This window comes from Mytilus edulis, chromosome 6, assembly GCF_963676685.1.
Source record: "Mytilus edulis chromosome 6, xbMytEdul2.2, whole genome shotgun sequence".
Lineage (NCBI taxonomy): Eukaryota > Metazoa > Mollusca > Bivalvia > Mytilida > Mytilidae > Mytilus > Mytilus edulis.
The window spans coordinates 67,204,670-67,276,758 of NC_092349.1; the positions used below are offsets into that span (position 1 = coordinate 67,204,670).

Here is a 72,089-nt window from a genome sequence, read left to right on the forward strand (position 1 = left end):
ACCTATTCTAAGTCAGCAATCTACCGATGCTTAAATTTGGTCCTCCAAAAAATGAAATGTGAATTCGACATCACGACTTGTTTATACAAAATTCTCAGAAATGATCCTGAATAAGTTTAGTTGCCATTTTTTCCATGTTTGCATTGTATTCTGATCTTTGTAAATATTTTTTAGGGTAAATTTATTTCTGTTTGATGTGATGTTGTTCTAATCTTATTTTAATTGTCTGTTGTTTAAACTGTATCTTTTCTTTGTTAATCTCTTATGTACTAGGGGAATGTATGTTAAGACCTGAGTAAGCATCCAACCTCATGTCTTCTTGCAAATTCCTTTGACCTGACAATTAAACAATCCTAATGTATCTGTCTGCCCTGTATGTATTTTAATTTTGCTAATAAATGTGTCAGTGAACAAAATCCTCAAAGTCACACATAATGAGTTCATAGTAATTCCATAGTAATTTAAATAATTTAATTACCCCTCATTTCTTTCAGAATACACCATTTGAACTCATGATATGTAAAATTAAGGATTTAGTGCTCACAGAATTATCAACCTAATTGTTCCTGCTATAACCTATCTTGTAAATAAACTCCTGGGAAATATTGTGTAGCAATGCCATTGGTATCAATGTCCGAATTAAACATAAATCATAGTTTAATTACAACTTTTATTATATATATATACATCACAATTATAATTTGGCCTTTGGGGAACCTACTGATAAAATTTCATCAATCTCTAAAACACACATGGTAACAGCTGAGTGTCCCCAAGGATTTGTGAGGTAAGGGAGGGGGAAACTTCAATAAAGCCATTCAAAGAAAAAGAAAAAAAGAAAAAATAAAGAAAAAAAAATAATAATGGTAATAAAAGTAATCATATAATAATAACACAATATCAAAATCAATTGTTAAACAAAAACAATATCATAAAGAAACTCTGTAAAAAAAAACATGCGTATGCAACATTTTAAAATGAGCATTATCTTAAATTCTACCTAACCTACTTTGAGCTGTTTTAAAACAGATAAAAGACAAAAGATACCAAAGGGACAGTCAAACTCATAAATCTAAAATAAACTGACAACGCCATGGCTAAAAATGAAAAAGACAAACAGACAAACAGTAGTACACATGACACAACATAGAAAACTAAAGAATAAACAACACGAACCCCACGAAAAACTAGGGGTGATCTCAGGTGCTCCGGATTGGTTAGGAGATCCTGCTCCACATGTGGCACCCGTCGTGTTGCTTATGTGATAACAAATCCGGTAAATAGTCTAATTCGGTAGTTCACATTCATGAAAGGGAAGGGGATTGTAGTTACGACGTAAGGAACATATCCGATATCATTTGTGAAACGGTTATTCCTTAACGGTCAACCAACTCGTGATGGCGTCCGTAAAATTTGCAAAGGGATGATTTCAACTTCACCATTTGGAACTCTTGGTTTAATAGCTTCCTTGTGAGCAGCAACCCTCTATCAAGAAAATCGTGATAGGAAATGCAAGCACGGGAATATCGTATTAATTGGGAGATATATACCCCGTATGCAGGTGCTGCTGGAATGTTGCTACTAAGAAATGGAAAGTTCACAATTGGAAAGCTAAAATCATCTCTTTTGTCGTAATGTTTTGTTTTCAACCGACCCTCATTGTCAATTTATAGATGTAAGTCAAGATATGAGGCCGTGGTATCTTTTATCTCTAGTTCGATGGGATAGATGCGTTCCATGTACTCACCAAATTTGAATTATTTAGTGAAAGAACATCATCTATATAGCGGAGAAAGAGTGCTGTCATTCATACTAGCCAAGACACTAATGGTCCTAAACTGGCTAAAAATGACTTTTCCAATTTTCGCATTCCTAAGATACCAGCTAAGCCTAGTGAAAACAAAGGTGGATTTAAGCCTAATTCCAGACGCTTTGGTTCTGGTAGAAAAGAGGCGGATGGTGAAAAGAAAGGTTCCTTTCGTGGCAATGGTAGATCAAAATGACTACAAAAAGCAGGTAAATATTTTATGTCAGAACCCGGAGATACCTGTAGAAGGTTGTTTAAAACTTTTTTGACAAAATTGGGCAAAAATAGCAAACGACAGTTGGGTTTTAGAAATAACGAAAGAGGGTTACAAATTGGAATTTTCGGGGAAAATCCCACAAACAGGAATAAAGAAAACAAATGTTCCTGCGAAAGATTTACCTATTCTGCTAACAGAAATAGATCAACTTTTTGGGGAAATCGCTATAGAAAATGTACCAGTAAAAGAAAAAAACTACGGTTTTTACAGTACGTTTTTCTAGTACCAAAAAAAGACAAGCGATTTGAGACCGGTCATAAATTTAAAACCTCTGAACAAGTGTCTCCAGAAAAAAACACTTCAAAATGGATTCTCTAAACAGTGTCTTAAACTTAGTACAAAAAGGAAAATGGGCAATTTCTCTCGATCTAAAAGATGCTTATTTCCACATACCAATTCACGAAACACACAAAAAGTATCTAAGATTTTGTGTCAACAATCAGTGTTACCAATTTCTAGTGCTGTGCTTCGGTCCAACATTAGCAGCTCGAATTTTCACAAAAGTGTTTTCTGTAGTGGCAGCTCATTTACGAGCCCAAAATATTCGTCTAGCAACCTATCTAGACGATAGGTTTTTGATAAATCAGTCCAAAAAAAAGCTGATTTCAGATCGAGAGAAAACGCTGAACCTCCTAACAAATTTAGGGTTTGTAGTAAATCTAGAAAAGCCCAACCTAATTCCAACACAATCAATAACATTCATAGGAGCAGTGTTTTCTCTAAAAGAAGGAATGGTTCGTCCTACATCAGAAAGGGTGTCAAAACTCCTTTCTGCAGTAGAACTTATCTTAAACAAGCAAAATCAAGCAACAGCAAGAGATTTTCTACAATTATTAGGTATTATGGCTTCATGCATAGAATTAATTCCAAATGCAAGACTCTTTATGAGACCAATTTAGTTACACCTCCTTTATCATTGGAAACCAGTTTGTCAAATCTAGGAATAAAATTCCTTTTTCAAAACATCTACAAGGTCACCTCAGATGGTGGTTAAAAATAGAAAATTTGGTTATAGGCAGATCATTACACCTTGGGAAACGTCAATAACAGTAACAACAGACGCATCAAATCCCGGGTACGGAGGTCACATCAACAACAGTCTCATAGTTCAGGGTACATGGTCAGTAGAGGAAAAACTTCTCCACATAAATTCTTTAGAAATGGAGGCAGTTTTTCTAACTTTAAACATTTTCTCCCAGAATTGATAAACAAAAATGTTCTTATTCGTTCAGACAATGCAAAGGTGGTTCTTTACATAAACAAACAAGGAGGCGCTCGTTCTCCCCAGCTGTGTATGAGAACTTGGAAACTTTGGCAATTAGCACTAGAAAATCAATTTTTTCTGAAAGCTGCACACATTGCAGGAAAAAAGAACATTCTAGCAGACAATTTTAGTAGGGTAAAAATTCAACCAACGGAATGGTCATTGAACAAAGAGATAACTCATGCAATGTTTCAGATTTGGGAGACGTCTCACATAGATCTTTTCGCCTCTGCGAAAAATCGACAAACACAGATCTATTGCTCCTGGAACCCAGACCCTCAGGTTTATGCAATAGATGCTCTGACAATTCCTTGGAACAACATGTGTGCATATGCATACCCTCCAATTTGTCTAATACCAAATAAAGGCAACAGTAGTATGCCGCTGTTCAAACTCATAAATCCATGGACAAAAAACAAAATCGGGGTCACAAACTAAAACTGAGGGAAACGCATTAAATATAAGAGAACAACGACACAACACTACAATGTAACACACACAGAAACGGACCAAGCATCAGACAACATCCCACGAGAATAACAAATATAACATCAAAACCAAATACATGAATTTGGGATAGACAAGTACCGTAACACGTCTTATCGCAAAAATACTGCAACACATGACGAGGTACAATTGTCAGTTAATTCTAATAGCCCCACATTGGCCACGCAGACATTGGTACACAAATCTTCTGAAGTACATAATAGATTATCCAAGGAGCCTGCCAGTCAGGGAGGATCTGTTACACCAGCTAAAAACAAACATATTTCATCCAAATCCAGCAGTATTCAATCTGACTGCATGGTTTTTATCAACACACAGTTTAAAGAGAAAGGTATTTCTAAAGAAACTAGAAAATTACTCAGAGCCTCATGGCGTTCTTGGACTCAAAAAGATTACTCTGTCAAATTTCGAAAATTCAATAGCTGCTGTAGTAGACGGGAAATTGGTCCCTATAATGCTTCTTTGACGGAGGCGACTGAGTTTTTTGACATATTTATACTCAGAAGGTCTTCAGTATAGAACCATAGCATGTTATAGATCTATGTTATCCTCTTTTCTAGCTCCAATTGGGAACATTCCAGTAGGACAACATCCGTATATAACATGTATAACGGGTGTTTTTAACTCGAGACCTCCAAAAGTAGTGCTGTTACCTGAATGTGACTTACCCTTAGTTTAAAAAAATTGAAACAAGCACATTTTGAACCACTGAAAAATGCTCATTTGAAATTTATGTCTTGGAAAACTGCATTTTTAATTGCAATTACTTCTTTCAGGAGATGCAGTGACTTACAATCTTTGTGTATTGGAGAAGAGTCGATTGTTGTGCAGAAGAAAGGGGTGACTTTTGTTCGTCATGGACTATCAAAACAGGATAGACCAAAACATTTTGGCAGCAAGATTTTTATTCCGTCTTATCAATCAAATAAATTATTAGATCCAAAGCGGTCTATTTATTATCATTTGAAGAAAACTGCACCTTTTAGAAACTCTGACAGTGAGTTTGAGAACAAATTGTTTTTATCTTTTATTGAACCGCACAAACTGGCTACATCACAGACTATTTCGTCTTGGATTGTTAATCCAATTAAATGTGCTTACAATGAAAAAGACAAAAAATTTCGTGCTCATTCTACAAGAGCCTTGGGCCCATCTTGGGCACTTTTTAACGGCGCATCTGTGAAGTCTATTATGGACACAGCAGACTGGACAAAGGAATCAACCTTTACTCGTTTTTTTTTTACGTCACATAGACGTTGTAGTTTTAAATTCTGTGTAAATAAGAATTTTGTATCTATGGAAGACAATTCTCAAAAAAGAAAAAAAAAAGGAGAAAAATTTATAGAAAATGGAAGAAATTTTTTTAACTGTATAGTGTTGTGTTATTTATAATTGAACTGATGTGAAGAAAATACAGTATACAAAGTACAGAAAGATTCTTCAGCTGTGGATAGCTTAGACATAAGTATTATGAATTAATATAAAATTGGGAAATTTGTTCTCAAATTCTAATTTTATGATAGAATAATAATTACGTAATTGGCTCCCATCCACCTCCCCTTTTGAATCTTTTTGGTGAACACTTTTCGCTGAGAGGGACTGGGGAATCACGCATGTGTGGTGGGAGTCGATATACCTGAGTGCTTTATTAATATTTTAAAGCGCGATCGGCGGTTTGAATACTAATTAGGGGAGATAACCGTAATGTAATTTCCAATTACGTAAGTATTATTCTATCATAAAATTAAAATTTGAAAACAAATTTCCCAATTTTTACCAAAATGTCGAAAGTTATTGGTAATCTTATGTGACTTTTTGTTTTTTACAGTCTTTACAGAATTTAAAACATAATCAAGGCTGATTAAAGGTGTATTATGAGCAGATTGTAAGTGATAATTTTGATTACCCTGTACATACTTATACCTAATTCCACATAAATACAGTTAAATGGTAGAGTATTGTAAACTCAGAATTTTAAAGCAGTGGGCTATGAAATAAAATATCCTCAGAAATAGGAGGTAAACTAGAAAATTGAAAACCATTCAATAAACATAAAAGTCTCAAATTTTCTGAACCCGGTATCATAAACAGTTCTTGTAGTATTAGCAATAGCACTGTTCCAAAGTTTATTCACTACTTGATTTTGAACCACATTCCATCTGAGCTGCTTGGGCACTTCATTGGATGTAGTGCTGCACTGGGTGCTAGTTTGTGGAATATATCTGTCTGTAAATGAGATAGAGCATCACTTATATCATACTGATATCCTGGAACATTTTTCGCACTAAAATGAAAGTTGTATTTACAAGCACACCATGTCAGTTTTCTCATTAATATCATTATTTGTAAACACTTTGAACGGCCTTTTTTACTATAGCTACTGTAGCTTCATTGTCCCACCAGAAAATAATGCGTTTTGTTGTTCACTGTGAGCCCCACAGTATTGCGGATACTACAATAGGGTATAATTCAAGAAAAGCCATTGAAAATGTTTTGTCAGGATAAGCAATGTTTGAAGGCCATGATGAATAAAACCATTCTTCTTTGAAATATCCACCAAATCTTTCTGTTGATGAGGCATCAGTAAAATGTTCCATATCATAACTTGAGTAAAATTGTCTACTGTTAAACATTTCCACACCATTCCAGCTGCTCAGAAAAAGTAACCAAAATTTTAGGTCAACACGGCATTCCTTATCTAATTTAACAGAATGATGCAAATCATTGACAGTAGTGAACAGCCCTATGAGGTATGAAACAAAGGATCTACCAGATAAAATTACACGTGAAGCAAAGATTAAGTGGCCCAAAAGCTGCAGCAATTCCCTTTTTGTACAAGATGTTTTCCTGTATAATTTTTTGATGAATTCACAAATGAATGCGATTGACTTTATTACGGAGTAGTCGAGCTTCCATTTTTTTCAGAATCTAGAAAAAGACCCAAATGTTCTAAACATTTTACAAGACCTATTGTCTAATGTTTTGCTATAGGAATGTTCAGTTTTTTGAAAATCATCATCATTATAGCCATAGTCCTCTCACCATCAGCATCTGGTGGATATAGTTAGGAAATCAACCAATAAATGCAAAATGCTATTACTTTGTAATTGTTTTATGCAATATAACACAAAGCTTGGGATAAATGATCAAAAATTTGGGGGCTTGAACGACATCCAAAATTTAAACGGACATAAAAATAATACTTTTGTTTCCCGTTTTATGCAGAACAGAGGCCACTGACTTGGTATAATTAGACAACTTTTGAACGCGTCGGATATATCGAACTTGCAAAGCCAGGAATTTCTTCCAAATTTCCAATTAACATCAATGGCGTCATCTATACTTACATAAGACATTAAACAATCCTGTTTGTCAATAAGATCAATAATGCTTAGATGTTTGTCATCATTATGTGGTGAAGATAAATCCAATATTAAGCGCTTCTTACCAGAATATTTCCCTTCTGCAATACCGATTGAGCTTACTCTTTATTTTTTAAAAGGGGGATCATACAAGAAACCTTTAAAAACTTCTTTCTCTATAAAATCAGAAACCACATCTGCATGATCTGGTTGTGTCCTAGCAGATAAACTATTCTTACATTCTTTTGTAGGTAAATCTGTTGTACCATAGTATCAAACCCTTTCTCTACGCCTTTGAATAAATAGTTAACAGTTTTGTTGTCAGGATGAGATATTAATTCTTTTTGAAGTTTAATAACATAAATTGGAGTAGTTGCCAGATATAAAAAATCATGTAGTTATCGACTTTGCTTATTTGTTATGTTCTCAAACTTTTGTGAAGAGTTTACTGTATGTGGCTTAGATTGTACTTCAGTCCTACCTTGAAAGAGAAAACTTTTTGACAAGCTAATAGGGTATGACCAGCGACTTTACATCTACTACAGATATGTGAAAAAAAATAAAAAATCCTGGTACAACCCCTACTGGTATTAAAGGTATTGCACACCTCCCGCCCAGAATGATAAACCTTATTTCTACCTAACATATCAGTAGTGTCTGCTTTGATACTATATCTGGATAGTCTTGATACGCAATGGAGGTTTGCATAGGACAAAAAGCAGTAGTGTGATCAACCAAATTACAAATTTTGCAAACATTTACATTTCTACCAGCAACTATTACTGAAAGAAGATCCCTATCTTTTTTGCAAAGTCAACCATAATCCTTCTCTCCCTTAAAAGAGCTGATGATTTTGCAGAAAACAATCTATGATAATCATAAAATCTATCACCAAACAAATTTCTAATATCTATTATCTCATCTTCATAAGCATCTAGCTCTGCTCTACGGTCAGGGTAAGCTGATGACATGACCCTTTCAAACTTGCCAAATGCCTTAATGAATTTTTGAATTGTAAGCTTTCTATTTAGACGGAGATATGGCTTCCCAGAAATATTTAATTCTGACCCATTAGCTGCAACAGAGTGAACTTGGGGAGTTTCATAACTTTGGATAAGAACAGATACCAAATCAACATCCTTACCGTCAATGATTTGCTTTTGAATAGAAGGAGATATAATGTCCACATTAGAATATTCATCCGAACACACTCCGCATGAAACATTTCCAATTTGTGGTCCTGAGAAGAAAGATGTATGCTCTAGTGTATTTCCATGGAAAATGTTGTTATTTCCTCTGTTAGAAGTTTCACTCCTATTTCCAATCCCTGCATGGTTATACCACTGTTGAAGGTTGAATTCGCGATCTCTACCTGTGTCATGAGTATAATAGTCACTGTAAACTAACTGTTTGAAGGTCTCTTGAAGTCCTTCAAGACACTGAGCTATATTCCTGTCTTTTCCACTATTCTCATTTTCGTTCTTCAAAACACTGCTTCTGTGTTGATACACTGATTCTGCTAAAGTTATTGGAACAGTGCTCTCTGGTGAGGAATCTGTGTTAATCTCATCACTAACGGTCTCTGTCTTTTGTGTCTCTAAAGGTGTCACTCCATCAAAACTATTCTCTATATCAAGTTTTTTAACACTTGTTTTGACATTCCAGTAGGTGTTCTTATTCCCTTTAAAAGTTCTTCTTTTAGTTTGTTTATTGTCCAGTTAGAAAAGTTATTAGAATCCCATTGGGTCTCATACGGAGAGATCCTAGTCTTCCGTCGTACACTTTTTCCTCTGCCAGACATTTTGTTGTCAGTTATTCCAAATAATGTTTATTTTTCCAGCTTAAATAGTCTGCATTATATTTAATTGTTTAAAAACTGTAATATAGCTTTAGTAAAGTAATTCAAACACTGAAAGTTCAAGTTTTTAGCTAAAACACAATTTGAACCAAGATTATTCTTATAACTGCTTACTCTGCATTTAAATAAATGGATACTCAAGGCAGCATACACAGGTTTTTAATACACAACTTCTTAATGGGATACTCCTAAGTGGGAGGAGTTAAAACTGCACCCAGATTACTATATCAAGAAACCAAGGGCAAAGGAAGCCAAATGCCACAAGTGGTCACTAATTAACAAGACATGTATATTTGTATTGGAACTGATATAATAAGACCTCCGGCTAAGAACATGTGATAAACTTCACATCTAATTGATTGAGATATGATAATAATTCGGTTTCATCTCAACAGCAAAGAAAATACGCATCCTGTCGAAAATCCTAAAATAATGACTACTGAGGGAAATGAAAATCAAACTAAGTATGAACATAACTTATATAACATATAAGTACCTACATGTATCTAATTCATTATAACAGATTAAATTAGGGATAACGAATTGTCGGAAATCGTTAAAACAGATTTTGTAATTCGTTATTACTAATTCAATTCATTATCACATTTTTTTTTGTAATTTGTGATAACGAATTAAAATCGTTATATCGAATTATATGATTGATTATAACGGATTATATTCGTGGTCACAAATTTGTTGAATTAGTTATCACAGATTTTTTTGTAATTTGTGATTTCGGATAAGAATTCATTATCACAGATTGGTAGATCACTTGACCAACAGGGTTAAGCGAGTTTTTATCCACCTTTTGCACCCGTCGCTGTTTTTGATCTTTTATAAAAATCTTCCTCTCTGAAACCATGTGGCCAAAGTTAAATAAAATTAACCACAAGCAACTCAACTTTAACGAATTTTATTTGAAAAATTAGCAAAAGAGTATAGATGTTTTTTGGTGTTTTGTTTTAGGGTAAATGGGCGTTCGTGAACAGTAAAGATGAAGCCTCCCCGTTTCAAACTTGGTCTGTGTTAATGTTAATAATAGAGAACGCATAAACCAGTGTTTTGAACGTACGCGACGGATGGACTCGACGGACGAACAAGGGCTAGACTTATTGTCCCCATCACGGGTCATAAAACATGTGTTTAATACTCAGAATTCGTAACCGATACATTTTATGCATTATTTTTATTTGAAATCTTTTTAGACCGGCCTTCACCTTCGTGTCTATCGCCTATGAATATATTTTACACATCTGCAACAGAAGCAGTTCCGCCAACAGCGTTTATCGAAATGTCAAACCTAAGAATGTAACAGACCAATCATATTCAAGTATTTGTTGATTTTCATATTTTAAGAATTATATGATATGACAAACACATGATAGGAGTGCATATAATTAAAAAACAAATTAAGAAGAGGAACATAGAATACAATATAGCATATTCAATCTATTGTAATAAAAGTTCATAATTTCTTATAAAATTTGTAGATTTATCTAACAAATCCCTTATATTAGTATAAAGTAACATTCGTTTATAGTGGAACATTGTTTTAACGTTAAATTATCTACAATTAAAATTTGCTTCCTAGTCCCTATCTGTGATTAATATTAGATAACTCTGGTTAATTTCCCAATCAATCTATCATGAAGGGGAGATAAATAATTCGTCCCTAATTGATGGTCTTTTTTTAAAATGATGAACGGTTCTTTATATTTGTATGTTATCATTTTAAACGTTTCAAATTTATGAAATCATATTCGTACATCAATGTTTTCGAATCGGCACATAATAGAAATGAACGCCACTCTTGCATACAAATGGCACATCAATATGATTAATTCATCATGCATTCGTTCTCCACCTTCAATGAAGATTCTAAATTGTAAATATAACCAAAATTTGTTAATCTATAGGATAATGAAGACTAATGGAAGTTAACCCCCTGTAACAAATATTTCTTAGATCTTTTTTAAAACTTCCGCAGAAAAATATTTTAATAAAGTAGTAAAATATTATGTGCTTCTCAAAGTGTAAGACACAATAAAAATCGTACGCTTGCATCCTCTAACCCAAATACAGATTTAATTAGTCCTGAACATTTCGATATTTGTTTGTTTATTTTAAAAAAATACCGGTTTGTAACAAATCACAAGTACATGTTAAGATCCGACTAAATACCGATATCCCGATATCGTCAGGTAAACATGCTATACAATGTGCAACCGTGTATAAGGTTAGCCTGAAGTGAAGAGGACTAAACAAATTAAGGTATCTACTATATGCGATGAGCCTCTTGCGGAACAACATGGCCAACATGGTCAAAATAGAACATAAGGGTGAAAAAGAGCCAATTGCCGCTCTTAATCATATGGAATTATTTGTAGATCATTACTGGGGTTCACTCAAGGTAGCCTTATTTACTTGTGCACTTATATTCTATTCTTTTCATCTTTATATCGTGTTTGGTTTTACATTACATGCACTCCTTTTATGCTTTCGTCATCATTTGATAATTGTTATATTATTAACATATCAACGAATACTTGAATGTGATAGGGCTGTTAATTGTTTTTCCTAGGTTTATACTTCGATAAACCATGTCGGTGTATCTATGTACGATAAACACTAAAGATATTCATTGCGCTGAAAAGAATTTAGAAACAAATTAGAGAAGAAAAATATATCGGTCAAGAAATATGAGGATTGAACGTATGTTTTTCTATAGATTTTTTGGTGTGTAAACTGGTTCGGTGACTATAAATAAAATTATATTCAGTTTGTGAGTTAACCCATACGATTACACACTAAAAATTCTAGGTATAATGTTTTTGTGTTTATATTTGTACATTTAACATGTTTAAAAGACGTAACTAACTTTGTTTAAATTTGTGTCCAGTACCTTTCTGCTAATTTTGCAAATGAAATCCGTTCACAGTATATTGATTGTGATAAAGAATGTTTCACTTTGGCCTTAGATATTAGTGAAGAAGATTTTCGTAAAAGTTATTGAACAGCGACGGGCGCAAAGTAAAGCTCACTTAATACACCTGGGTAAGTCGAGCTAAAAATATGTGATAATGAATTTTAGTACGAAAACACAAATTACAAGAAAACTGGGATAACTAAACTCACAAATTCGTTATCTCGAATTTAATCCGTCATAACCAATTAATATATAATTCGTTATCACCAATTACAAAAAAATTACGAAATTTCAAATTCTGTTATAACGATTTCAACCAATTTGTTATTACAAATTTTATCTGTTATAACGAATTATACAATTCGTGAAAACGCTTTAAATTCGTGATTTCGAATTGAAATTATTTTTTAGGAAGGTCATAAATGGGCTTCCGTGGGAATCTGATGATCAATAGTTGTCGTTTGTTTATGTGGGTCATAAGTGTTCCTCGTTTCTCGTTTTTCTTTATTTAGATGTACGATAGTCCATCGAGACCTCCAAAAAATATAATGTGATTTCGAAATCACAAATTTAAGTTGTTATCACAATTTAAATTGTTACACACATTGTATAATTCCTTTTAACAGATTGAATTTGTCATAAAACATTGTTGAAAATCATGATTTTCTAATTCGTAATCAAAATCTTTTGTAATTTGTTATAACGAATTAAATCAATATAACGAATTGTAAAATTGGTTATAAAAAAAATTATTCGAGAAAAAATTCAGGGAATTAGTTTTCTTATTTGTGATTTCGGATTAAAATTCATTATCACAGATCTTTAGCTAACGTGAACCATACGGTAAAGTGAGTTTTTCTACTTTGCTAAAATTAGCAAAAGGGATTCGACACAAACCGATTTAACATTAATAACGTCCTTTATATGTATATGTACAAATAAAAAACACAAAAACATCTACCTAGAAGTAATTGATGTATAAACCGTGTGCTTAACTCACAACCTATTATGTAAATGTTTTCAGCTAGCCGTACAGACAGGACGGAATGACGGACAAGGGTGACACTTAACGCTATCCTTGCCTAGTGGCGGGGAGAGAGGCAAAACAAATGAATATAATCCTCATAATTCTCAACCAATACGTTTTATACATTATATTTATTTTTAAACCAGCGATTTCCTTCGTGTGTATCGCTTATGAATATATATCAAACAGAGGCAACAGAAGTAGTTTCGAACATTTTCAAATGCAAGGAAATACAATCTTATATATTTATCACATGCAAGTATTTGTTGGTATGCTTAATATTTAAGATTTATTTGATAATGATGAAAACATAAAAGGAGTGCGTGAATTCATACACAAACAAAAGACATAAGGAAGAAGAACATAAACATTATTACAGTTACCAGGTTTATAATGTAATATGCCAAACGCGCGTTTCATCTACATAAGACTCATCAGTGACGCTCAGATCAAAAAAGTTATAAAACCAAACAAGTACAAAGTTGAAAAGCATTTAGGACCCAAAATTTCAAAAAGTTGTGCCAAATACGGCTGAGGTAATCTATTCCTGTGATAGGAAAATCCTTAGTTTTTTTGTGGTTCAGGAGAGCGAAAAAATCTGTGATAATGAATTTTAATCCGAAATCATCAATTACAAAATAAACTCTGATAACTTATTCAACAAATTCGTTAACACGAATATAATCCGTTATAACCAATTATACAATTTGTAATAAAGATTTTATTTCGTAGTAACAAATTACAAAAAAATCTGATAACGCTTTTATTTAGTTATATCGAATTATAAAATCTGTTATAACGTTTTTTACCAATTCTTTATCACAAATTCAATCTCACCCGCAAAGTGGAAAGGGATTAATATAAGATGCTTGTTTCCCAATCCACTGTAAATAAATATGTATAAACTATAAACAAATTCAATCTGTTTTAACGAATTACCCAATTCGTAATAACGATTCAAATTCGTGATTACGAATTAAAATTATGTTTTTGGAAGGTCCTAAATGGGCTTCAATTATACGTTAGACTGTTTGTTTTACTTTTTGCAGCGTTTTACCCTAGTGATTGTTCGGGTATTATAGCTTGCTGTTCGGTGTGAGCGCAGGCTCCGTGTTAAAGACCGTACCTTGACCTATAATGTTTTACTTTTAGAAATTGTGACTTGGATTGAGAGTTCTCTCATTGGCACTCATACCACATCTTCATATATCTTAGTCTGATATTCAATTTGTTTGTTTAAGCATAATTATTTGCTTGAATATGGAAAAGGGATAAACCACAAGTTAATCAAACTTATATACTATTCTTCCATTAATTTTGTTCTAATTTATAAATTTTGTTGCTAACAGATCAAGCACAAAATGAAACAAATAAAAGGCCATGATAAACCGAACTTACCCAATATTGATATACTAATAGTATCAGATGCAAACATCTTGTGGTCTTGTCTTAATTTCATGGTACAGGAAATGTTAAGGATACTGTTTGGCAGTGTTTTCTTGATCTTTAACGAATAAACCTTCCCATCATCTGAGCAGAGGCAAGTATCCGTATCGCACTTAATATTTGAAACTGCTGAATAGCAACCTGTTAGTATTTTATGTACAGTCTTAAATGTTACACCATTCAAGAGGAATTCTGCACTTTTACCATACGGCGCCATATTTGTCGAGCAATTGACCCATATCTCATCTCCTGCCTTCACATACTCTGGGCCACTTATTGAAACATCCAAGGAAAACACACGTCCTTTGAATAAAAGATTCGAAATACAGTTCGTGTTGGAAGTGACTTTCATATATATTTATTTATTATTCTGAGAGTAAATGTTTTCGCAACTAGAATATTGTTTAATATCATCAATAATTAATATTTGTTGGTATAAATATTGATTTTTCATACAAGTTAAAATAAGTTTTCGATAACGTAGTAATTTCGAAATTGCGTTCATTAGTGAACATATGGTGAATGTGTTTCTTTTCTCTTTTTAATTTTCTTGAAATATGTTTACGCAAAGTTGTCTGTTTTTTTTTTCTTTTTGTTCCACGACATTATTTATCCGGTGTAGGTCTTTAAGTTGAGGATTTATTTACTAAGAATTAAGCGAAAATGACTGATCAGACACGGCCTGTAGAATCAAGGGATCAAATAGGATCAACATAAGAAATAGCATATAAAGTAACATCGATTATGTTCCTTTCGGATGATCTTTTATAGTTATTTAATAGACAGTAGTCTAAAGGAAACTCTTACCTGTTCCAAATTAGAAAGTTTTTACTGAAATAGGAAGTTATATACTAAATGCGTACATATCTAGTGTCCTATGCCTACATATTATTGTTTGAAAATGTTTGAAATATTCATGTTCATGCCTGTGTATCTTGAATGTTCATTACATTCTCAATGGTCTAGTGGTAGCCACTTCAAAGTGCGCAAAGTCGAGATCTTCTACAATGCATTAGCAATGCACTGAACGCCGGACCTACTGATATTTGCCCTTTCTTCTTTCGAGGTGTCTACGGTTCGGTGAGACCACCGAGGCGGTTGTGAATATTGGAGATACATATGCATGTACATGTGTATTAAAAGTTTTCAAAATGTTTCGAACAAGAAACCACTAGTAACCCGAATTTAGCTTGAACGGACAACAACGTATTAACGCTTATTAAATGAGAGTAATCGTCATTTGATAACGATTGACAAAAATTGTAAATCATTTTTAATTTATTTCAATGCATATCAAATAATTTCAATGCCAGTCAAAAAGATTCTTGCAGTCGTTCAATTTAATTTAAGATGGTGGTAAGTAGCGTCAAACAAATAGGCAAGGCTCCCGTTAAACTATTTTAAACTGGTAATAATTCGTTTTAAACAGTGTTGAGTCCCGAGCTGTGTACAGGTAAATCATTAAGCCAAAAAACATCGATGTTTCTATCGTTTACTTGTTTCAAACTTTATCGACTTTAGTTAAATGCGTGTATTCTTAGTAAAGTCACATTCTTCACAATTTAAACAAATGAATGAACAATATACGTGACATATAAGGAATTTAAATAAAAACATTAAAATATTGATGCATGGTTTAAAAAATGCAAAACTTGTGAATCTGTTAAAAATAAAATAATTAGATGTATAAAATATTTTTTATTTGCCCAAATGCAGTAGACCTTTATCTCACATATTCGTTCCAAAAATTGCTAAGTGCTATGAAAACTCGTAAGCATGTAAGTAACGTATGGTCCATTGCAATGACTTACGAAACTTTATGTATTCCTGTATATTTCCGTTTCTCTTTTCTTTTTCTGTTTTACTATACTCGTACATTAAATATAGACACGGAAATACAAGTAACTTCACAGAAATTATTTATTGTGTACATAATTTAAGGTAGCACAATACAAAGATTTTTCATCCCCAATCAGACATCTTTAAACTGATGTAATTCCACTCATCCTTCTTTAAGTTTTATAAATGAGATACCAAAAGAAAGAAGAATGATTAATCTTTCAAATTCTGATAATTTCATTATGACATAATTATTACATAATTAATTGTTATGTAATTAGTTGCTATATTGTGATGTCCATACTTGAATGAATTTAGCTTCTTTTTTATTCATAGCATCCCAAAATATTTAATAGATTCTTGCACTTCACAGTTTGACCTCAAAAACTGTGTCTAAGATTTTTCCTATTGTATTTCATTCTCTCGTAAATCGTCAATGAAGTTTGCAACGTCAATTCATAAGAGATCACTAAATTCAATTGGGTATAAAATTTGTTCTATTGATGTTTTTGGAAATCTGAGACACGGTTTTGGAGGTCAAGCTGTGTTGTACAAGAATCTATAAAATATTTTGGGATGCTATGAAGAACAAAGACGCTAAATTCATTCAAGTGTGAACATCACAATATAGCAACTAATTACATAACAATTGATTATGTAATAATTATGTCATAATGAAATTATCACAATTTGAAAGATTAAATCTTTCTTCTTTCTTTTGGTACCTTATTTATAAAATATAAAGAAGGATGAAATGAATCACATCAGTTTAAAGTTATCTGATTGGGAGTGAAAAAATCTTTGTATTGTGCTACCTTAAATCGGTGTATCTTATATTTTCGGTAAACAACAAATACTCCCTAGCTGTGTATAAATATATGGAACAAAAAAAATGGTGTGTTAACTAATAAAATTAATGAAGATAATGCTGACACTTGTTGAATTTAATATACAGTTAAGTCTTGCTTACATTTGTGCTCCGTTACATTATCATATCCTCATTTTCAATGAACGCCTTGGAGCGGTTGAAAGTAAAGAAAATGAACGACGAGCGCACAGCTAATAGTTTCTTGCTGTCATATTTAATCATAGAACTTAAATGCAACCAAATATAATAAGAAATATTTCAGACGTATAAATATAAACGTATTCTCAGTAAAAGTAATAACGTTAAGTTACACATACAGACTCTTCCTAAAACTTATGCATCATAATGATTAAAGACAACAAGTAAAATTGTGCGTTTGATTATCGGTAACTGGTTTAATTTTTCCCTTTAAAACTGAGCTCAATAAAATCATTCAGAATTAAATATTATAACAAAATATGTAAACACTTAAAACAGGATATTGGGTTAATTAATTTATCATAATTTTCCAATAACATATATTTATATATTAAACAAGCAGAAAATGCATGTAGTACATATGTTTTCTTCTTGACTTAAATATCATTTTTTGACAAAATGGATTGGTTGAGATCAAGTTACGGGTTCTGTTTTTTTCATATCTAAATTTGGTACCGTACATTTTCCCGTTTTTTGGGAGAGTCTCCAATCTATTCACAGGTTCATTTAAATTCATATTTTACCAATGTTAGTTACACAACAACAACTGCTTGCATGGATCAATAAGAAATCACTTTCCACTTACCGTAAAGGATAAGGTTTATAACCAAAATTATGAGAGTATCCATTATAATCAAAATATTTAATAACACGTTTATATATACAGGAACATACAAGAATTGTTTCCTATTGAAATTTTGTTTAATTTGAACCATTTCCTGTTAACATATATTGTTTGTGTATATAAATTGATAAATGTGATAAAAATATTAAACATGCTTACATGCTTATGGCGTAAAATTTGGTTTTCGAAATAAAGATCAAGAACAACAGTTTGGTCTTTTGTAGTTATTAAAGTCATATGAAACGAGTGACTGATGAAAAATAGTGTTTATCAAATTCTTGAACTTATGCATGTGTATATCTTAAACTTGGTCTTCTGTGCACGATTTTTTCATTTTTTTAAGGAATATTTCGTATAATTGTTAATGTTTTCCCTCTCTGTCTGTTATAATGTGTAAATGTGGCAGCTATTTATTTGTCGTGTTTTTAGCAGTAGTTTATCGTTTGTCACCTTATAGTAAACAGTCAACAAAGAAGCATGGATATTGATCACGTGTATAACATGTACAATCAGATAATAGTTTATCTAAATGACAGATACATGCGTATTGCGATCACCGGATTTTTACGATAGGGGTCACGCTAAGATCGGAAAATATGTTGGCAAATTGCTTGCTAGAACCAAGCAATTAAAAAATGTAAACTTCTTCAAAATGTGGACAAGGTAAAGAATGTTCTACAGAAAAAAGTATATGTAAATAAGTTTTATAATAAAAATTATCCATTCAGATATAAAAAATTTATCCGTATTTTTTTTCAAATTTGAGGTTTCATGTGGCCTTTAAAGAAGTCAGCATTTCTGTATTGACACGAATCATCATATATATATTATCTTAATCTTTAACTTACTGTTTACAGAACTTTTAATTTTTGAAATTCTAACGCTTTTATATCTCAGGAATAGATGTTTGACAAAACGTTTAGGAAATTTTTGTCCTCAATGCTCTTCAAATTCGTACTTGTTTTTGATTCGAGCGTCAATAATGAGTCTTTTGTAGACAAAACGCATGTCTGCGCAAATACATTTTGTATCCTTCTATCTGTGATGAGTTTATTTACAACCACTGGGTTGATGTCTCTACTGATGAAGTTTTTGTAGCCCGAGGTATTAAAAGCCCAGTAGTCAGCACTTCTTTTTTTATATCTAAATAAAATGTTTTACATATCTTTATTCAACCAGCCATGCATTAATGCATCAAATTTCACCATACACAAGTTGATACAAAACGAAAATGTTGCATGTCAGATGGTTATGTTTGGTTGGAGGGTGGGGAATAGTAAACCAAACTTACCTTGTCTTGTAACGAACGTCGCATTGGTCAAGCACACCTTAAATTGTCTTTTTATCCTGACCACCGAAATCGTCCGTGCAGAAAGAAATCAAATGGGTATTAGCCTATCTCATTTAGATGTTAAAAGACCTATATGTAAAACAAATAGGGTTGTAAAGAAAGGTAATTGACTGTTTACAAAACTCAATGCTCTTTAACTTCGTACTTATTTGGCCTTTTCAACATTTTGTTTTATTCTGATGAGTCTTGTATAGACGAAACGTTCGTCAGGCGCAAATACAAAACTGTAATCTTGGTACCTGTGATCACATACTTTGCAGGGTTTATTTACTGACTTTATAAATATGTTGATATATGTTTTATATGGCTTATATTAATTAATTGAAGGTACAGAATGAATACATTAAGTACAAATTGTAAATAATTTGATTGTTACATTTATTTGTTTAGTTCATTTTATTTAGTACTTATTTCACATTTTGATACTGACTGGCGACATTTTTTACTTTGATTACATTTTATTTTACATTTACATCAATATGGCTTTCTTATCGAGGTTCATTGAAAAGTTCACATTTATATACCTATTTGGCATAATTTTATGGCGTATTATTTCTTTTGTTCTTTCTTCTAGTCATTCATTTTGATATAATGGTGGCAATAGTCATATTGTTCCACAGAAATTAGACCATTATTTTTCTCGTTTGAATTGTTTTACATTTGTTATTTCGGGGCCTTTAATAGCTGAATATGGGGTATGAGCTTTGTTCATTGTTGAAACCATACCGTGACCTATAGTTGTTAATTTCTGTGATATTTGGTCTCTTGTGAAGAGTTGTCCCATAGGCAATCATACCACGTCTTCAGTTTTATGTATGTGATTGATATTGTAATGAAATTGTGTTATATATCAAATTCATTCATTCACGTTGCACGGTAGTATTTATATTAATTTGCTAACTTCCATAAATCCAGCCATCTGTTGACAAATGACTCGTGTTTGTCTTTAGAAAGATATGAATATTCTAATATCTCCAGACATCTTTCAAAAATTTAATAAAGCTTGAACAAATATAAACAGTCTGTCTTATTGTGTGTTCTTTACATATGTGGCAATATTGGAATTAAGTGTTATTTGTTATCTCCCTTGTTAGCTTGAGCGTATTTACACTTTATATAACTACAATAATATTAACGGTATCAATTTTCTTGCACCAGATGCGCATTTCGACAATACATGTCTCTTCAGTGATGCTCCTGGCCAAAATATTTGAAATCAAAATATAATTGTTTACATGAAAACTTTAACCTGTGTGTATGCACACAATAAATTGACTCCTTTTCTAAACCTGTTATTCTTAGTTAAAGGTAAGATGGTGTTGGAAATTAGTTAAATTGCAAATCTTATTTCAAGAAATTACCATTTGTTAAGTCATTTGATTATTAATTATATACTGAATTCACATTTCATACATTGTCCATCTGACCGTGCGAGTGCTCAACAGCCAGTCAAGGTCGTTAAACACTCCCATATATATATACATTGTCCAGAATTCATACTTTACTCGAAGGTAACTATCAGTATTCATAACAGCCATGCTGTTTACTCTGACTGTTCTGGACCAATACTTCTCTTAAATGTTTTGGCATTATTTAGGGTTCAAACGCTAGGACTTGGGAATAAAATGGTTTAAATGATACATTTTGAAAGCCCCTACTTTAAGTAAGACATTTCCCCACTTTAATTAACTTCTGTATTGTTGTACAACTTACTGTAATAATATAAGAATATTTATTGTGTATTCTGGTATGAAATAAATATGATAATTTAGGTTTTATTTCTTTAAGACTTCCCTTCCTAGAATGCTGGCTTATACTTGTCCAAATCACTATCCGGTCAAGTATTAGCTTTGTCCTCCCAGAGAATTGTCAGTTATGTCAGTTGTTGTAGACACTTGTCCACAAGTGTGACAAGGTGTGACAAGGTGTCCAGGGCAGAACTGGTCTTCATAGTTTATATATATACAGGAGTGTGCTACTTACGCAGAAACTTCTCCAACAACGTTATGAGGAGGACAGATTAAAATTGACACTCCGTAAATTTTATGGACACCATCACGAATTGGTGGATCCATACAATGTGTGTTTAACCAAACTAGCTAAGGACATTTTTACCACATGGTAGATTGTGGTTTGTCATTATGTCGTCTAATCTTTTAATTAGCAAACGTGACTTATTCCCGATTGTGACTGTTTTGCTGAGTGTGAATTCGCATTACTATAAAACGTGTTACGGTACTTGTCTATCCCAAACTCATGTATTTAGTTTAATGTTATATTTGTAATTCTCATCGGATTTTGTCAAATGTGTTGACGTCTTTTCTATTATATTTATGTGTTATGGAAACAAAAATTAATCACCGCCGTCATTTATTAGATTTAATTTTGGTCAACATAATCTGCACGATAATTTAAGTTTGAAGTTGGATTCATAACAAACTGCACATATACATATTATAGTTAATTGCTATTAATAAGTATTGCAATATGCATTGTGTTTAAATGCAATATTAGTATTTAGTTCTATTTTAATCTTTAATCAATCCTAATTCTATCTTACTTTTGAGATATAGTTTTTCATATGTGGCCTAATTTTTCTGCTGTTCCAGAAATTTCATATGTTCAAATTTTTAATGCCTTTTCACCATCGTATGTGACGTAATTGTTAATGCCTTTTCACCGTCGTATGTGACGTCATTTTCATAATTTACTGCGTTGAGGCCTGGACTGAGTCGGGTGTGTCTATTCTGTGTTGGTCATTCATTATGTATTCATGTTTGTTTTATGTAATGAGTTAATACTTCTGTTTCATTATGTATATCTGTTATATTCATTTGATAAAATTTACTGTTTGCAATAGCATTAATTGTTCTAAATAATTAGGATGTTTTATCCCAAGCATACAAACTTAGCCGTATTTGACACAACCTTTTTCAACTTTTGATCTTCAGTGCTGTACAACTTTGTACTTTTTTTCGCTTTCGATCTTTTATATCTGGGCGTCACTGGTGAGTCTTGTGTGGACGAGGCGCGTTTTTGGCGTATAAATTTTAAACCTGATGCTTTTTGTTATTCATTAATCATGTGTTTCTTTGTCTAATACGTTTTCCTATTTATTTGTATTGTAGTCCTGTAATATTATGTTGTCATTTCTATGTTATATTTAACATTGCCATTAAAGTGCGAGGTTTGGCATGCCACAAAACCAGGTTCAACCCACCATTTTTTCCTTTAAAAATGTCCTGTACCAAGTCAGGAATATGGCCATTGTTATATTATAGTTCGTTTCTGTGTGTGTTACAATTTAACGTTGCGTCGTTTGTTTTCTCTTATTTTTGAGTGTAAATTGACATTGCGATAAGACGTGTCACGGTACTTGTCTATCCCAAATTCATGTATTTGGTTTTGATGTTATATTTGTTATTCTCGTGGGATTTTGTCTGATGCTTGGTCCGTTTCTGTGTGTGTTAGTTACATTGTAGTGTTGTGTCGTTGTTCTCCTCTTATATTTATGCGTTTCCGTCAGTTTTAGTTTGTTACCCCGATTTTGTTTTTTGTCCATGGATTTATGAGTTTGAACAGCGGTATACTACTGTTGCCTTTATTTATGTAAACATTTTAGAATGAACTCAATCTATAAAAATCAATTTACTGATGTTTTATTATATTTCTCAAAATATTTAGAACACTTTGACAATAGCACCTACTTCCTATTGATTGTTTTAATGAAATTGGTGCTAACATATTCAGACTCATAACGTAACCGCATTGGTTCTCTTGTCCCATGCAAATCTTCTGGGCTTGAGTTACAGTCTTGAGAATTCTTACATTTTGACGACTCGTACGTAAAACTCATGTAAGGGATCCTTTATTTTGAAGTCTGATCACTTTTTAAAAAATAACCTATATCTTTAATCTTCAACAAGGATGTCATTATAGACTTCGTTGCAATTCGCAAGTTGTTTGCATATCAAATAAATGGAGAACGGTACATGTCAAACTTTAAATTTTGTGAGTAAGAGTTAACTCAAACGAACAAATGCAAAACATACTAGGTTCACCAGGAGTAATGATGCCCTATAAAATAAAGGATAGTGCATAACCACCACCATACCTTTGCACTATCACCCCCCCCCCCGGTTAATATCTATCATAGATATAATCTTGTCCTATTGGTAATGCCCCCTATATCTTTGTGATGAGTCAATACTTCATGATTAGATAAAGGTCTTCTATCTAGCCTACTAGTGAATCGTTCTTTCAGCATGTAATTTAGATTGTTTCAAAATAAATATTTCTGCTTAATGATCAGCATATTAATATTTCAATATTTCATACGTTTTCTTGATATACGTTTCAATATGATCATTAATAAAATATGAATACATTCAGGTTTCAGGTAAGTGTGAAGGTTGGTACCTATTAAAACGTTTCAACCATCTGCGTTTATTTGCACCTGTCCTAAGTCAGACATCTGATGTTCAGTGGTTGTTTGTTGATGTGGTTCCGTGTCATAAGTGTTTCTCATTTCTTGTTTTTTATATATATTATGTTGTATATTTTTTTTATTTTAATTATAATTATCCATAGATAATTTTGTTTCAAAAGGGCTATACTGCGTCCTCTTCTTTTAAGGGTTCCTATTCTGCTGAAGAAGAACTGTGTGGGTCTTTTTCTGCAAAATAAATGTACATTTTTAATATGTTTTTATTTTGTCGAATTTAAAGCTTGGTATATGATTTTTTTTTACGATCAATGAATAGTGCGTTTAATATCGGGTTTTTATTTGCTAATTTTAATATAAAATATTTTGAAAACGAATTTTCTTATTTTCCCTTAATGTTTCATTGAACATATCACATTTAGGAAACCTCAAGTGTGCCTTCTGAAAAGCTTTGATATAATTTAAATCATATTCTACAACTGTTTTATATGATTTATCAGTCGACAGTTCCTTTAAAAAAACCTGTCTCTCAATGGATGGGTATAAAAGATAGTCGATAGGTACTAAAAGGGACATTTCAAATTAAAAAGATCAGAAGACAAATAACAGTAAACATAATACAGCATAGAAAACCTAAAAACGAGTAACACGCACCCAACAGAGGTTGATCTCATATCGCCCTCGGAAGAAGGGAACATCCTATTCTACATGTGACATCCGCCGCGTTGGTCTTTTAAAATACACTGGTTTTGTATTAAGTGACACGATATCACATAACAGTGTTCAAATTGGTTTTAATTCAAACAGTAGTTTTAAATTACAAGTCATATTAATGCCTGTTACGGTAAAAACAATAAAATAGCAAATGACTAAAACAAGACAAGCACAAACCCTATAAAACAAATCTTACATCGCGTAGTTCATGTTAGTACAAATCAGATGGCAAGAATTTATCAGTTGACCCGAATCGTTTCTTCATTTCTTGCAATTGGCTCGATTAACAACATCACCGTAACATTAAAATTGTGATATTTTGTTTTGTTGTTGTGATGAACAAGAACTCGGCCACGTTCACTTGTATTTTTGTCCATCTGATAAGTTAAGCATTTTTCAACTGATTTTTGTAGTTCGTTCTTATGTTGTACATGTTGTACTGTTATACTTTTTGTTTTTCTATAACCGAAATTCCAAACCAAAGATTTGTATCTATGTAATAATGTAGTGAAGGTTTTAGATAAGTTGTGATAACGAATTCCCTGACTTCATAATTTACCAGTAATACATAGATTACGAAAACGTTACTACAGTCAACGACAAAACGAATGAGTTATTGTGCCAACGGAACATAACCGTCCTTAAAAAAAGGAGAACTACAATAAGGAAAGAAAAATCATCCGTTTTTGTCTAGGAAAGTACTCTTCCTGCTAATAATGTTTGATTTAAGTAAGGTACATGTAATCTCTCAATGGTGATCATTTAACTAAAACAATATTAATCAAATAATAATGAGACGGATCTTTTCTGAATTTGGCCATATTGTGTTTCATAATAGTACAGGAACAAATCTACTATTTAAGGAGCACAATTTGTACATTTAGACAAACCTACAATTACCGAACTGGAAGAATGTTCCTACCAAATATTTCTACAACCAAGATAGCAATTATTCTTTCCTAAACATTAATTAAGATCATGTAAAATCACTTGAGGAATTTTTAAAAATACCAGACTTTTATTTGCAAGTAATTTCAAGTTGGGCGAAAACACGGGGCGGTTTAACAAAACTTAAAGATCATTTTTCAAACATAAGAAAACAAATTATTTGCGGAAAAAACGTATTTTTGTAATAAACATTGCAACAAAAGTTTGTTTTTTCATAACTAGGTAGCAAATGGATTCATATAAATTTATGACATACTGGTACTTGATTGTGAGGAGAGTTAATAGAGGTTTTTAATTTAGAAAAATTAAGCAAGAAGTCTTATTGGATTGCAGAGTTTGATATATTAAAATTTTTCATCCCGAAGGAATGGCAAAAAGTTCTGATTAATGAAAACTCTAAAATAAGTAAAATCAATATAAGTAAGGATAATTTGAGATGGGGGGAAAACAACCAATAAAATCAAAAGATATCTATATTAAATTGTCATATAATAGTCTAGTAAATGAAAAACACACACTGCCATCAGTATTTGGACAAGATATGTAAAGTAAGATAACAAGCCAAATATGTCATTCGTAAACGATTTTATATTTACATGATTGTAAATATAATGAAATTTGATGAGACTGTCATCAAAGTGAGAGGGTTAGCGCTATAAAACCAGGTTTAATCCACCATTTTCTACATTTGAAAATGCCTGTACCAAGTCAGGAATATGACAGTTCTTGTCCATTCGTTTTTAATGTGTTTTGTTATTTGATTTTGCCTTGTGTGTATGGACTTTCCGATTGGATTTTACTCTACGTTCAGTATTTTTTGTGATTTGACTTTTTATTAAGGGGAAAAAGATGAAAATGTTTAAATGGAAACTTCTTAATACTATTATTCCAACAAAACAGTTGATATTTAAATGGAAAATTTATAATAATAGTAAATGTTATTTTTGTAAAACAGAAAAGAAAGATTACTTACATTTCTTTATGACATGGTCTGTTTTAAAAGCTTTTTGGGCTAAAGTGGAACAACTTCTTTCACAACTCAATTTTAAAAATATGATATCAGTTAAACATTTAGTATTTGGATACAAAATATCACATTAGGGTTGTTATGTTTTTTTTAAACTTTTTTTTGACAGTTTTTGGTTTTTGCATTTTTAATACATACAATGTTTCAGAGCAAAAATTTAAATACTTAGATGTGTATGAATTGTTTATAACAAAATCAAGAAGGGTTAGGAGTGAAAGCAAAATAATTTTTCAAAATTTGTTTTTCATGAATTTGAAGAAATTGATTTAATAGAATAATTGAGATATATTGTCATAGTTTATGTATATAGTTTATTATTTTCTGAGTATGTTCCTGGCAACTTAGATGTTTACCACAGAAATACTCCTTTGGCGCTTGGACAATGAAGTATAGTTGTAACAAGCAATCTAAAGAATAAAGAGTATATTTATTGTTAAAAAAAAGAAAACCTACAATCTGTCGATAAACTTTATTTTCAAAACGTTCATAAACATTTTTAAGAAGATTTTGTTTGGCTTTTGTCCTCTTGTCACACCTCTAGTACATATATTCAGCATATCTACCTTTCTCGTTTGAGAAAAAAAGCATTAATTGCAGCAATAAATTTGCATTCAGATTTATCGAAAGACCATATGATTTGTAAGGGGAAATAGTTTTGATATTATGTGGGAGTGTAGTACAAAGAGTACTGACAACTGAGTAGACTACCAAAGGCAAGGAAATAAAATATTGAAACACCCCACAATTCACAAATGGTTAATTTCACTATTTCCATATAATTTATTAACAATTCAATGATCAGTTCTTTATTGTAGTTAAGAAATTCGTAAAAAAAGCCACTAGTCTTAATGTAGAACATTTAGCAGAGACCAATATGAAACAGTATTTACGGGTTTTGTGTGTAGATTAGGTAACTAATACAAAGTGTGGTCGTGGCATGATAATTTGATATATGACTCTCTATTTACCATACTGCCTTCGATGTAGTAAAATCATAATTTCATTTTTAAGGACTTCCGTGTTGTATTTACTTCATATCACCAATCCATTGCTGGTCGTTTTGTTGGACGGTACGAACACTTAAACTCTTTGATATTTCTTGAATTTTGCTTTTGATCCTACACAGCAAATTTTGCATAGGTACTATTTGTGTATTTAAAATCTGTAGTACTGAAAATTTACTTTTGATATTTAGTACTATTTCTTTACTTTAAAATTATTGTACCTGTATTTTACAGTACTTGATTTGCACTGGAAATAATAATAAAAGTGATCACAATATTCAATCTTTGAAATCATAATTTTAAGAGATTTGAAATAGACATACTATCAAAATGCTGAAAATGTAACGTTGTAACCAAAAATATGTAGTACTTAACTTTTCACGTACAAATTAAGTACTGTAAAATACAGGTACAATGTACCTAAATAGTACAATAATTTTGGAGTAACAAAATAGTACTGAATATGAGAAGTAGATTTCCAGTACTACAGATGTTTGGTACAGACATAGTACCTAAAAATAGATGCAAAAGTAGCTGTGTAGAAATGGTCATATTACTAATTTTCTTATTTATTTTCAAATTAATAGATACAAATCTGATAGATCGTCACAGAAATTTGTACTATTTAAGACAAAAATCAAACACTCTCAAGTTGGTACTGATTATTAATACTATGTATACCTGGAAGAAGAATAATACTCCGAATATACCTCCAAGGACCATACCCAAAAGAAACATTACTGCAGCAGCTTAAATAAAAGAAATAAAGCCGCATTTCAAATTATTTCCGTAAAATAAAATTACGAATTGACCCACTTTTCTCAAAATAATGCAATTGTATTATTTTCAGGTGGGACATGATTGATAATTTTTCCTTATATATGTATCTACTGTACATATGTTATGACTTCCCCAGATTGATGATGGCATATATTTATTTTGTCTGTTTGATAATTACTTAATAATAGTATAGTTTGATTGAATTATGATTTATTTATCATTGACAACATTATTTGAACTAGATATCAGTAACTGCACGGACTTTTTTATTCTTTTATTTTATGTGAGTTGCTTATGTCCTTTATACTATAAGATAGGCGAAATACACCAAGGAATATTCCAACTCATAAGTCGAAAACAAAACTACCGTCATGCCATTGTGAAAAAAGAGACCCAAAGACTAATTAACAGGATTCTCAGCAAATCTTGTTGAATTAAGGTGCTCATGATAGGTAAGCAGGTCGTGTTGGTTATGCTATTAATTCCGGAGATAAATATAATAAAGCAAATCGCATTAGGGGGGCATGAAAAATGGGACTCTGATAACGATGACCGAAATTTATTCTTCGTCATCTGTGCTACAGAAAGTCCGTAAAGCCTCGGTCACACCTTACCGGATAGCACGAACGGACGCCTAACGGATGAAAATAAAAGTTGTTGTTGACAAAATTGTTATCCGTTTGGAGTCCGTTGATGTACTGACCGAATAAAACGGACGTGTAACGGATGCATAACGGACACACACCGGATATGCAACGTACGAAAAACGGAAAGGTACCGGACAGGACGGATGTCGAACGTACATCCAACGGACGAGTACCGCATAAAACGGACACCTAATGGAAGCGTACCGGATAAAACGGATGAACAATATATGCGGAAAAATTAAAGGCGACAATAATAATACATGTGCATCGCATCAATATTCAAAATGTTTAGGTGTAACTGGTTTTGGTTTATTCTTCGAAATACAACAAAAGGTCCGTGTCTGACCTGAATAAGAGCTGCTTGAATGTGAAGAATCGTCCTTACTCTATGAATAATAAGAATTCATGAACCGTAAGAAATCTGACATACCAATAATTGGCATTTCTGACGCGAAATTTTCAATTGGCATAAATCCGTTTCAGATCCGTTCATCATCCGTTTTATCCGTTATACGTCCGGTAGAAGTCCGTTTCTCATTCGTTCAACATCCGTTTTATCCGTTAAACGTCCGGTAGAAGTCCGTTGGTGAAATTATCTTCCAGACCTTCAACGGATGTATAACGGACACGTAACGGATACAAAACGGAAACGAAACGGACGAGTACCGTACAAAACGGACGTTCAACGGACATTTTATCCGTTGGACGCCCGTTCAAAGTTTTAAACATGCTCAAAATTTTCCACCGGACAAAACGGACGTCGACGGATAAAACGTACGCTTAACAAACATGCAACGGATATGGACGGACATCTAACGGATAACAACGGACGTCTAACGGACATGAACGAATTGAAAAAAAGTTATCTGTTAGGCGTCCGTTCGAGCTATCTGGTAAGGTGTGACCGAGGCTTTAGGGTCAACCATCTCTTAATGGCGTCCGTGGCATGTTAGAATTTTTGCTTGAAAGTCTCATATTGAGCAGGTACCCTCTACCAAAGAATTCCGGATAGTTAACGCAAGCCCTGGATTTTCATCAGACAGACAATGTACTGATAGCTAGGGTTTTTTTTTTTTTATTTCACCTATTGCTTTTATATCCTTATCTGGAGTAGGGGCAATAAGGCCCTTATTTGACCCAAACATTACTGTAAATTAAAAAGTTATCATACATATTTTCAAATTACTGTACAGTATCTAAGATAAAAGGTATTCAGAAAAACAAAACAATTTTGGACATCGAACAAGTTAACATGGCAACAAATCATGACTTAATTTGCATAATTTGTAAAATTTCCTGATTTTCTTTGTTTTTGTCAAATTTTTAAGTATATTTTAGATTGAAAAAGTATGTGCGCACCCAAGAAACAACTTTATATTTGGTGATATTTTGTTAATAGTTACAAGAAAGCATCTGTTAAATCTTTTTGTTGTTTCTTGCCTGCGCACGATGTTTCCACAACAGAAATAAAGATAGAAAACTGCATAAATTCTGTCTTTTTCATCGTTTTTGTGAAAAAAGTACATATTATGACGGAATTGTGACGTCATCACATAAAAATCTTAACGTTTTTTGTTGATATTTCTTGATCCTATGCATTAAGGAAAGGTAACGCCCAGCGATCAAAAGCTTAAGTTTATAGAGCATAGGTGGTCGAGTTGTCTAGCGAGTCGGGTCTAGTGCAATGCGAGTTGGTGCCACGATATCTCAGGAGCAAAGGTTCGAATCCCGGCGAGGGATACATGAAGTGTTCTGCTTGCTAGGATATTTTATTCTCCAACATGACAAACAAACACGAACGCATCTTATGTGGAAGAATCACGTAAATCTATCTACAAATGTATGTCAATGAACGCAAAATAAGAACGTACAGTTTGATTGATTGATTGATTGGTGTTTGCTTTACGCCGCCTAACTGCAAAAAGGCTACTAAGTATATCGCGGCGACAGCTAATTCAAATAATATTTTTACGATTCAAAGTATTGTTTTAAATCAGAAAAACGGTCCTTCAATATACTCATCCTAAAGTATCAATACTTGAACATTTTTGTTAAAAGTTTTACAACATTTTTATATATTAAATATATTTCAACTTCGTTTAAGAATGGAACAATGTTTGTAATTTGATAACTATCAAATAAGTCATACCTATTATTGACATTAAATTGCTTCCTATGAATATCAGCAAAGCCAAAACAATTAATTACAACATATTCATTAGTATATTTGCAGTAGCAAGGTACACATTATGGTTCTTCTTTGTTTTTTAGAAGATACTCATGTGTTATTTAAGTATGATCAATACGGCAACTATTTACTTATCTGCACATAAAATTATTTAAAGGTTAAACTAATTTAGTCTTAATTTTGTGTGATTTATTATATATTTTTTTACTCCATCCCATTTTTTAATATATTAAAAACATCTTATCTAATTTTAGATCTAAAATCAGCACACAGTAAGATACATGTAAAGGGTCATCCAGGGCAATGTTTGCTTCCTATTCTACAACCGGGTTTCCATGGATTCTATCATGACTCCCTATCCATAGAAATAGGATTTCCTTCTTACGTATGCAATCGGGTTTGAATATTATAATACATTTCGATTTATCTCAAGTAGCAATAAATTTCAAAGCCAGAATTCTTGCCTTTGCTTTAGCAGTATTTATTGATGCAGCAGCTTGCAAACGGAAAGTTGCTTTTATGTTTACAATTACAACTCGGTTAACATCCTTCAATCCATCTGTATAAACAGTAGAAAAACAATCTGAATAATCTGCTTTAATTTCTGCAAAATTTTGTTGAATAATAAGAGGGTTTGTTTCAGTTTTATTGTTATAACGGAAATTTGATATCATTTTCAGATTGGTAAGTTCCTTGCAGAGCCATACACTATTGAACTTTAGTACAGTTTAGATCGAACTAAAGTTATAATTTTGTAAAATGTTGTGACTAGCACCCTAGTCATTGCCGCTTTCAACTTAAATATGTCATCTTTTTAAACATCTTTATTTAAATATTTTGATATGGAGTAGAATTTAATAAAAAAAAATTGACAAATAAGTTAGGATTCATGATCCATTTTAATTGTATTTCCGTACAACTGAGTTTTGGATCCAGATGCAATTTACTTTTTTTGCAAAAATACATCCCAATTTTTTTGATGGAGAAAATTTGAAACCATTTTTCGAGGTAATAATCGTCGATCAATGTTATTCGACTTATGTTTGATTTTGTAACATATTAAAAAAATCATCAACGTAGAATGAAACTTCAATATAACTGTTCAACACTTCAACAAGACTGTTAATTTTGAGACCAAATAACGAAGTTGAAATTCTCGCCTGAGGATTACCCATCTCTTTATCATACAAATCAGACATTGCTGAATATAATCTTATATGTTCTGTAAGACAGAAAATTCAAAATAAAATTTGGCATATTGCCTTTCAACTCCATATCAAAAAGGTATTTAAAATACCATACGTCCATGTAGTGTCATAGGCCATTTCAATATCGAAAAAGACTGACACCTACTGTTCGCAAAATCATAATGGACAAATGATTCGAATCGAAAAAGATGAGCAAGAGAACTGCGACCTTTTTGAAATCGACACTAGGTATTTGCTAATAGGACATTTGATCCCAGGAACCAAACAAGGCGATCATTGACCATCCGTTCAGGTGTTTTACAGACGCAACTTTTGATTATGATCAATTTGTCGATATTTAATAGGATCCGTTGGTAATGAATATTATGGCCTTCAAGCTGCATCATGAGCCTTTGAAAAGATGTTTTGAGTTCTTTGATCATTTTTTTATTTTATGTTGAATATTTTTTTGTTTTTTAACTGTTGTTAAATCTGCCCTGAAGTTGTTAGAAGAAGAAGATTGCGTAAAGAATTCACCAAGTTTGTTGGCATATATTTTTTTTAAATGTTAATGAATCATTGCGAACTTTCAAATGTTTGACCACTTAATGTTTTTCTCCATATATCTTTTGTATATAAATTGTTACTTGGGCGGAGAGTTGTCTCATTAGCACTCATACCACATCTTCCTATATCTATCTATACTTTTTTCATTGGAGTGCGAGATGTTCCCTCCAATACATTTTTTTCCAAGACGTCCGCGTGCATGCATGCACGTCAGTCGTGTCTTTCAAATGTGTTACAGTCGTCTAAAGCTTGATCACAAGCGTCATTAAAAAGTAAAATAACAAAAATACTGAACTCCGGTTAAAATTCAAAACAGAAATTCCCTAATCCCCTAATGGAAAAATCCAATTATAAAACAAATCAAACGAATGGACAACAACTGTCATATTCCTGACTTGTTACATGCGTTCAAATGTAGAAAATGGTGGATTGAACCTGTTTTTATAGCGCTAAACCTCTCACTTGTATGACAAATTAAAATGTATTGACAGTGATGCGTGAAAAAAGATGTCACAAAAAGGGGTACAAAAACAACACGAACCCTACAAAAAATGAGGTGATTACAGGTAATGCTCCACCGTTGTTTGCTGCGATGTTTCGAATTTGTCGAGGTTTTAGGATTTTTTCTGTCAGTAATTGGCGTTTAAACTGTAGTTAAAGTTAAAATTGGATCTTGTATAGTCTAAAATTTCTTTGACTGATGTTCCACTTAACAAAGATTCTCGAACTATGACCAGTCCGCCTTGTCCATTTTCCAACTTGGAACTCTCTGTTGATCAGAAGTTAAAAGATATTCAAGTATAATTGGAAAGTGTTCACTTCCACATAGATCATCATGGACACGCTATGAATAATCTACAAGACACGGATCGAATAGGGATATAAAAAGCAGGATACGACCCGTGTCCAAGGTGAAGATACATATAAGATTCATCATTTAAAAATGCATAATCCAATGAAGACAAAGTTTTCAATGATCACACCTTTGGCATTATGAAAAAAAAATGTGATTGTTGGCATTAAAGACTCCCATAAGTATAACAGGCAAATTCAGTATTGTCTGATATGAGACAAGGCGATTTTTTTCAATGATATTGTTCATATAAGTTGATGCTAATATAACTTCCATATTATTTGAGCCTCATGAACTATCAATTGTCAAACTAAATCAAATGCTGTCTTGCTCCTAGATTGAACAAAGGACATATTATAAGAGATAAGAATTTTGGGTCTTTGATTGTTTATTGAGCAAAGCCTGGTCAATGACTTACCGAGTATTAGATGTATTGCCATTCATTCGTTAGGGAGTCAATCCCTTTTTTTTAAAACTAGCATGAATATTTGACAGGATATTATCAAAAAACAGATTTTTAATTGAACATAATTTACATACCAGCATTGTTATGTGTTTCTTTTTCTTGAACGCTCACTAACGCAGGTAGTCCAAACAAAATCAGAAAAAGTAGAATTATACCAATTAATGCCTTTTTCTGTAAATCTAAATAAGAAGTCATATGCATTTTTTAAATCTACAGGTTTAAGTCGTTTTATGTCCTGTTTAACACCTAGTTTTAATCATGTTTATCCAGCACTCAAACTATATAAAGAAATTAGTATGCAACCTTTCAAAATAATTAATATGATGTAACATTGTTTACCGACCCTTTAACCAATGTCAAACTTCCATCAAAACACAAAAGGAATCGGATGAATTCTAAAATAGCGCATTTCAATGTAACGACATATTAAGCGTCTCTTATTTTGCATACACCTTTTTCGTTTCAGTAAAAAACAAGTAGAAGTGAAATTGGTACATACGCATGGTAGACGAATATTCTGTTATCTAATGATTTTAGACAGCGCAAAAAGGTCTTTATTTCTAGAATTTTGGATATATGTTTCAGTACTGCATACTTTTCAAGACTTTAACCTAATTACGCAGTCGGTTTGTTAAATCTGTAGTTATTTCCAAACTGCATTCGATGCTTTTTTTATTTTGTTAAAAGATGTTACACAACATGTCGATACCTTTAACAAATTTTATAAGTGAAATAATCTTTGTGGATGCATATGTTTACCTGTAACAAGTGTTAATATTTTCTCCCATGTATTTCTACAGCAGCATGATGTACCTGCAATTAAAGTATGTCTATATTTGATAATGAGGAAATTGGAAACTGATGCCAGTAAAAACACGATCTTAACACGTACACGCTACAACTGCGATTAAAGCACGTTCTTGCCACGATTATTCTACGTTCATACCGCGATCTCACTACGTTCTCAGGAATAACGTCAACATCGTGTTCCGTATCAGTACTGTTTCATTCCTTCTAAAAAGAAATTATTAATACGTAGATTTCTCGGATAAAAACACAATAATGCCACCAACATCTACCAGAACACTTAGGCGTGGTGGTAGAGTTAGACGTTGAGGCAGAGGGAGCTCTGATAGTAACGAAACCTGATCCAGCAGTGATGTAGGACCGACCAATCAAACCTGAAACACAACCTATTGCTGGTCCATCAAGCTCAAATAACGATGTTTTAGTGAACGATAGCAGGGATTACACAGATGTGTCACGCATTCGTGTGGCACCGTTAGACTAAAAGAACAAGCTGTCCATATTACAAACAAACTAAATCTTGAGAGCTTTATATACTTTATGTGGATATGACATTGAGCATGATGTTCGTAGTCAGGTCGAAAAACGAAGATGATAAGGACGGCAAGGGCGTGCTAGAATCGTACTATGGTCTTTCATAGCCAGAGGTAAATGTGGTATAGTCGTAGCCGAAACGTAGTTGGGTCGCGGTGAGAACGTGATGATCGTAGTAAGGTCGTAATAACGTCGCTGTGATATCGTACAGCAATCTCTCCGAATATAATCACGCTTTTGCTACGATCTCGCTCCGATTGTATTGCGACCTTTCCGATCTTACCACGACCTTATTGCGTTCTAATGAGGGTTCACAAATTGCCGATTGCCGATTTATGCTCCCGTTTTAGATCAGACAGAGATACGACACGAAAAGTGAAAAAAGTCGGATTACTATCTTGAATTTTGTAGAATGTCCTATCATTGTCTGAAGGCAGTCGTTTAAGTTCGTAACAGATTCCTACGGGTCGGGCAGAATAGTTCAGCGAAGCACCCCGACAGTTAGGTGCCTCCCGTAACATTCGGGAAACCTCAGCCGATTTTGTCTAGTCAGATTACAATCGTGCCTATGTCTGGACAGAGTCTGCTGTATCGGATCAAAATTCTAACAATGTTCTGTGTATACTGGAAGTTGACAGGTGGAACGGGAATGATCTGGGGGAATTTTTCATTGCCGTTTTTTCTGCCGATTGAGTCCAGATTGCATCCAGATCTTGTCTTGTTTAGCTGAAACCGTTCCGGAACAGTCCCGTTATTAATACGAAATTTGTCAATGATACCCACGCTAGAGTCCAGACAATTACAGAATACAATACGACTGAGACCAGACAAAGCCGTTTACAATGCGATAGAGCGGACCGTGATAGGATTACGTTCCAACAGTATCTGATCATCCCGAGTATACCGACAGTTTTCGAACGGATAACTTCCGCCAGCGTCGGTTCACTGTCTAGTCACTGTCTGATCGTTGTCTGATTACATTCGGTAAAATCGGGACACAGTCCTGACAGACTCGAATTTTACCAGGCGAAAGATACAAATTGGATTAGAGGCGGATCGAGGACGGGATTATCGGGATAAATTTGCTTTGAAACGGTTGAATATCGACGCTTCCAGAACAATATCTGATTGTTGTCGTGATTAATTAATTTGTTTTACAATTTTAATTAAAAGTTTGAATTTCCATCCACGATTCACAGGATCCTGATCAGACTTTTGACAAATTAAATCGGGAATGGTCCTGTCAAGGATGGCAGTAAATATCGTGAATGTGTGACCCCAGCTTTACTACGCTTCTACTACGACCTTATTTCTCCACAACAACACCACGATTGTTTTGAACATGTTTAAAGTTAAGCTAGGTTAACACTGCCGATCAGATCATCTCGATCAACCCCGATCAAGACAAATTACGTGATTGCGAGACTGGTCTGACTCAATCGACAAGAATGTTCGGGATAGTCTACCTTGCTCGTCATCGATCTGACTTTCTACCCGAGAGTTTTTGACATGTTAAAAACATTCGAGTAAGGATCGAGAAGCAAGTCACTCGAGACGAGATTGAGTAGCGGTGGAATTGATCGGGAAAGGATCGTGTAGAGATCGAGTTTGGTCGCAATACAAATAAATTACCAATCCGTACGACCTTTGCTCGACTAATGTCCGATCATTTCCAGATATACTCGACCAATGCCCGATCGCTTCCAGATCACTGCGACTTGTATATTTATATTATCCCAGACCAACTCGACTAATACCCGATCCCTTCGCGACCACATTCGACCACTCTTCGATCTTTACTCGGCCATACACAAGAACATATGACTATACACGATTCTCTAAAAGTATGTGCAGATCTGATTAACTCTCACAACTATGCTTCCGCAAAAATATATTGGCAACATTATTTCTAACTGTACAAAAATTCCTCCATGTACAGCACGTGTCTGTACTTTTGCAAGGAAAGTTAACAATTTTAAAGAGAGACAAACGACACCAAAGGAACAATCAAACTCAGAGGTCGAAAACAAACCGACACAGCCATAGCGAAAACGGTAACCGACGAGAAGACAAACAGCAGTCCACATAACATAGAAAACTAAAAACTTAGCACACGTAACCCAACAAAACCTGGGATGATCTCAGATGTTCCGGAAGGGAAGACAAATTTGGCATCGGCGGATGTTTTTGTCTGTCCGTATTTTCGGTTTGTCCAGAAATGTTTTGTAGCATAAAAAAATAAGATGTGGTACAATTGCCAATGAGACAGTTCCTCGCAGAACAACAAATGACACAGAAATTATCAATAATAATTATAGGTCACCTTACAGTCAATTTTTTTTGCATTCGAACCTTTTTGACGTAATTTCACACATAAATGAGACGAAAGACAAATAATTTTTATTTGGTGCGAATTCTTTCTAACAGTAACGATACAAACTGTTCAGCGAACACAAGTTTTGATCATTAGTTTCTAACATTTTTTTGTTTGCATAAACTTTGACAAACTATACACTCGCTGCAAATGCGTCTACAGTTTTTCGTTCGTCGTTTGTTAGTTCAAATGATGCATTTCTTTCTAACTTGAACATTAAATGAATTATCTAAACGTGTTCTTGCTTGTCATAATTCAAAACATTGTCTAAAATTACTCAAAATTGCAATCCCCTCTAACCAAACGATGCATTTGCTTCTACTTCTGTTACGTTTAACAAACTATAACAAACGGCACAATGTTTACCAAACTTTGGTTAGAAAGAAATGCACTCTTGATCTCTTGATAGATATATGTAAAGTTGTAAACTGTTTTAGAAAAAGTATCACTCCAGGGGATTGAAATTCTACTTTGGGTCAAATTTTGGGTAAAAATGTGACATCTTTGCCCTCTTTTTGCAATATGTTTTTGGCAAATACATACAGCAAAAAGAAAATAAATATCTTTAACCATTCAACTTCTATGAAAAAATACTGATAACATGGTGCGTCTGGCGTACTAAATTATAATCCTGGTACTTTTGATAACTATTTACACCACTGGGTCGATGCCACTGCTGGTGGCCGTTTCTTCTCCGAGGGTAACACCAGCGCAGTAGTTAGCACTTCGGTGTTGACATGAATATCAATATAATTATGTGATCATTTTTATAAATTTCCTGATCCAAACTTTGATTTTTTTTAAAAACTAAGGATTTTCTTGTCCCAGGAATAGATTACCTAAGCCACTTTTTTGAATTTTGGATCCTCTATGCTCTTCAACTTTGTTATGTTTGGCTTTATAACTATTTTGATATGAGCGTCACTGATGAGTTTTATGTGGACGAAACGCGCGTCTGGAGTACTAAATTATAATCCTGGTACTTTTGATAACTATTTACACCACTGGGTCGATGCCACTGCTGGTGGACGTTTCGTCCCCGAGGGGATCACCAGCCCAGTAGTTAGCACTTCGGTGTTGACATGAATATCAATTAAGTGATCATTTTTATAAATTTTCTGATACAAAACTATGAATTTTTCGAAAAACTAAGGATTTTCTTGTCCCAGGAATAGATTACCTTAGCCGTATTTGGCACAACTTTTTGGAATTTTGGTTCCTCTATGCTCTTCAATTTTGTATTGTTTGGCTTTATAACTATTTTGATATGAGCGTCACTGATGAGTCTTATGTAGACGAAACGCGCGTCTGGAGTACTAAATTATAATCCTTGTACTTTTGATAAATATTTACACTACTGGGTCGATGTCACTGCTGGTGGACGTTTCGTCCCCGAGGGTATCACCAGCCCAGTAGTTAGCACTTCGGTGTTGACATGAATATCAATTATGTGATCATTTTTATAAATTTCCTGATACAAAACTTTGAATTTTTCGTGTCCCAGGAAAAGATTACCTGAACTTTATTTGGCACAACTTTTTGGAAATTTGGATCCTCTATGCTCTTCAACTTTGTATTGTTTGCCTTTATAACTATTTTGATATGAGCGTCACTGATGAGTCTTATGTAGACGAAACGCGCGTCTGGCGTACTAAATTATAATCCTGGTACTTTTGATAACTATTTATGCGCATATATTTGACAAACAGTACGCTTTTGTTTGTAAGATAGTAAGGAAATGGGGACGGTAAAGTTTATATATATTGCAAACTAACATAAGTACTAATCCAGACTGAGTGACAAATCTCATTTTGTGGTGTCATTTCCAAAAAAAAAAGAGCAATAAAACATATCAGTGTCCACTATGAGGAAGTTTTTATAAACATTTGGTTCCTCTTTATTGAGTTAGTGCAAGTCTCTCAAACTGCCCACACAGTGGTCGTCGTGTCAGCCTCTGCCTCACCTAGATTTTTCGACGCCTGTTGATGTCTACACCATCTTCTTCGTCTTTTATGCCCTCTACAAGCTCCGTCACCGCTATTAACCTGTTTCTCTTAGCTCTTACTACCTTACCCACAAATCTAACTGCTTTATTTCTATGTAGATATTTTAAATGTATGATTTTACTCGGACCTTCTGCTGAATATAACCAAATAAACAGAGAGTGTGTCCCTGGGACACCAATAATCCCCTAGCTACTATATATAACTTTATAAGGGGTCATGTTAGGACGTACAAATGTACGTGCGTACGGACCGTGACAAGGATAACACTTAATGCCCACTCCGAAACGACGGGGAATAAAAAAAATCGGACGTTTTTATACTAAAATTGTGCATACCCGAACAATTCCCGATTATATCTACGACCCATATACGATCAGGTCGATCTGGTCTGGTCGAGATCAAGCTGAATATTTGATTTGGTCTAGCTAGTCGAGTAAAGATCGTGTAAAGATCGTGAATTGATCGGAATTATCGAATAAGGATTCATTTTGTTATCGGGATGGAGTCGTGATGAAGCCATTAAGCAGTCGTGAATGGTCGAGTTAAGGTCGTGTACAGTCAGATGGCGGTCGGGTAGAAGTCGTAAACAGGACGGATCAAGAATTTGGTTGAGCTTGGTCGTGGAAATTTGGACAATCGGGATCATCGAGTTGATCTGATCAACTCTGGCGAAATCAGGTCGTAGTACAAGCGTAGTGAGAGCGCACTAAGGTCGTAATAAGATCAGAAAGGTCGCTGTACCATCAAAGCGAGAGCGTAGCAAAATCATGATTCTATTCGGAGAGACTGCACTACGATCTCACAGCGACGCTATTTGGACCCCACTGCAACCATCACGTTCTCACCGCGACCCAACCACTCTTCCACTACGACTTTACCGCTTTTATACCACGCTGTTCAAGACCATAGTACGATTCTAGCACGCCCTTGTCGTCCTCATCACACTCTTCTTACGACCTGACTACGTTCATGCTACGGCCGTCATTCTCATTGTCATTTTCACATAAAATATATTATATATCTCTAGAGTTTGTTTGTCTTTATTTGGTTCTTTTCCATTTTCTTTAACGGCTCAACCATGCTTACCGTTTAGACCATTGATTTTCCCGTTCGAATTATTTTACACTAGTAGTTTTTGGGTCCCTTTATAGCTTGCTGTTCGGTGTAAACCAAGGATCCTTGTTGAAGGCCGTACCTTGGCATATAATGGATTACATTTATAAATTGTTACTTGGATGGAGAGTTGTCTCATTGGCACTCATACCATACCACATCTTCCTATATCTATTGACATATCTGTGTCATCTCTGCTATACATCGTTCACTAAAATATCGTCATTTGAGCTTTATGGACCAGCAAAAGGTTGTAATTCAGGTTGGATTGGTCGATCCGAAATCTCTGCTTGGTCAGGATTCGTTACTATCAGAGCTCCTTCTGCCTCTACATCAACCCTTACCACCACGCCCACGTGCTCTAGAAAATTATGGTTGTATGACTATATTGTTTCCGAGAAATCTGTATTAATCAGAAATAGAAGGAATGGAATTGTATTAATATGAAACACGATGTTGACGTTATTACTGAGATCGCGGTTGGAACGTAGTATAATCGTGGTAAGAACGTGCAATTATCGCAGTAAAAGCGTGGTAAGATCGTGTTGCAATCGGATAACTCGTGGTATGGTCGTAGTGAAAATGTGATGAGCGTAGAAAAATCTTGAAAAGCGTAGTCAGGTCGCAGAATAAGCGCAGTGAGAATGTGGTATAATCGTAGCGGGATCGTTTTATAAGCGTAATGAGGACGTAGAAGTATCGTGGAAGCAACGAACATTTACATTTTCATGCCGCTCATATCGCGACCGCACCACGATCTGAACTAATCATAGTCTAGTGAGACTGGGGCTTATCTTAAATACTTTTATGATATATAGAAAACCAAAAAAAGTATAATCGCAAAATATTGAACTCCGAGGAAAATTCAAAACGGACAGTCTCCAATCAAATGGCAAAATCGATAGCCTATTTTTATGGAGAAAGTGGATTGAACCTGGTTTTATTGCTAGTTAAACCTCCCACTTGTCGCACCAGTTTCCATTATATTGCCGGCGATACGTGAACAAAACAAACAGACTTATGTAAAAATGTCAAAAATAGGGACACAGCAGTTAACATTGTGTTATAATCTTAATCACTAAAAAAAAACGAAATAATATGTACACAAAAAAGCACAAAAAGGAACACAGGCGGAGCATAGTAGCAAAATTTAAAGACAAGAATACACAAATTTAACATGGAACGATACATTGTGCTATAATCTTAATCAATAAAAAAAGAACAAATATGTAATCAAAGAAGCACAAAATGGCACACAGACGACGCATAAGGCAACAATTAAAGAAAAGAATACACAAATTTACCATAGCACGATAATAAAATGACGGGATGATTAAGTACCGAGCCACATCTTATATAGACATCAAAGAATAAAATTGAGAATGAAAATGAAGGCCACCAATACGTCTTCAATGCAGCGAGAAACTTCCGCACCCGGAGGCGTTATTCATCTGGCCCCATGACAAATGTGTATACTAGTTCAGTGATAATGGACGTCATACTTAACTCCGAATTATACGCAATAAACTAAAATGAAAAATCATACAAAACTAACAAAGGCCAGAGGCTCCTGACTTGGGACAGGCGCAAAAATGCGGCGGGGTTTAACATATTTTTTAGTTATTAACTCTCCCCTACATGTATATCTCTAGCCAATTTAGAAAAAAATTATTATATTTAGCAAAGAAGCACACAAAAAGCATATATCAAATTTAACAACCTCATTCATTGCTTTCTTATTTTAGTATTGTATTGATGCATGTTAAAACCAACCATAGAGGATTGAAAGATTTTAAGTACTAGACCGAATAGTTGAACATTAACTCTGACGTAGAATCGCGCGTTTGACGTACATCAGTTGATTAGAATGATTGAAAGAGGAAATCCTGGATAATCATAGGTCTGTTCTATGTTCCTTTGGAATTTCAACCAAAGATGAAGAACTGGATCTTCCATCACTGTATTGGATACCTAAACTACATAAGTGTCCTTACAAACAACGGTATATTGCTGGGTCTTCCAAGTGCTCCACGAAACCTCTTTCTACATTATTAACATCTATTTTATCAGCAATCAGAGACGGGCTTCAAAGTTATTGTGAAACTGCCTATTCTAGAGGTGGCGTGAATCAGATGTGGATACTTAAAAATTCAAAAGATCTTTTAGAGTACATACAATCTAACTCTCTTTCATCTTGTAACAGTATTAAAACATTTGACGTTTCTACTCTGTACACAAGTATTCCACATTACAAACTAAAAGACAAATTGAAAGAGTTGGGATTACTTTGCTTCATAAAAAAGAATGGCCAACGTAGATACAAGCATCTTGTCTTAGGGAGGGATAAATCCTACTTTGTAAAGAATCACTCTGATTCAAACAAAAAATTCTCTGAAACTGATATTATCAAGATGCTTGATTTCTTGATTGACAACATATTTGTTACGTTCGGAGGACGTGTTTTTTCAACAGACTGTCGGCATTCCAATGGGAACAAACTGTGCCCCTCTACTCGCCGACTTGTTTCTTTATTATTATGAGGCTGACATCATGCAGGAACTTCTTAGGAAGAAAGATAAGAAGTTAGCAATCTCCTTTAACTCTACTTTCCGCTATACAGATGATGTTCTTTCACTAAACAATTCAAAATTTGGTGACTATGTGGAACGCATCTATCCAATCGAACTAGAGATAAAGGATACTACAGATACAGTTAAGTCGGCTTCATATCTTGACTTACATCTAGAAATTGACAATGAGGGTTGGTTGAAAACAAAACTTTACGACAAAAGAGATGATTTCAGCTTTCCAATTGTGAACTTTCCATTTCTGAGTAGCAACATTCCAGCAGCACCTGCATACGGGGTATATATCTCCCAATTGATACGATATTCCCGTGCTTGCATTTCCTATCATGATTTTCTTGATAGAGGTTTGCTGCTCACAAGGAAGCTATTAAACCAAGAGTTCCAAATGGTGAAGTTGAAATCATCCCTTCGTAAATTTTACGGACGCCATCACGAGTTGGTTGACCGTTATGGAATAACCGTTTCCCAAATGATATCGGATATGTTCCTTACATCGTAACTACAATCCCCTTCCCTTTCATGAATATGACCTACCGAATTAGACTATTTACCGGATTTGTAATCACATAAGCAACACGACGGGTGCCACATGTGGAGCAGGATCTGCCTACCCCTCCGGAGCACCTGAGATCACCCCTAGTTTTTGGTGGGGTTAGTGTTGTTTATTCTTTAGTTTTCTATGTTGTGTCGTGTGTACTATTGTGTTTCTGTTTGTCTTTTTCATTTTTAGCCATGGCGTTGTCAGTTTGTTTTAGATTTATGAGTTTGACTGTCCCTTTGGTATCTTTCGTCCCTCTTTTAACATCACACAGGTAAAGCTATCAAAATATTTTGTCGTTTAAAGTACAAAAGAATGTAGTGTATTATAGTTCTTTTAAGCATAGCTTCCGCAGAATCTAAATTAGAAGTTCTCACTGTCCGTTTTGCCGCTTATCTTTATGCGTATTGTGATTTTTTCTAAACGAAAGTGCCACGTCATTAAGTATCACGAATTCTAAAGGGCAACTGTCAAAGCATTGGCAAATATGAAAGACACGAATACAAATATTATCATAAATCAATAACACAATGGCGGGATATTTATGTACAGAGCTATGTCATATGTATCTCATATTTATTTTCTGTTTAATAAATATAGAAATCTTTTACTAGCGTTTAATATTGTTGAATGTTATTAAACTGTAAAATTAAGATTATATTTTATACAAGTATATGATAAAAGAACATGTACAACGTTTATATCAAGATGATAAACATCGCCAGTACGCAGAATCTATACTTTAAGACCATCATGTATTATTTGTGAATCGATACGGAATATTTATCATAAATGTCTTGGTACCTTCCGATGAACTTTTTATAAAAAAAGGACGAGGCGTTCTTTCATATACACCTGTTTAATCAACTTTCTGTTGTAATACTGGTGACGTTTTACAATGTCTAAGTAGGAGCTGGACACTGCTCTTGAATACCCAATAATTTGGGAAATGTATATCCCATATGCAGGTGAAGATGGTATAATGCTAATGAGGTGGGGGAAATTGATATTTTCAAAAATTAAAAAACGTCTCGTTTGTCATAGATTCTGGTACTGAGATGACTGTGTATTTCAAATTTGAGTTATAAGTCTAATAATGAGGCAGAGGAAGCCGTGTTTATTGTTTCAAACAGTTTTAAAATGGGGCGGAGGAAGCCGTGTCTGTTGAGCTAAGCAATTGATCTTGTAATTGCTATTGTCAATGTTACCCAGGTCAGGGATATAGGGAAAACGGTACTATTTATTCTGCCATTGGCGACAATGTTAACATTTTCTAAATTTACCACTTTTTAAGATAAAAACCTGGATAAAACAGTTATATGTTGTGTTAGTACTTTATTACTCTGTTTTAAAAATTAAAGCCAAATAGTATCATGACCAACTTCCAATGGAGCTTGTTTATGTTATCCATGCCCACCGTCATTTTGCACCAAATTTATGAAATTTTGCAAGTCTTTTCGAATAATTCTCTAGAAAATATTTCAATAGGTTTTAAAATTTATATTGTAAATATACACACTGCAGTTATTCATAGATAAATAAAAAATATATTGTACCCTTACATCCAATCACAGCGCTCCTAATTTGACTTCCTTCACCTGCCTTGGGTACACAAAAGGCCAACCTAATGCTGGGAAAATTAAATACTACCGTTTTCCCTATACTGTGACATAAAGATATAAAGAATTCTTATGACATTATTAATGCAATACTGGGCTATTGTGAAAACCTTGGCTATAATAAATACTTGTATGTCCCCAGTACTTAAAGAAACATAGATCATTTTATGTCCCCACCCCTACATGCTGGTTTACCTCATTCTCTACTTCTTTCAGAAAAGCCTTAATAAACAACCTGTATCCAATCATATCTTATCTTATTTAAAAAGAATGATAAATAGTTCCATTTAAACAGATAAAATGGACAGTTCCATTCAATTTGTATTCATTTTATCAAAAATTTACAAGAAATGCACAAATTCAAGATTTTTCATACTAATCTCCATTCCATGCTTTAGTATATGCCATATTGTGGTTAACATTTTTAGAGCTTGTTATAAAATCTATTATTCTGTCTTGAGATGATGAAAACAAAGATATTAGACACTTTAAACATTAAATATGCAAACTACTCAGCTGTAAAGTTGCCTTTGTTGCCTGTATTAATCAATGAAAAAGCTGAATTATGTCCCTTGGGAGTATTAATTTCCAACAAAAGTCCTTTCAAACAGTAGGAAATGAAAAATTATTTATGTCCTATATAATAAAAGAAAGAAACTACAAAATGAAGCACTTTTGAAATATTTGCTGCATGCATTATCAAGAATGTGAACAATTCTTTACACAGGAGAGTATAAATTCTATGTAAATTTAGCCTCAAGTGGGCCTCTTTTTTTCTTAGATGAACAATTCTAACACTGAAAATGCTTTCAATGTGACCAAATATTGCCTAATTCCATCAACAGTACAAACTAAACCAGACAATTTCCCATTTTAATAGATTATGTTTACAGAAATACCCAAGTTATACATTTAGGGAATTACGCAGCAAAAAAGGCAAACATTTCAGTAAAAAATATTTGTCGCGACTTGAATTCTGGTGTTTCCAATTGAAAAATTCATTGCGAAAGGTGAAATCAAATACAAAAGAACTATAATATGGTGCATTTTACACAATATAGTTAATATTGACATCCTATAATAAAGTTTTATATCATTACCAATCAATTTGACCTATCATGATGACTCAGCACTTTTCTCAACACAGTATTGTTCTCAATGAAAAATTTCTATTCTTTGTTATAAAAATCAAATGTACTAATCAAAAGCTTCAAAATAGTATAAAAGAAATGATGTTTGAGTGACTTTGATTTCCCTTGCTATCTTCAGTATAGGGAAAACGGTACTATTTATTCTGCCATTGGCGACAATGTTAACATTTTCTAAATTTACCACTTTTTAAGATAAAAACCTGGATAAAACAGTTATATGTTGTGTTAGTACTTTATTACTCTGTTTTAAAAATTAAAGCCAAATAGTATCATGACCAACTTCCAACGGAGCTTGTTTATGTTATCCATGCCCACCGTCATTTTGCACCAAATTTATGAAATTTTGCAAGTCTTTTCGAATAATTCTCTAGAAAATATTTCAATAGGTTTTAAAATTTATATTGTAAATATACACACTGCAGTTATTCATAGATAAATAAAAAATATATTGTACCCTTACATCCAATCACAGCGCTCCTAATTTGACTTCCTTCACCTGCCTTGGGTACACAAAAGGCCAACCTAATGCTGGGAAAATTAAATACTACCGTTTTCCCTATAGCAGTTGGTTTTTACTCGTTCTGTTTGTTGATTTTTTTAGTCAGTGTTTAATACCGTCCTGTTTTATTAACATTAGTAATTAGTATTTTTTTTTTTAACCGAAGACAGTTTTAAACTTAGGATGTTTTGTATGTTTGAAACAAATATCGATCATATATAGAATTATTTAAAGCCCTTTACAGGCAAAATATGAAACGATTTCTAAAACAAAAGTAACTGGCTTATTTATAACAAACCAGTTAATGAAAAGCAAATATGACAGACAGCACTTCATTACTTAATCCTCACTGTGTAATACAGATAAAAAAAATATGTGACAGTCATTAAGCAAAATCAACTAATGATTAAAAAAGTTCTTAAATAAGAGTATACACCGAACTATACTTCGAAGCCAATTGCAATTAATACTTTTAAAAATAATGTACCCCATGACTCAAGTGTCATCAAAATAATTTGGATTAGCCATCGTCTTTTCATTTGAAGCATACATGTATATGCCACTTTGGAATCATTTTTGTCTTATATTACTAGGACCATGTACATGAAACATTATGCCATATCAATTTAAGTACATTTGTTTTACCTTTTTGGAAATTTGGATTTTTCTTTTATTCAAAGTATTTACTGTTGATTTTAATATAAAATTGTAAAATATTATCATGATACCTTATTGAAGTTAAATTGTTACCTTAATTTAAAAGGTTTACATTGAATGTTTCTATTTCTTATTACCTTTGCAGCTGGTGTTCCGTAACACGCTTGATGTCGCACATACTGCTATCATCACCACAAAACCAATCAATGTATAACATGTATAATATAGTAAACTCTCTTGACGACTTCCGTGCCCTGAAGAAAACATAGCATCAAATTTGCAGAACGGCGCAAATCAGTTCTGTTTTATTCTGAGAAAAAGTCAGTTATGTTTTATTCTGTGAAAAAAGTCAGTTATGTTTTATTCTGAGAAATTACAACAACTACAAATGTACTACTTTTTCTTACAATACAAGCATGCAATGGCAATTGTTTTGTATTAGATACCTGTGATAATAGACAACTTTCGAGTTCGATGCATTTCCGTCAAAAACTCTGGTTTTAGTGAACGTCATTTGTGCGTTTAGGGGCGTCGTCACTTCCATTCCAATGTTGAGCGAGTGGTTGGAAAACTATAATTCTATATTGTACGAAGTATACGACAAATTGAATTCTCAAAATTGACAATCAGCATTGATGTTATTAGGGAATTGTCATTAAGTACCTACAGAACAACCATTATTTCTAGTTTATCCTGCACAATGACGATCACCAAGACGCTTGATGAACGGTAATAGTGCAGGGATACAGGCGACCCCCTCTATCTGGTAAATGACGTCATAAAGGCGCGTATAATTGACGAGTTTTTTCCGATGACGGATGAACTCGAAAGTGGTCTATTCCGTTTTCATTCAAGGTTGATAAGACTTGAGAAAACCCCGACAGGAGTTTTTTTCGTCTTTTAAGTTTATACACAGTTCGCCAAAAGATAAGCACCACCTATTTTTGTTCCATTGATTTTTTTTTCATTTAAGAGAAAACATTCATGTTGAAACAACATATAATATAAACAAACTATAAACTTAAGTTTGGTCACATACACAAGGTTCTATGCATTTGAATTTTGCGTTCATAGAAACAGTGAAAATTACGCATATCAGGAACGGACTTTAAGTTTCACTGTGATCTTATAATTTTACAATTGATCAACCAATATTATCAAACGTCTCTACAAGGAATCTTTTGTATGTTTGGCAAATTCAATGTCAATATATGATTCAAAAGGATGTGTAACCACCTATCTTTAGGTACAGTTCAATAACACGGCGTCACTACTCTGTACAAGCCTTCTGAACTTTAGTATAGCAAATGTATTCCATTCAGCACAATTGCCCCTCTTAAATCGCTAAGATTGTGTAAAGATGGATCTCTGCAATTAATTTTCTGCCAATGGCAACCCAGACATGTTCAATAGGGTTCATGTCTGAGACACGGAAGGCCAATTAGTCGTAACAGAAACCAACTCTCGTTTGACCATTGAAAATTTTCCAGCTTCTCATGTTCCAGCTTCGATGGTCATTAGTCCTTTGAAACCTGATTATACGGTGTCTGATTGTTGGAGCAGGTGCTCTTAGGTAGCCTCTATGACGTCGAAGGACCAATTTTCGAACACCAACATGACCGCTTGGACGCCAGTGGTGTCGTAGCTGCGAGACAGATTTAATGGGTTGGCTTTAGCACGATCAATAAGGAGTCTGTCATCACAATCGTTAGATAAACGGGGTCTTCCGTGTCAACATGACGCTGTGAAAATCTGACAATGACGGTGTGTTTAACATTTGACATGTTTGTCAACGTTCAGTCACATATAACTTACCTCCTTGTCATATTACACAGCGACTTGGTGGAGGTCAAATTTCACCCGTACACAGAAGAGTAGGAAGATGATTTAAAGGCATCGAAACAGAGTATTAGAAAAAGTGTAGATGACCTTTAATAAAAAGTTGCTAGGCGTGTTTTTCGGAGTTTAATGTGTTTGGTCGTAATAAAATTTCTTAATGTATGTTATAGGCAGTTCATAACACCAAACATAAACATTTGTTTCCCAATATTTGAAAAATATTGCCAGTAATACTTAAGTGGTGCTTAACCTTTGGCGGACTGTATATAAAAATATATGTTTATAGTGTATAATGATTTTTTTACATATCAGGTTTCTTGTTTTAGTTTGCATGTACAGGTGAGTGCAACGATTTTCGTCTCAATGTTTTGCTGTTTTCTCTGCCGTTACGACAATCCCTATGGTGTTCTTAAATTTTCATGCAATAGTGATTAATAGCCCAATCATGATCAGATTGTTATGAAACTACGTGTTTATGTCTGTTGTGAAGAATTTGAAAAGCTATGGCATATTCTTTCATTAGCAATAACATTATTTTTGAGATATAAACGCAATTAAATTTGAAGAATATCTTTCGTTTTTCATCTTATTTGGCTAGGTCGGTTTTATAAATATGTATGTTTTCCAACCATTTACTAAAATTTTCGGTAGAAACATATTTTTCTGTAGAAAATTATCGGTTGACAACTTATAAAATACTTATATGCTAGTGCATACTGCAAACATTTAAAACAGATTAGGCCACATTATAACGAAAAAGCTGAAGAAACAATGTTACTTGAGTAATACACGTAGAAGTACACATGAACAACAATTAACCAGCAGAACCATCGCCAGTTAAATAACAAACCCTAGATGTAAATTCATTTAAATTCAAATGTATGAGTTCCAATGAGATAATATACCAATAAAAGTAAAAGTAAAATCCAAAAGACCCTAATTGGATTCTGTCATGTTTGTAAGATAACCGGGGCTTTCGTTGCCGTCACTAGGATGGCGTCTGTCTAATTGTGGTGTATTAAATTTGATTTGTTATACTGTACATGTACATGTATTATACGCAAACATATATTTTCATATGCATAATTAATTAATAATAGTTTATGGGTCCGTGTATATCTGCGTCCATTCGTTTTTCGTTTTGAAATATCAAAAACAAAAAACAAAAAACGAAAGTGTTTTCATTTTTCGTTTTTGATTTCATAAAAACCAAAATGAAAAACGAAAGTGTTTTCATTTTTCGTTTTTGATTTCTTAAAAACCCAAACGAAAAACGAAAGTGTTTTCATTTTTCGTTTTTGATTTCTTAAAAACCAAATTGAAAAACAAAAGTGTTTTCGTTTTTCGTTTTTGCTTTCACAAACAAAAAACGAAAAACAAAAGAATTTTCATTTTTCAATTTTGATTTCTCAAAAACTAAAATCGAAAATTGAAAGTGTTTTAATTTTTCATTTTTGATTTCACAAAAACAAAAAACGAAAAACGAAAGTGTATAATATGTTATTTTTCCAACACAGTTTAATTGTCATTCAAAAAATGACAATGTTGTCATTTGTCATTCATTTAAAGGTCGTTAAAGTATACATGCACAGCGGTTGTCAGATCAATACTACTTTAATCGAAGATAATGTCGACGGATGCAAAAGTCTTTGGCAATCTAAACAATATGGATGCGTGAACTTTATTACTTTTAAGTTTAGAAAGGTCGATCCAAGATTATTAGAATTGATGACCAAGATCCATCTGCCAGTATTTTACGAACTACGAGGACGATAATGTATTTTGCTTGATTTAATTTTCAAAATTTCCGCAATTTCACAATTCAAACTGGGATATAAAATTGGTTTGTCATTAGGAGCCTATAAGGTATTAATTTTTGAGAAATTATAAATAATTGAGACAATGGACCAAGAAATAAATAAAATAGCTAGAATAATGGTGTTAAAATGTAATGATAAGAGAATAATTATCAAAAAGTATAAAGAATAGAGAAATATGGCATAAAATATCACAGAATACAGAAATTAAGGACCCCGAATCCAGACCATCATACTAGTTGCCTTAATGAACGTTAGTTTGTCTCTGGGAGATTGCTATTGGTTTTCATATGGTTTCTCTTTATTTCTATGTTTATTAATTCAGAAGCATGCTTTCATTATTTACCAACATTTTACATATGACATTATAAAAAAAGACTATTATTTTGCAAACTACCATAGATTTCCGGTAATTGTTCTGCATAGACCACACCACATTGGAGTCCCTGTTAAAAATTTTCAATTGAACCGCAGTTACCCACCCTACCCCATCATTACATAAAAGTTAATAAACAAATGTCTACGGAAATACTTCTGTCCGAACAATGTGTAAAGGGGAGCTTGGTAGCTGATGTCTGCTGGAGAAAAAAATCAAGGTTGCTGTTTAGCTTATTTTTTTTCATAGATAGGTCCAAAGTTGGGGTCGAACACCGAACCCCATCCTTACCGAAAATGTAATAAAAATTGTCCTCACTAGGTGCAAAGGGAAGCTGGGTAGCTTGGGTCTACAGTAAAAAAATCCAGGGTGTTGTTCTGCTTAGTGTTTTTTTCCAAAGTAGGTCTAAAGTTGAGGTCGTATACCCTACAAAAACCCTTACCAGACAGTTAATAAAAAAATTCTGCGGAAACACTTTTATCTGCTCTAGGTGAGAACGTAAGCTAGAGATCTAGGGCCTACTTGATCAAAATTACAAGTTAATTTATAGCACGGATCAATCTTTTTTAAGCTAATAAATAATTTACTTGCCCACCATACTTTGAATACAAAAAATAAACCTTTTGTCCAGTCATATTTAAGCGAAATCCACTAGTTCAGAGGTAGAATGTTTTGTAAAAACAGTTTTGTGTGGCCAAAAAAAGGTAAAGCACGAGTGCAACTTTCTTTTCTTTTAATGCAGAATCATTATTACTTTTCATGAACTATTTGACAGGATGCCGATAATAAGGAAAGCTATTTCACCCAATAGTGCAATTTTGCCATCATTAAAAAAATCATAATTATTTACGATTCTATAAACACACGGCCGACACTCGGCTAACCGAGAGATTGGTCGGTTAATCTATATTGAGTATGCGGCTATATCGGCAGTGGGTCTGTTAATCGGGTTGGCTATACGTCTGTTAAGAGTAAAACGCACAATTTAATGTTAAACTCGATCAAATATACAGATTTTTGGCATATTATAAGAATTAAATCAAAAAAAGAAAAGTGTCTGACAAAATGATATCTATCAAAGAACATTTTCCACCTTTAAAAACATTTCATAGTCTGCGCAGTTTTCAGTAAAAGTAAAAGGCGTTGCGCAAGTATGTAGTATTTATGATTACACGCATAGCAATTTTTTTAATAAAAGGCGAAATAAACAATTTTAGATATCATTTAAAAGACACAAAATACTACTTTGGTTCTTAAATATAAATTGACATTAGTAAATATTTCATAATTGTAATATAACGTGAGTAATACCACGTTTTAGTGAAAATTATGTGAATAAAGTCTGTTAATGGGTTGGACAATTGAAATTGTGTCAGTTAAGAGTTATTTAGCCACGAAAATAGTTGTGCTACCTTTATATTTTCCCATTGAAAATGTTAAAAATGAGTTGTTCTTGAGTAAAAAAAAATATTGTAAGGGTTCCGCGGAACCCAGTGTCTCGCCTACTTTTGCTGTAAATCGCAGGCTCAACAAAAATGAGGAAAAAAATCAATAAAAATATTCCTCTTGATACTATCTTATGATTGTAAGAAGCTTCTGTCCAAGTTTAGTAAAAATTTAGGATAGTGAATGAATCTAATAAATGTTTTGAAAACTTTAACTGCAGACTGTATGTAATGTTAACTGGAAGAAAATCTAAGTCCATTTAAAAGTAAAATACAGAATAAATGGAGTTATCTTTTTACAATATTTACTTCTGGATACTATTTTATGATCATAAATAAGCTTATGTCCAAGTTTGGTACAAACCCAGGATAGTTTAAGAAAGTTATTAAATTTTTAAAAACTTTAACCACAGAGTGAATGTAATGTTTCCCCGCAGAAAAAACTAAGTCCATTTAAAAGTAAAATACAGAAAAAAATGGATTTACTTAATTACAAAAATTACTTCTCGATACTATCTTATGATCATAAACAAACTTCTGTCCATGTTTGGTACAAACTAAGGATAGTTTAAGAAAGTTATTAAAACTTTAAAAAGTTTAACCACAGAGTGAATGTAATGTTTCCCCGCAGAACAAACTAAGTCCATGATTTATAAGTAAAATACGGAAAAAATGGAATTTTATTTTTACAAAATTTACTTCTGGATACTATCTTAATATGATCATAAACAAGCTTCTGTCCAAGGTTGTTAGAAATCCAGTATAGTTCAAGAAAGTTATTAAAATTTCAAAAACTTTAACCACAGAGTGAATATTTGTGGACGCCGCCGACGACGACGACACCGACGACGACGGAATGTAGGATCGCTTAGTCTCGCTTTTTCGACTAAAGTCGAAGGCTCGACAAAAAAATAATATTACGATGCAACACTATCCTTCCAGTAAAAGCATTTGTATTTTGACTTTCTTTGCATTTTACTCAAGAGTGTGTCACTTCAATATAGCGTGATCTGGGTTGGTCGCTGGAATATGCATGAATTTATTATTAACGATTTCAATCAGCCTTAATTTTTGTGTCTGCTCAAAGTAGCATGTTCTCAAATCCGATTGAACGTGTCTTTCTAATACAACACAGGGTACATATATAACGTGTTGTCGTTTTCATATGCACATGACATTTGTCACTGGACGTTTAGGTGGTACCCAACACTACAGGGAGATAACTCTGTAAAGTAAGTGATACGTTTTAATTGCGTTGTGTTGTAAAGGGAATAATAAGCTTCTCGAAGATCAAAATTGGTGTTTGTCAAACTGCTATATAACCAGTTAATTTTTCTGACAAAACGGTTGGTTCAAATTTTTTGAAATTTTTATATTTCTGTTAAAGATTCAAATTAAATACTTTGTCAAAATTTTATCCAAATTAAACGAACCACATTGATTTTAGTGAAAGTGTTCGGTACCACCTTAATCCTAATCCCTCAGCATCATCCAATTGTTTTTTTTTTCTTGTATTACTTAATCATCTGTTGTTTACAAATCATTCTAAAGAAGTAAATGGAAAGGAGCGAATGTAGATACATTTGGTTGTATTAAAATTTAATTCATTTTATTCCGTCTAGTTCCTTTTCTACATATGTGCAGAGGAGAACTGCAGGTGTCCACATGTAAACGTCAAGCATTTGTCACCAATATGAGTACATCGCAATCCGTTACTGTTTCAACACCCAGAGGGGTTTCATGTCTTTATTCTTAAACAATTTGTTTTCTACTCTTTTTTAGCAATCATGCATCACTCTCTACTGTCCTTATCTTTTATTTTGTATTCTGTATCTCCATCCAGATTCTCGTGTATACCATGAGGGTACGGATTGGGGGGTGTTGTTTATTTCTGTATTCTTTAAATGGTTATGTTACTTTTCTCTACATTTTATTTATCTTACCCCTCATTCTTTCTCTATTCTTTATATTTAGGCATCCCAATATACTGATGTTTAGTTACATTACGACGTTAATCTCTGATTTATATACTGGTTACCAAGGTAGATGACAAATTGGTGTCATTCATGACAATTAAACAGAATCCACATGATATATGCGACCATTCTCGGATAAAATCAATTTTACTTTAATTTAACACTTTTTGAAACCATTTTTATCAATTTTCAATATCCATTGCCTACATTGTTATTGTTCATGTGTTTTGTTCCGTATATTTTATATTCCATTGCTCATGTTTTGTTTCCGTATATATTTTATGTTCCATTGCTCAAGTGTTGTTTCCGTATATTTTAGCCGCTCGTCTTGAGCCTACCAAATGAACACACCATAAAGTAATAAAATTATACTTTTATTGTCATTCATAACACTTAACAGACTAATTAACAGACCGGGTTTTATACATCCGACCCATTAACAGACCAGGTTTTTAATAAAGATTGATTTATGTCACCAAAATACAGATTTTCGTGTAGATTTTTCACAAAATGATATCAATTTGGTTAACACTCATAATGCCTGTCTTTTTTCGATGTTCAAAATAGTGCATGCAAGTAAATTCAACCCAAGTGTCATTTTGTGTACATTTGGTGTGTGTAAAATGTGTATAAATTTACTGATGAGTAATTTGCCTTTTCATTTTATAGATCGTACATAGAAGCTAGAAAAATAATAATTACACCACTGGATTCAGTACATTGAATAGTTTTGTCAGACATAAATATTTTTTATGATAAACATATATTTAAAAGGTTATACAATGAAACATTCTGAGTTTTCAATGATTTTCTCGATAACACCTGATTAACAGACTTTAGCCAACCCGATTAACAGACCCACTGCCGATATAGCCGCATACTCAATATAGATTAACCGACCAATCTCTCGGTTAGCCGAGTGTCGGCCGTGAAACAATCCAAGTGTTGACTATTTAAAATGTAAAGCGGACAGTACGCTGTGTAATATATCGAAAGCGATTGATTTTGGCTTTATATAACTAATAATAACATAAGATGTATGTTTCATTATAATTCGTTATTCTGATTGGCTAACTGCACATTTCATGTTACATTACACAACGAAAATCATTATTCATGATGACACGAGGTCCCACAATAAAGTGCAAAGGTGAATTTAATAAAAACTTGATAAAAGTCGTGTTTTCATGATCCTAGCTAAAACATGTAATTATAAATATTGACTTCTTTTTGTAACTTCATAGGGTTGTAAAAGCGTTGCCGTGCGTACATCTTCTGAATGAAGCGCTTCCGCTTTTCATACAAAATGTATTTCGGTCATCGCTTTACACCTCAATGAAGTAACAAAAAAAAGCATTAAATTCGTAAATAAACCAGAAATGAAATTTTAAAAACTGATGATATAGTGGTTATATATTAATAAAAACATTTTAAGTACGTTTGAGTCTTATGCAATATTTGTTTTTATATATTTGAAAACTGACTGCTACCGACTGGTTGCTTGAGCCTGGTCTCACAAACTCCGCATTTTCATTACAGCCGATTACATTGAGTGTGTAGACAAAGGTAATATCATTGGATCGCTTGTTTGTTAGCTGAACTATGAAGTAACTAGGTAAGGTATACCACCCTCCTGTAGAAGGAGCCTAGTCCTACAGACAGATTGATTGGTTATTTGTCGAACTAGTCTACTCTTAAAGGAGGGTAGTTTACCTAACCTAATAATACAAGCAAGCTAACCAAGGATAGGCTACCTTTGCCTACACACTCAGTGCAATCGGCTGTAACATTTTTACATTACAGGTTACAACACCTTGCCAAATCATTAGGTTCCAATAAACGTTTGGAAAATTTAGTTAATGTGCTTTCCCATAGAGGTTTATGCAGAACAATTACCGGAAATCTTTTATGGAAACTTGCAAAAACAATATCAAAATCGAAATCTAAGCGAACAATGAAGTTACTCACATTAAAAAAGGTTGAGACATTGAAGGCCAAATATTTGTTTTTATTCTTGCGTGTCTTATTGTAATCAGACGGTAATTTTAGAGTTTACAAAGAAATTTAATATTAAGACAAACATTAATGTCGAGTTTCATTGGTGAAATTAACACTACAATACAAATAAAGGATTCTCAAATGATCATGACTTTTGCTTGTAGTAAAATGATCAATGAATGATTGAATGAATGAATGAATCAATCAATCAATCAATCAATTGATCAATCAATAAAATTGAGAATGAAAATAAAAAATGTGTCAAAGAAACAACAGTCAGCCTAACCAAAGAGCACAGCCGAAGGCCACCAACGAGTCTTCAACACAACGAGAAAATCCGGGCTTCAGCTGGTCTCTAAATAAAAATATATACTAGTAATGTAAAAATGGACGTCACACTTAACTTAGACAAAAAAAAAATAACAAAGATCAGAGTCTACTGTCTTGGGACAGGCGCAAAAATACGGCGGGGCTAAACATGCTTTGTTAGATCTCAACCCTCCCGCTATACAATTATATCTAGCTCATGTAGAATAAACAAACACACAACAATATGCACAGAGAAACTCAGTTTAAAAGAAATCCGAGTCCGATGACAAAATAGTAAACAAAAGAAACTACACAAAACGAATATGATTCATAAATCAACAAAGAACTACTAGCAGTAACTGACATGCCAGCTCCAGACCCCAATCAAAAATATCGATATCTGTAATAATATTCAAGAAAATAACCAAAAGCTGCAAAATTTTCTCAAAATTACCAATTCAGGGGCAGCAACATAACAACAGGTTGTCTGATGCATCTGAAAATTTCAGGGCAGATAGATAATGACCTATTAAACAATTTTACCCATGTCAGATTTGCTCTTAATGCTTTGATTTCTGAGATATAAGCCAAAATCTTCATTTTACTCCTATGTTCTATTTTTATCCATGGCGACCATCTTGGTTAGTTTGCAAGGTCACCGGACACATTTGTTATACTAGATATCCCAATGATGATGGTGGCTAAGTTTGGTTGAATTTGGCTCAGTAGTTTCAGATGAGAAGATTTTTGTAAAAGTTACGACGACGGACGACGGACGCCAAGATATAAGAAAAGCTCACTTGACACTTCGGGCCAGGTGAGCTAAAAACGAGAAGCGAGAACGACATCAACAAACGACAACTACTGTTTTTTGTGTGATTTTTTTATTACTAGACCAAATATTTCATGATTTTTTATTATCTAGGACTGTATTTTTGATTAACAATTGATAACCAAGTTAAATAAAATCATATGTGTGTATAGCAAACATTTTAACTTTGGCTTGAAAGACATCTTTTTAATTGTTTTCGACTCGCTCTGCTCGGTCGGAAAAAATGACCAGAATAAAATCCTAAGATTGAACGCGTTCGTTCAACAATCTTATTAAAATTAATATATATATTAATTTTCTCATACACATAAGTATTACGAAATTAGAGATATACATTTTGATTAGATTAGTTCGTCTAATTTACAAATGTAGTGTTATCTGTAGTAAATTTACTGACTTCTTTAATACAGGATTTGAATAAGAATGTGTCCATACCACATAAATGCCCCACTAGCACAATCATTTTCCATGTCTAGTGGACCGTGGAATTGAGGGTCAGAACTCTATATTTGGCATTGAAATTAAAAAGATCATATGATATAGAATATGTGTACTGAGTTTCAAAAAAAAATATATCTGTACATTAACTTCACTTTCAAGTATAGAGATGTGATTTTTTTCTGAGACAAGTGCTTGTGACAATCCAAAAGAACTTGCAGTCATTCGATGTTCAGTACTTCAGTACTTTGATTGTTTGAAAAATACCCTGCCACATTCGGTATGTGTTTTTGTTAGACCTTTTTTCCCTTCTGTTTTGTATCGATCTCATACGTTAAGCCCTTTTCCACTGATTTGTATAGTTTGTTCTTATGCTGTGATGTAACAAAACTGTCCCGGCTGTTTACAAGCATGTTAAACGCCACAATATATTGCATGTGCCTGCTCCAACTCAGGAACATGCAGTTCAATGGTTTTCGTTTGTTGATGTCTTTTATATGTGTTTTTCGTAATTCATGTTGTTTTAAAATAGGCTGTTATTGTTCTCAATTGAACTGTTTCATATTTTTCAATTCATGGACTATTGTAGCCGACAATAACGTATGTTTTTTCTCATTGTTGAAGATTATATGGTTGCCTATATATAATTGCTTACATCCACTACATTTGAACTTTGTTGGATAGTTGACTCATTTGCATTAATACCAAATCTCCTTATTAAAAGTTGAGGGGTGTGTGTGTTTCTTTGGAAAATTTCAATGTTTTTCTCCCAGGTCACCCAGTTTGAATAGAATATTTTGACATTTTGCTGTGCTCTTGGATTTGAGTTAAGAGCCAACCAAAGCTCACGGCCTGTTGGTGGGTAGTTGATGGCTATATGGTAAGCTCTGGATGTCTTTTTGAGTATTGCATACGGTGATTTGGTGATGTCTTCATGCCATGCATTGTCCCATTACTTTATATAGACAGCTTATCAGTCAACCTGATCTATTAAGTAGCTCTCCTCGCCTTTTGTATAGTCAGACGAAAAACAAGGTATGAACTGATTTAGCTTGGTATATACATGTTTATTTGATATACTGATATAAATATAAAAAAGAAGATGTTGGTATGATTGTCAATGAGACAACTCTCCACAAGAGACCAACATACATGAAACACAGAAATTATCAACTATAGGTCATCGTACGGCCTTCAACAATGAGCAAAGCCCATACCGCATAGTCAGATATAAAAGGCCCCGAAATGACAATGTAAAACAATTCAAACAAGAAAACTAAATTACGAAAAACAAAAATGTAACACATAAACAAACGACAACCACTGAATTACAGGCTCCTGACTTGGGACAGGCACATACATTTTGAATGTGGCGGGGTTAAACATGTTAGCAGGATCCCAAATTCAAGTCAAATTGATATTTTAAAACAACATAAAAGTTAAAAAGTGTAAAAAAAAAAATATTTTAATAAATGTTGAAAATATTATTGTGTATGTGAGTGGAAAACTACTTAAAATTGTAGAAATATTCAAAAGTAGCTCTCGCGTTTTTGTTCTGCGGCTACGTTAACGGAACATCAATCAAGTAATCGATCTTCATGACTATGGCTTCAATATTTAATGGTATAAAATATCATATTCTGCTTGTCGTAGACTCAAAAATACTTCAAGTTGGAATAGATCTACGAGGACTAAAGAACGTTCAAGTGTGGTTTAGCAATTGTACATGCCCACGAAATCGACGTCCAGATATTGTTCGGAAGATGTTTTGAGAAGTTCCGATGCGACCGGACAAGTAAAATCTAACTGTTACAGTATATTACAAAACACAAAACTGGCTATCTTTGCTGTAAATACAAGTTAAAAACCTGACATGGTTTACATTAAAGCAAAAAATCTCAATCCCACGACATCATATAATTTAAAAAAAAACATATGACCTTTAACATTGGAGGTCTAAACTAGCATTGAGCCGTGTCCAGGTCCGAAATAGAAAATAAAGAGATGTGGAGTAAATGTACACGGGACAAAATCGCACACAATATATAGAAAAAATACAAATGTTTAATGAACAGGGCTTTTATGCCTGTTCTTCATCTTGAAAGGAGCTGGAGGGTCTTCAACGAGGAACTACATTGTAGACCATTGATCCTCATTATACAAGAGTAACATAGGTTAGTGCATCGGACTATACAAAAACATAAGTTCCTGGTTCGATCACCGTTCCGGTGAGAAAATTTCCAATCCACTATTAATAAATTATTATAAATATGTTTAAACTAACAATAGCCACACACTTGACTTTGTGGATTATATTATTTTTTTCATCATCCTACATATGTCTTTTGATATTGTTCATACATGTAAATACTAAAAGTCTTACACTGTATCTATACATTTTGCTCCGAGACCAGAACATAATAAAATAGATAAATTAAAACTTGCGCTTTAGATTAAGAAAGGGTGTGAAAGATTTTGTATAATTTTTTCCAGTTCTTCTGGAGTCCTTGAGCCCTTCCCGCGCCAACAATATATAGTTTGCTTTATTTGTAAAAGAGGCTAGTTACGCTACAATATTATCATCTTAGATTAACCTCTCCAAACTTAAAAGTAAAGATCACGCACCCTTATTGTTTAGATTGATAAAGACTTTTGCATCCGTCGACATAATCTTCGATTAAAGTAGTATTGATCTGACAACCGCTGTGCATATATACTTTAACGACCTTTAAATGAATGACAAATGACAACATTGTCATTTTTGGAATGAAAATAAAACTGTGTTGGAAAAATAACATAAATACACTTTCGTTTTTCGTTTTTTGTTTTTGTGAAATCAAAAATGAAAAATGAAAACACTTTCATTTTTCGATTTTAGTTTTTGAGAAATCAAAATTGAAAAATGAAAATACTTTTGTTTTTCGTTTTTTGTTTGTCAAATCAAAAACGAAAAACGAAAACACTTTTGTTTTTCATTTTGGTTTTTAAGAGATCAAAAACGAAAAATGAAAACACTTTCGATTTTCATTTTGGTTTTTATGAAATCAAAAACGAAAAATGAAAACACTTTCGTTTTTTGTTTTTTGTTTTTGATATTTCAAAACGAAAAACGAATGGACGCAGATATACACGGACCTTTATGACATGAGATGATGATTTAAATTACAATCTCAAATGTTCAAGGTACACATGATTGCTCACATGATATGTTATCTCCCTTTTTACATTTAAAGTGGTAAACAAATGCATGTGGCTTAAACATTGTGGTTTTGATAAACAAACTATGATTTAATCGAAGAAAATAAGAAGTCCAAATCAATTTGTAAGCTACAACATTTTAAAAAGTTATTGAGATTTCGTATGGGCTATTTAAAAAAAGAATAAAAAAAAACAAAAAACAGCAGTACTAAAAAATGGAAATCCGAATCATCGAAGCTTCCCAATTTCGAACATTATTATAATTCGGCCTTGCAACTTTCTTGATTCGAGTGTCACTGACAAATAAGTTTTTGTAGATAAAACGGGTAACTGGCGTACACAAGTTAATTCTATTACAGTATCTATGATGAGTTTATTTCGTACTAAGTACTAATTTTTGTTAATGGCTGCAAATCCCATATCCTTTTTTGTCTGTAATGCATTGCTGTGTGAAACTCTTTAATATCAAAGGATACAAATAATTTGTTTAAGTTGTGGGCTCTATTTATAAGGTCCATATCGAGTCTCTTTTTTTAATTTAGTCATAATACTTTTACATGTTGTTGGATTAGTTATGCAGTCGCCTACTTTCTGATCATCTATAAATATTTACAAAAAAATTGATAATGATATAATTGTATGTTAATGAGTACTTTTTGCTTTCACCTACCTAACTGTAGCATCTTTAATGAAAATTATTTCAATTTCTCTTTTTGATAAGCTAAATGTTTCAAAGCATGTTCTGTCCTCTGAGGAATGTTTCATCGCTATTTAAAGAAGTGCCATTGATTCGACCGGTTATCGTACGTTCACATTGCTTGAAATTAACATTAAACATAATTACCTTTTAATACGGTCACTTCAACTCTAGCGATATCTAAGTTCGTTCCATGTCGGCATGTCCAGTTTCCATTTACTTCGTTGTTAATTTGTCCGTGCACTTCATATGTAATTTCATTGTTTGCTAACCGCGGAAATATACTTGCATTTTTATAATAAGTTTGACAACTTTTTGGAAGGCAGTCTGCTACTGCTCTTCCAAATTGATTCTCAATAAAAATACGATGATTCCATCTATTAACCTTACAAATCAGAGTAAGACTGCCTAAAGAAACTTTCCATGAAAAACAAATTCCAATGCTGCACTGCTCACAACCTAGGATAAATAAATAACAAATTTTCCATAATAAAATGAACATTTTCTCTGAGTTTTTCATTTTCTATATGAATTAATACAATACGGCATGTGCTTTGTAAGTTGAAAAATCTAGATTTTTTAATTAAACGCGCCAAGATCATCACTCTATATAAATAAGATGATTTGGTATGATTAATTTTGCTTGTGAAACAACACTTCATAAGTTTTAATATGATATAATCATAAGCAACTATAGGTCACCGTACGATTTTCAACAATGAGCAAAACTCATACTACATTGTCAGATTTAACAGGTCCCGAAAAGAGAAATGTAAAACAATTCAAACGAAAACAGCAGCCTGATTTATCATTGTAAATATAACATAATTCAATGAGACTGTCGTACAAAGTGAGAGGTTTATAAAACCAGGTTTAATCCACCATTTTCTACATTTGAAAATGCCTGTACCAAGTCAGGATTATGACAGTTGTTTGTTTATTCGTTTTTTGTGTGTTTTGTCATTTGATATTGCCATGTAGTTATGGACTTTCTGATTTGATTTTCATCTCAGTTCAGTATTTTTGTTTTTTGACTTTTTATGTAAAATATGATGACCGAAATACAAATATGATATACAGCACCGAACGACAAGCACTTGGTTACAGGCTCCTGATTTGGGACAGGCATATACAGAATATGACGAGGTAAACATTTCAGCTGGCACCCAATACCCACTTCACTTGGATAGTTGTGTTACAGTGAGCATATTAACAAACTATACAAACAGTTGAAGAGGGCAAACACCTCGGATCGATAAAAAGGGATAAAAAGCAGACAAAAGAGTAACAAAAAAACACAGACCAAACGTGGCACACAATGTCGGTCCCCAGGAATGAAGATTGTTTTCCCTTAAATTTTGGGATGACGTCGATACAGTTACAGGGGAGGTAATGAAGTTGCTAACGTAAAATGCTATTTTCGCGACGTCAAACTGTGACATACCTGGAAAAGATGCATTTTTCGACTGATTTTTATCTTCAAACTGATTTAATTTGAAAACGAGTGCATGGACCCCGATTTTTCAAAACGACATTTTGTTTCATTTTGCAGGGAGATAATAGTGCAATTTTTTTAATGTTGATAAATATACAGCGAAAAAATACGTTTTTTTCTCAATTCATTACCAATTGAAAGAAGGTTAATAAAATATTTATCTGTTATCTGTTCACAAACACACTGCACTCCGCGGAAAATTCAATTGGAAAGTCCCTAATCACATGGCACAATCAAATGATAAAACACATCAAACGAACGGACAACTGTCATATTCCTGTCTTGGAACAGGCATTTTCAAATGTAGACAATGGTGGATTGAACCTGGTTTTATAGCGCTAAACCTCTCACTTTTACAAACAGTTTCATTAAATGTGACATATCTGTATAAAAATCAATTTAAATCAAAACCTCCAATATGTGATATAAAAAGATTGCGTCCGAACAATTATATTTTAAAATCATGTTTTCGAAATTATTACTTTAATTTTTAGTAAACTTAATGAAATTAAAACTCGTATTTTCTCTATGATAAACTGTGTTCTGCAAATAAAACATTGCGGGTTTTATCCACCGCAGTCATAGGTTTGAACGTTTTTATCAATTTAGACTTGTTTATATACTAGACTTGTTTTTATAAATATATATATATGTAGGACTCTAAAGTGCGATGGTACTCTAAAGTGCGATGGTCACGCTAAAGTGCGATGGTCTACGCTAAAGTACGATGGTGTCTCACGCTAAAGTGCAATGGTTGTTTGTTCGCTAAAGTACGTTGGTGTATTACGCTAAAGTGCGATGGTCCAAAGGGTAAGATGCGAGGGGTTAAAACATACAGGTTAAAAAAGTTTTGCAAATGCTAGTATGCTAAGGTATAAAATAAGTGATAGGCTTTATAATTTTCCGGTAGGCTTAAGTGATTGTTTCTAAATAAACAAGTTCGACCAAGTAACAATTGCTATAAAGGTACTAATTTATGTGTCGCAAAATATTAAATTTCATGTTAAATGAAGTTTTAACAACTTGGAGCGTATTCATGGTATTGAATATTTGGATAATTGGTATATATTGTCGTTCAGACCAATGTTACAACCTCCCTTACAGTCGTCATTGAAAAATTATAAATACGAAATACGTTCATTGTCGGAATATGCAACATTGATTCTTTTATTTATAAGCTTTTAATCATGTCAAATGCGAGAGAAAGGCAATGTTCGCCTAGCTTTCTCCTTTTTCTTAACGAGAACAAATACATGTTTTATTTTTCTACAATGTACAGTACAAACAAATATTTAAGCAGAAAATTTATATTTTTACACATGAAAACATGTATGTCTATCTTACCGTCGGACGTATCTTTTATTAAAATCGACAGCATTTTAACGAGGATCACAAAGTAAACTGCCACATAAACAATGCTTCAAATGTATCCGTTTGCTTCTAAAAGAAGCAGGATAAGTATCCGTATATATATACTGTTTTGTATGTATTTAGTAAATTTGTACAAGTCCTTCCAGCACTCGAAAAAAATAAACATTGCGCTACAGCCGACAACGAACGGTTAAGTTTAAATTAATTACTAGTATCAAAGTCATGGACATTTATTGTATGAATTGTTAATAAAATATTCTGAATCTATCTTCCGGCATGTTCATTTTTGGTTTGTATAAATGACTGATAACGTCATAATCAAACTACGTTTCTTACGTCTATACTTTCGCGGACCATCGCACTTTAGCGTGAAGATGCATCGCACTTTAGCGCATACCATCGCACTTTAGCGTGACCATCGCACTTTAGCGTCCCCATCGCACTTTAGAGTCCTACATATATTGTAGGACTCTAAAGTGCGATGGTACTCTAAAGTGCGATGGTCACGCTAAAGTGCGATGGTCTACGCTAAAGTACGATGGTGTCTCACGCTAAAGTGCAATGGTTGTTTGTTCGCTAAAGTACGTTGGTGTATTACGCTAAAGTGCGATGGTCCAAAGGGTAAGATGCGAGGGGTTAAAACATACAGGTTAAAAAAGTTTTGCAAATGCTAGTATGCTAAGGTATAAAATAAGTGATATGGAAATGGGGAATGTGTCAAAGGAACAACAACCCAACCATAGAGCAGACAACAGTCGAAGGCCATCAAAGGGTCTTCAATGCAGCGAGAAACTCCCGCATCCGGAGGAGTCCTTCAGCTGGCCCCTAAACAAATATATTACTATTTCAGTGATAATTAACGTCATACTAAACTCTGAATTATACACGAGAAATCATACAAGACTAACAAAAACCAGAGTCGCCTGACTTGGGACAGGCGCAAAAATGCGGCTGGGTTAAACATGTTTTTTTTATATCTCTACCCTCCCCTTATACCTCTAGCCAATGTAGAAAAAACAAAAGCAAAACAATACGCACAGTAAAACTTAGTTTAAGAGAAGTCCGAGTCAAATGTCAGAATAGGTAACAAAAGAAACTAAACAACATGACTATAATACATAAACTAACAAAGGACTATGTAGTTACTGACATGCCAGCTCCAGACCTATGTATCACTGAATTTATATGTATATGTCATCGAGATGATTTCGTAAAAATAAAATATGTTTAAAAGTAAAAAAAAAAAAAAACAAGTCTGGAATACAAATAGCTACGAGTCTTCTTTGACGTCAACTATTTAAACAACTATTGAAATTAGAAAAAAGTGTTATTTTTTTACTTGTGTCTCCTTCATACATTTAAGGAGGCTCGATTTTGTGCAAAAGTGCAATATTTGGCCTTAAAATTAAGATATCTTTTTTTACTCATCGGTGACCTATATTTTTTATTATAATTTTCAAATAAGCGATTTGAGCGATTTCTGTAATAAAATTCTTTTTTTATTTCGATATTACATGTATTACCTTTATTTCTCCTATGAGTTCAACAGAAAAAGTACGCTCACAAAAATGTTTGCTTTTTTCGAAGGAAGATTGTGAGCGTAAAAAAATGGTGACCACATTTCTTTAATTTTATTTTTCTATAAAGTTTAAGATAAAGTTTATTTAAAGAAAAATATAGCGAAATCCTATATTAGATTAAACAAATTATTTAGAACCGCGAGCTCCCTTAACTCCCTTAAGAAGACATACGATACAATTGACAGGTCATTATTGTTTAACAAATTAAATGAAATAGATATTAGTACATATTTTATGTTTGCTATGCTAGTCTTTTAATCAAATATAGATTGCCGTGTTCGTGTAAACGGTAATACTGTTGAATTTTTTAATGTTACTACTGGTTTGAAACAAGGATGTGTTTTATCAATAGTCATATCTAATACTTTCATAAAATAAGTTAAAAGCATTAAATGTTGGTATAGACATTGACGGGGACAAGGTTGATATTTGGTTTACAGAAGATATGCAGATATTGATTGATGTATTAGGTGCATGTATGTAGATAAATAAAAAATCAGGCATTTTAGAAATCCCTCTGTGATAAAATAAGATTTTATTTTTATATAAATGGTGAAGTCATGTTTCTAGCTATCAATATTTAGGATTAGTATTAAATACATTGCTAGATTATAAAGTTATGGCAGTAGCAAAGTCAGCAAGCTAGGCACTGTGTATTAAACGTCATAGTGTGCTTATATTCGTCTGTATATAGTGATACTATAATAAACTATTGAACCTATTAAACATTGTATATAAAGTAAAGTAACAAAGCATCTCCACAAATTCTTCTACTGTGAATTGCTCAATAGCTTTTTTTAAATCATGTGCTTCACGCAAATTTGAGCTAATACATGTATAACATGTTAAGGTTAACATATAAAATATTCTTGGCTTTCAATTGATTGGGGTTGATAGTGTTTCTAATGACCGTACATCTAGACACATGATTTGGACGCACTGAATTGATAAAGTTTAATTTTCATTTACTCACACTCGTCGATAACATTGCTGGTGGACTATTAGCCCCCGATGCTTTTTATCAATTCAGTAGTCTTTCAGTGTTGTCATGTTTTTAATTTATTTCTCAAATTCGACTTTGATTAATCAAGAAATCATAAAGAAACTAATGTTCCAACTCTGTTATGCAATGTTGAACATATTGAATAGGTTTTAAATGTATGGATTGAAACAATTCTAATGACAACGAAAGACAGAAACCACTTCAGAAACAAGGAATAAATAAATTGCTATGATACATCGCTATCAAAAAACTTCTATATAGAACTAAAGGTCCATACTATATTAAACAAAACAAAATATATTCAAAAAATATAAAAAAAATGTATGTCACTTGAGTATATTCCATCTCTCTGTTGAACGTACTATTTTCCTGTTTCTAGAAGAACAAAAAATAGGAATGATGTACCTGTGTTTCACTTTCAATATTGACATTATTTTCCTTTGAATAACTTTACACTCATAATGCATGCGTATGCATTTGTTTGCAAGTGAATAATTCATTGCAAAATAGCTTATTTTGACAAAATTTAGCCAGACCGGCTGCTAAAAGCGAACTACAATTTCATTATTTCACTTCCTTAAAGATTGGACAAGCAAAATCATCTTTAACGTGTTCTAATATTTCTCGTAGAAAGTGCCCCTTTAATACTGCATGTTTACTATCATTGGCGTCCCTCATATTTTAATCATATTTTACTTACATATTAACAAACTCCCAATTATCATCAATGAAAACCACACGAGATTACCCATTCTGTTCCAAATTACTTTTGCTTTCTGGGGAAAAAAGCAGATAAAATGTATAGAATTAATCAATATGAACAATAAAATCATCGAAGCGTACATACCATCAATGCAGTTGTGATACTTTACCAGACAACTTTTTCATAATATCATTTAAAAAAAGTTATAAGAAAAGAAATTTAGATTTAACAGAAATGTGTGATGAAGAAAAAGTAAAATAAAAAAAATACTGAAAATTCAAAACGGAAAGTCTCTAACCAAATGGCAAAATCAAAAAGCTCAAATACATAAAACGAATGGTTAACAACTGTCATATTCCTGACTTGTTAAAGGCATTTTTTCTTATGTAGAAAATGGTGAATAAAACCTGTTATTTTTAGCTAGCTATACCTTTCACTTGTATGACAGTCGCATTAATTGTCATTTTATTGACACCGATGTGTGAACAGAACCGGTGACATTTCATTTTTGAGAACAATTTAAGGATCTTGTTTTTATGAATTCTAAAGAAGTGATAGCATAATGGTATGTTAATCTTGTTTTGCAAGGGCCATTACATGTACATTTAAATTTTGTTATAAACTTTTAGAGAAAAGTTTTGCTAAATATTTTGTTCCGACACATGAGACATTTTACAAAGTTTGAATAGCAGCACCAAGCACTTGAAAATTGAAGACGTTTAAAGTTTCTAATACTAAGATGGATGATGTAGTAAAATCCGACGAATATGTCTAAAAATAAGGCGAATGAAGCTGTAACCGTCGTTACTAATTTCTAGTGTAGGAAGATAGCAATATTATCGGGCCCAATAAAAAACATTGGATTTTTAAATAGAAAGAACGTCTTCAAAATACGTGGCCACTTTCTGAAATTAAGGTATTTAACTTATTGTATCCTTTTGTAACAAGTGCCAGAAGGAACTCCGCCTTATATGAAAAAATAGAAGGTTATGTGCTACCTGCAGAACAAATCTTCCGTAATATTCAGAAAATGTGTTGTAATGTAACAGCATACAATCACTTGTTTTTCGGTGGGATAAATTTATTAACGGGCTCATTTCAAAATAAGAAATGCCGAATAGAAAAAATTAATTTGAAAGGTATTTGGTATTTAACGAAGCTGTTAATGTGTTAAATGTCCATTTGAGTAAAGTTTTTTGTATATAGATATTAATTTATTTATAAAAAAATAGTAATATAAGTATACAAGTTAACAGTTCTATTGGAAGAACGAAATCAATTAAACTGTAACTGTAAACTTGTATACTTATTTTACTAATTATGTTATGAATATATACATCTGCACATGTGAAAATATATATATTTTGACGCCTGGACTTGTTTCTGTCGTCAAATTGACATCACAATTAATCAATCAACACTATCATAAAAATTATGTAAGTGATAATTAAATATAAATGTTTGCATAACAGTTATTTACTTAAAGGTTAATCATTGTTAATACAAAATATCCTTTAATTAAAAAAAAAACCAACAACAATTGATTGTCGGTTGAACAAGTTTGTATTTGTAAAGAACAGAAATATGATCGATATAAAGCTCTGCTAAAAATAATTGTATTTTGTCGGCAACACATTTACGTTCGTATTTTGAAAGAAAATGTTAGTATGATTAAAATTGATAATTAAGCTATCTGTAGATAAATTGAAAAATAATGTTGATATTCGTCCCCTTTAGCTCATCACATATTCCGGTATTTATATTAATAAATAACTGGATATGAATTAATTACATTTAAGAGTTGAATTATATTGTATGAACATGATGAACACTCTTTGCAAAATCGTTTTATAAAATGCAATTTGAATAGTAACAGATAATTGTAAACTTACATTTATTGCTTTCCCTTAATTTTAACCGTGCTACGACAATCAAGTGGGGTTGCGCATGTCCATATCTGGCCCTACATGAAGTATATTTGATTAAACAAATGGTAAGATGTTTTTGTATTTTTAGTAAAAATATCTCGTTTTATTTCAAAATTAGTTTTTAATTGATTGTATTTGATTATTCCTCCTTTATCCTGGTCTTAAACTAGGAATTCATTTTCAAAACAAAATGACCAAATAACTAACATATTGTCTTGATCTTTAAAAACAAATTACCAGCACCGTTATATACACAATTTCGGCAATACTACGTTTACGTTCGTTTGTTCATAGAACATTTTAGTTTGATAAAGATATATCATTAATTTATCTTTTGATGAATGCCCTATTTATTACATTTTGTCAATTCAAATCACCAACTTGTGCACTGCTAACGAATGTTTGTTTGTATAAGTTAATTATCTGGTTATATTTAAGTGATTGACACATAATAAGTCAATATCGATAAAAAGAAAATTTAGAACGTCTGAACAAAAGTTTGAATAAAAACAAAAACATAAGCGTTGAGTCGTTAAAAGGATATATTTCCCTCTCGAGTCTTGCTAGTTATCAAGTTTCATTATCTCCTTTATATACAATAAAATCAATTACGAAAGAAAAGATTTGAAAATGTTCAAATTATTCGTTCTTTTCTCCACTGGTTTTGATATAGAGAAAAACAATGAAATATCTCTTATGCATTACTGGATATTTAAACTTTACAATGTTTTTTATTGTTATTCATTCGTTTGCTGTGTTGGAGCTTTAATTTTGACTTTGCAATTTGATTAGAGACTTTCCGTTTTTGAATGTTGAGGAGGTCAGTATGTTTGTGATTTTTTTTAAAAGAACGGTATATATAGCCGTGTTGTAATCTTTGGACAACATATTTAAGTTATTTTTCTTAAACTCTTACCAAAATTCTTCCTACAGAAAGAACTGCCTTCAGGATAATTGAAAAAAGATTTATTCAATCAATTTACCAACTATAATTTGACTAATATTCGATCACATTCTT

At 33.0% G+C, this 72,089-nt stretch overlaps 1 long non-coding RNA gene across 1 annotated transcript; it reads right to left on the bottom strand.

The window, feature by feature from the left end:
* Positions 1-34,272: 34,272 nt before the first annotated feature.
* LOC139528211 (uncharacterized) lies at positions 34,273-48,322 on the bottom strand. Its single transcript, XR_011665546.1, has 3 exons — positions 48,204-48,322; positions 34,940-34,993; positions 34,273-34,359 (listed from the first exon to the last, which is right to left on the bottom strand). It is a non-coding gene; the product is annotated as an uncharacterized lncRNA (long non-coding RNA).
* Positions 48,323-72,089: the final 23,767 nt, after the last annotated feature.